At 45.0% G+C, this 71,060-nt stretch overlaps 3 protein-coding genes across 4 annotated transcripts in view; 1 reads left to right on the forward strand and 2 right to left on the reverse strand.

Moving 5' to 3' along the window:
• Positions 1 to 15,438, forward strand: part of NT5DC4 (5'-nucleotidase domain containing 4) — a 24,941-nt gene extending 9,503 nt beyond the window's left edge. Inside the window, exons 8-18 of one of the 2 annotated variants that reach the window (XM_067470724.1) lie at positions 2,162 to 2,215; positions 3,271 to 3,354; positions 4,189 to 4,230; positions 4,491 to 4,601; positions 7,730 to 7,796; positions 7,915 to 8,085; positions 9,668 to 9,719; positions 10,361 to 10,421; positions 10,527 to 10,709; positions 13,044 to 13,112; positions 15,048 to 15,438. In XM_067470724.1, the coding sequence (XP_067326825.1) occupies positions 2,162 to 2,215; positions 3,271 to 3,354; positions 4,189 to 4,230; positions 4,491 to 4,601; positions 7,730 to 7,796; positions 7,915 to 8,085; positions 9,668 to 9,719; positions 10,361 to 10,421; positions 10,527 to 10,709; positions 13,044 to 13,112; positions 15,048 to 15,101 (948 nt within the window). In that variant the 3' untranslated portion in view covers positions 15,102 to 15,438. The remainder of the gene's footprint in view (positions 1 to 2,161; positions 2,216 to 3,270; positions 3,355 to 4,188; positions 4,231 to 4,490; positions 4,602 to 7,729; positions 7,797 to 7,914; positions 8,086 to 9,667; positions 9,720 to 10,360; positions 10,422 to 10,526; positions 10,710 to 13,043; positions 13,113 to 15,047) is intronic. The other variant, XM_067470725.1, reaches the window with a different exon arrangement.
• A 342-nt stretch (positions 15,439 to 15,780) lies between these two features.
• On the reverse strand, positions 15,781 to 28,555 carry CKAP2L (cytoskeleton associated protein 2 like). Its single transcript, XM_067470723.1, has 9 exons — positions 28,392 to 28,555; positions 28,224 to 28,290; positions 26,816 to 26,873; positions 25,929 to 26,629; positions 23,102 to 23,336; positions 21,088 to 21,243; positions 17,747 to 17,810; positions 17,545 to 17,662; positions 15,781 to 17,352 (listed from the first exon to the last, which is right to left on the reverse strand). Exons 1-9 carry the CDS (start codon positions 28,498 to 28,500, stop codon positions 17,067 to 17,069), a joined length of 1,794 nt encoding a protein of 597 aa, XP_067326824.1. The 5' UTR covers positions 28,501 to 28,555; the 3' UTR covers positions 15,781 to 17,066.
• Positions 28,556 to 35,274: 6,719 nt separating this feature from the next.
• Positions 35,275 to 49,036, reverse strand: IL1B (interleukin 1 beta). Its single transcript, XM_060787351.2, has 6 exons — positions 48,968 to 49,036; positions 47,125 to 47,173; positions 46,646 to 46,847; positions 39,713 to 39,886; positions 37,555 to 37,691; positions 35,275 to 35,722 (listed from the first exon to the last, which is right to left on the reverse strand). Exons 1-6 carry the CDS (start codon positions 49,012 to 49,014, stop codon positions 35,522 to 35,524), a joined length of 810 nt encoding a protein of 269 aa, XP_060643334.2. The 5' UTR covers positions 49,015 to 49,036; the 3' UTR covers positions 35,275 to 35,521.
• Between the last annotated feature and the right edge of the window lie 22,024 nt (positions 49,037 to 71,060).

Here is a 71,060-nt window from a genome sequence, read left to right on the forward strand (position 1 = left end):
CCACAATCTCAGGAAACCTAAAGGGAAAACTACATACCAAAACATGCATATACAATACAGTAAACACAGTTCAAAGTTTCATGGCATCTCATGGAGTCTGTGCTTTGAGCAATCCCAGATCTGATCCTGTGATCTGTAACCCCTCCCAGAACCTCAAGAAACATAGAGTAAAGGGAAAGCTGCATACCAAAACATACATATACAATACAGTAAGCACAGTCCAAAGTCTCATGGTGTCTCATGGAGTCTGTGCTCTGAGCAGTCCCAGATCTGATCATGTGGTCTACAGCCCCACCCACAATCTCAAGAAACATAGAGTAAAGGGAAAGCTGCATATCAAAACATACATATACAATACAGTAAGCACAGTTCAAAGTCTCATGGCGTCTCATGGAGTCTGTGCTCTGAGCAGTTCCAGATCTGATCCTGTGATCTGTAACCCCTCCCAGAACCTCAAGAAACATAGAGTAAAGGGAAAACTGCATATCAAAACATACATATATAATACAGTAAGAACAGTCCAAAGTCTCATGGCATCTTATGGAGTCTGTGCTCTAAGCAGTCCCAGATCTGATCATGTGGTCTGCAGCCCCTCCCACAACCTCAAGAAACATAGAGTAAAGGGAAAGCTGCATATCAAAACATACATATGCAACACAGTAAGCAAAGATATTAATATATAAACAAATTACTAGTGGAGGTTTGAAGAAGGTAGCTATTTCCAACAATGAGGACTATAAATGTATGCAGTGTATGGTTGATTTCCGACAATCTCACAGGTGTTGCCCCACTGGCTTGGTGTCCAGAGGATGCTGACTGTGGGCCCCAAGAGCCCCTTCCATGCTTCTCATTCCTGCCCCAAACACCACCCCCACGTTGGGTGCCAAAACGTAGGAGTAAAGGCTCATTGGCACTCCTCCAGCTCTCTGCACATTGCCAAGAGTCCCCTTGGCTCAAAGAGGGAGACGTAATGGAAGACACACCACAAGTTGAATCCCAATGGCAGAAGCTGTTTATTGCAGGCCAAGCAATAGGGACAGAATGCATTGAGCATAAAGAAGGTCTGCCGCACCCCCAAATGGGGTTGTAAGGTTTTATCACTTTGACAGAGAATTAAAGATACATTCTCATTGGTATATAGCAATCAATTATCTCATTGGTCTAAGCTGGCTATACAGATGTTTATTGGCGCTCCATAATTCAAACAGGAAGGCACGTGGGATCATAGCAATGGCACAACTATAGTCTATTGTTCTCTGGGCATGAACACTCAGTTGGAAAGTATCTATAGGTTAATACTTCAAGCAGCTGGGAAATTCGGGGAGTACAAGGTAACTAGTTCTGTCTGATGTACTCTTATCCTTACGCCTGCGAGACGTGGACTATCTACAGACGCCACGCCTGGAACGATTCCATCAGAGTTGCCTCTGAAAAATCCTGCAAATCTCTTAGGAAGACAAGTGGACAAATGCCAGTGTGCTGGAAGAAGCAAAGACCACCAGCATTGAAGCGATGCTCCTCCACCATCAACTCCGCTGGACTGGCCACGTTGTCTGGATGCCCGACCACTGTCTCCCAAAGCAGTTGCGATACTCCAAACTCAAGAACGGAAAACGTAATGTTGGTGGGCAGGAAAAGAGATTTAAAGCCAACCTTAAAAACTCTGGCATAGACACTGAGAACTGGGAAGCCCTGGCTCTTGAGTGCTCCAGTTGGAGGTCAGCTGTGACCAGCAGTGCTGTGGAATTTGAAAAGGCACGAATGGAGGGTGAAAGAGAGAAACGTGCCAAGAGGAAAGTGCATCAAGCTAACCCCGACTGGGACCACCTTCCATCTGGAAACCAATGCTCTCACTACGGGAGAACAAGCAGGTCAAGAAAAGGGCTCCACAGTCACCTATGGACCCACCGCCAGTACACTGATCTTGGAGGACAATCCTACTCAGACAACGAGGGATCGCCTAAGTAAAAGTAAAGTAAGTAACTCTTATCCTTGAAGAGCAACTTCCTTTCTGTAGCAATGTTTTCCCAAAATATCAGCGCCTTCTGCAAACAAAGGCCTCTGCAAAACAGGACATATGGCTATAAATCAGGACATAATGGGATTTACAGTCATTGAAAGTGACTTCTCCTTCACTTCTATGCTTCTTTTCTTCTCCCAGGGCTCCCTGAAGGAGAAGACGCTACAGGACCTGGAGAAGTATGTGGTGAAAGACGTGAGTGGGGCCAGGAAATGGGGACTGGGGTGGGATGAATGGGGGGTGGGTCCATCCTCAGGGTTCAACTGCTCTTGGAAAGAGGATCCATGTATTTGGATGGAAGAGGGCAGCACGAAAGAGGAACGGCCAGCCCCATTCCTCTTTCGTCAGGCAGTGTTTCTCAACCTTCCTAATGCCGCGACTCCATAATACAGTTCCTCATGTTGTGGTGACCCCCAACCATAACATTATTTTTGTTGCTACTTCATAACTGTAATTTTGCTACTGTTATGAATCACAATATAAATATCTGATATGCAGGATATATTTTCATTCACTGGACCAAATTTGGCACCTGATATGCCCAAATTTGAATACTGGGATTCGTTTTGTTGGGATTTGTAGTTCATCTACAATCAAAGAGCATTCTGAACTCCACCAATGATGAAACTGAACCAAACTTGGCACACAGACTCCCATATCCAGCAGAAAATACTGGGTTTGGTGGGCATTGACCTTGAGTTTTGGTGTTGTAGTTCACCTACATCCAGAGAGCACTGTGGACTCACAGTGATGGATCTGGACCAAATTTGGAATGAATACTCAATATGCCCCAATGTGAACACTGGCGGAGTTTGGGAAAAATAGAGCTTGACATTTGGGAGTTGTAGTTGCTGGGATGTATAGTTCACCTACAATCAAAGAGCATTCTGAACCCCACCAGCGATAGAATTGGGCCAAACTTCCCACACAGGAGCCCCATGACCAACAGAAAATACAGTGTTTTCTTTTTTCCCCCTAACCCTAACCCCAAACTCCTAACTCCTAACCCTAACCCTAACCCTAACCCTAACCCAAAATACAATGTTTTCTGATTGTCTTTGGTGACCCCCCTCTGACACCCTCTCACGACCCCCCCAGGGGTCCCGACCCCCAGGTTGAGAAACGCTGCTCTAAAGGGCTCCCCGCTTTCTCAGAGCCCCTTGCTAGAAGTCCCGACTCTCAACACAGAGTGCTGCAGTGTGCAGAGGGCCTGATCCGCAATTACACTCTCCAACCCTCCACTCCCACAGGAACGGATCCCGCTGCTCCTGAGCCGCATGAAGGAGGCCGGGAAGGTCTTCCTCGCCACCAACAGTGACTACAGCTACACGGATGTGAGTCGCGCTCTCTCTCCCTATCCAAAGGCTTACCCGTCGATACCCTCTTTCTACAAGGCTGTCCCAAGGGCCACCCAGAGGACAAAGGCGGCTCACAAAGAGGGCTGCCTTCATTGGACCCAGAGCCACTGGAGCTGCCTCTGGATAGCCTGGATGGGAGCTACTCAAAAAATAATAGAGTTGGAGAAGACCCCAAGGGCTAACTAGGCAACTCCCCTGCCATACAGGAAAAAGCGCAATCAAAGCACCCCTTACTGATGGCAATCCAGCCTCTGTTTAAAAGCCTCCAAAGAAGGAGGCAGAGAGTTCCACTGTTGAACAAATCTAGATGTTCTTAGAATCATAGTGTTGGGAGTCCAACCCCCTGCCAAGAAGCAGAAACATTGCATTCAAAGCACTCCTGACAGTTGGCCATCCAGCCTCTGTTTAAAAGCTTCCAAAGAAGGAGCCTCCACCACACTCCAGGGCAGAGAGTTCCACTGCTGAACGGAGAGTTCCACTGCTGAACAGTCAGGCTTACTTTCTGCTGCCCTGGAAACGAGGACTTGGAGGCATGGGTTCAAATAACAGGAAAACAGTTTCCACTTGAACATTAGGAAGAGCTTCCTGGCTGTTCAGCAGTGGAACTCTCTGCCTTGGAATGTGGTGGAAGATCCTTCCTTGGAGGCTTTTAAACAGAGCCTGGATAGCTATCTGTTGGGGGTACTTTGATGTTGCTTTTCCTGCATTGCAGGGGGTTGGACTAGATGGCCCAAGTGGGCTCTTCCAACTCCATGATTCTATGAATCCTGACCCCGTCTTCTCACTTGGAAATGGGCTTCTCTCGTGCAGGCTATCATGACGTATTTGTTTGACTTCAATCAAGAAGGAGAGGTGAGTCCATGGAGTGTGTGCACCAGTGGTTCCATGGCCTGTGAGCCCCAGCGGACCCTCAAAAGCAAGTGACACCTGGCAGTGTGGTGGCCTGTAATGTGGTCAGGGGACAAGCAACAATCCGGTAGGGAGGGAGTGGGCACTGGCCAAGTGGTCTCCTTCCTGCCCTTGGATGGAGAAGGGCAAGAGCCAGGTGATCTGTCCTTCACCTTTCTCTGTCCCTCACTGCCTCCATCTTGACTAGTCCTTCTCTGCTGCAGGAGGGACCTGACCCTCGGCGCTCCTGGCGCTCCTATTTCGACCTCATTGTGGTGGATACTCGCAAGCCACTGTTCTTCGCGGAGGGGACGGTCCTGCGCCAGGTCAACACCGTAAGTGTCCAGTGGGGAAGGAAGGGGGCAGGGATTGGGGCAGCAGAGGAACCCAGGCTGGCTCAAGGGACCTCAAGGTTTCCTAAAGCAGAGCGAGTGGGCAACGGTATCCCAACCTATCACTAAGCAGGGACTATGATATTATGCTTACTTACTTAGGTGATCCCTCATTGTCCAAGTAGGATAGTCTTCCAAGATCAGTGTACTGATGGGTCCGTAGGTGACTGTGGAGCCCTATTCTTGATCTGCATCTTCTCCCGCAGTGAGGACATTGGTTTCCAGGTGGAAGGTGGTCTCGGTCGGGGTTGGCTTGATGCGCCTTCCTCTTGGCACGTTTCTCTCTTTTGCCCTCCATTCGTGCCTCTTCAAATTCTACAGCACTGCTGGTCACAGCTGACCTCCAGCTGGAGCGCTCAAGGGCCAGGGCTTCCCAGTTCTCAGTGTCTGTGCCAGAGTTTTTAAGGTTGGCTTTGAGCCCATCTTTCAATCTCTTTCTCTGTCCTCCAACATTCCGTTTTCCATCCTTGACTGGAGTAGAGCAACTACCTTGGGAGACGGTGGTCGGGCATCCGGACAACGTGGCCAGTCCAGTAGAGTTGATGGCAGAGGACCATCGCTTCATTGCTGGTAGTCTTTGCTTCTTCCAGCACGCTGACATTTGTCCGCTTGTCTTCCCAAGAGATTTGCAGGATTTTCCAGAGGCAATGCTGATGGAATCGTTCCAGGAGTTGCATGTGACATCTAGATAGTCCACATCTCGCAGGCGTATAGCAGGGTTGGGAGGACAATAGCTTTATAAACAAGCACCTTGATATCCCTATGGATGTCCTGGTCCTCAAACACTCTCTGCTTCATTCGGGAAAAAGCTGCACTCGCAGAGCTCAGGCATTGTTGTATTTCAGTGTCAATGTTGACTTTTGTGTGGCTGCCAAGGTAGCGGAAATTTTCTAATGTTACACCATTAAGCTTGCATTGGAGAGGGATTGGTTTTCTCGATTTTTAATTTTAGGCCGAACTTCTCATATGCTTCTCATATGCTCATAGGCAAGTCCCCAAGTTATGGACAAAGAGAGGTTCTGTAGGTTTGTTCTTAAGTTGAATTTTTATGTAAGTCGGAGCAGAGACATTTCTTACGTGTGACTTTAGTCAAATCATAGAATCATAGAATCATAGAATCAAAGAGTTGGAAGAGACCTCATGGGCCATCCAGTCCAACCCCCTGCCAAGAAGCAGGAATATTGCATTCAAATCACCCCTGACAAATGGCCATCCAGCCTTTGCTTAAAAGCCCCCAAAGAAGGAGCCTCCACCACACTCCGGGGCAGAGAGTTCCACTGCTGAACGGCTCTCACAGTCAGGATGTTCTTCCTAATGTTCAGATGGAATCTCCTCTCTTGTAGTTTGAAGCCATTGTTCCGCGTCCTAGTCTCCAAGGAAGCAGAAAACAAGCTTGCTCCCTCCTCCCTGTGGCTTCCTCTCACATATTTATACATGGCTATCATATCTCCTCTCAGCCTTCTCTTCTTCAGGCTAAACATGCCCAGTTCCCTAAGCCGCTCCTCATAGGGCTTGTTCTCCAGACCCTTGATCATTTTAGTCACCCTCCTCTGGACACATTCCAGCTTGTCAATATCTCTCTTGAATTGTGGTGCCCAGAATTGGACACAATATTCCAGATGTGGTCTAACCAAAGCAGAATATATATAGCTTTGGATGCATAGGGAAGGGTGAACACCCAGTGTCTGTTGCTGTTTGGAAGATTTCATCCTACTTTCTGTCTTTGTGACAATTGGGTTTTTTTTTGAAAATTTGGCTTGCTGTGGAAGCAAGGATTGGAGATAACTTACAGAACCTCGGTTGTTCATAACTTGGGGACTGCCTGTATATATTAGATATATCATATCATCCTAGAATTAGCTTGTTGTAGAATTTGACGTGTTGTGGAAGCAAGGATTAGAGATAAAGCTTCACTGGAGACCCCTTTTCCTATTATACTAACTCTTCCAGGAATAAATTTCCCTTCTGAGGATAAGATTCTGTTGGGCGAGTAGGCTTAGTAACAAAAGACCCTCTCCATAAATGCACAGCAGAGTAATTTATCAGCAGCAGCGTGACCCAGCACAACTAGACCAAAGTGACAGAAAGAACAAAAACACACAGACCAATGCTATCTCTTCCATAGGGGGCTTTTTTTTTTTGGTAGTAAAATATGGTTTCCACAAACCAATAAAGTCCTTTATACTTCCGTCTTTACTTCCATGCTGGGCTTCTTCCTCATGCAGATAAACAGCTTCGCTCTCATAGAGCTTCCTCTCACACTGAAATTACACAGGAGCTTCACATAGTAGCTTTACACAGCTTTACACATGAGGCCTTTAAAACATGGAGCTTCTCTCACCAAAGCTTCTCACACTCTGAGGCCTTCTCACAGTTGGAGACCTTTCTCCCACTGAGGTTTACCTCTGACTGATGGCTACTAAGCTAATTAATTTTTAATATTTCTGACAGATTCCTTTCACTTTCTGTTGTCTCACTCCATTCTTAACTAGAAGTTGTTTGTAAGTCAGATGTTTGTAACTGGGGGGGGGGGGGGTGTGTGTGCAGTTTGTATATTCATTTATCTACTAGGTTCTTGTGGGTTTTTTCGGGCTATATGGCCATGTTCTAGAGGCATTTTTTCCTGACGTTTCGCCTGCATCTATGGCAAGCATCCTCAGAGGTAGTGAGGTCTGTTGGAATTAGGAATATGGGTTTATATATCTGTGGAATGACTGGGGTGGGGCCAAGAGCTCTTCTGTGCTGGAGCTAGGTGTGAATGTTTCAGCTGACCACCTTCATTAACATTTGAAGGCCTGTCTGAGCCTGGGGGTATCTTTTGTTGAGAGGTGTTAAGATGTGCCTGGTTGTTTCCTCTCTGCTGTTTTGCTGTTGTAATTTTAGAGTTTTTAAATACTGATAGTGATTCCAGCCATGAAAGCCTTCGACAATACATTTATCTCCTGTTTGTAACTCTTTATGGAGAGCTAGAGTGCCCCAGAGCCTGAGAATGGGTGAGGGAAACAGTCTGCAGAGGGATGCAGACTCCATTCCATGTATTTCTGATATATCATCCTTGTCCATGGTTGCAGGACACGGGGAATCTGCGGATTGGGACCTACACGGGGCCCCTCCAGCACAGCACCGTCTACTCTGGAGGTATGGCCTCCATGTCCTATCCCCATGCCGGGCCCCCTTCCCCTTCCCTTTTTGCTGTGGGGTAGTGCTGGGGGCAGTGTGTGTGACCCCAACCCCGGGATCTCCCATTCCGGCCCAGGCTCCTCGGATGTGGTGTGCGACCTTTTGGGAGTCAAGGGGAAAGACATCCTCTACATCGGGGACCACATCTTTGGGGACATCCTCAAGTCCAAGAAGCGGCAGGGATGGAGGACCTTCCTGGTGGTGCCTGAACTGGCCAAGGAGCTCCACGTCTGGACTGAGAAGAGCGGTGAGGGACAGAATGCGATGGGGATGGAAATGGATAATGGGCACATGCCCTTCAGAAGGCTTCCCACCCATGGCACCAGTCTTGTTGTTGGGGTTTAAAAATGGAGAAAAGCAGCAAAATAAAACGGCAGTATATAGCAAGTTAGCAGAGCCGTAGCGAAGCCTCTGAGCACAGCAGTAGAGCAAACGAACTCCAGCCATTCAAGCAGCAGAGACAGGTTTAAAAAGTTACAAAAAGCTTTAGTGGAAAGAATGACATTTTTGTATAGGAAAGTTAGGGATCTATCTATCTCTGGACGGAGAGAAGGACAAAGGGAAAACAGACCTGGAGTTCTATGTGGTCTGAAATTTTAAGAAAGGAGATATGTCTCTGAGAGTTATGAGTCTCACAAACAGGAAATAGAGAGAATAGAAGACACGCACAGAGGTAATGATGGGTTCACTCTACATCCGACCTTAGCTGCCTATCCATATTTGCCATCAATGAGGACTACAAACTTGTGCAGGGCATGGTTGACTTCCAACACATGTGTCCAGTTGAAATCTTGGCTGGCCCCAAAGACCCTCTAAGACACTAATACTCCAGGCAGAATAATAATAATAATAATAATAATAATAATAGGAAATGAATAATAGGAAATAATAATAGGAAATAATAATAATAATAATAATAATAATAATAGGAAAGTGTCCGACGTGCATTCAAATACAGAAGCCAGCATAGTGATCTTGTTTGCTGTGTACTAATCTTGTTATGTATCTGATAATAATAATAATAATGATGATAATGATGATGATGATATGTGGATTTAAAGATCGAACTGCAAAGACTCTGACACAAGCCAGTCAAGGTGGTCCCAGAGGTGATGGGCACACTGGGTGCAGTGCCTAAAGACCTTGGCCTGCACTTAAACACAATCAGTGCTGACAAACTTACCATCTGCCAACTGCAAAAGGTCACCTAACTGGGATCTGCATGCATTATTTGCCGATACATCACACAGTCCTAGACACCTGGGAAGTGTCTGATGTGTGGTCCAGTACGAAAGCCAGTAGAGTGATCTTGTTTGCTGTGTACCAATCTTGTTGTATATTTATTTAAAACATTTATACCGCATCCTTCTCCACCTCCGAGGAGGGACTCCGAACGGCTTCCGAACAGGCGACAATTCAATTCCAACATAGTAAAAACACATAATAAATACATCCATACATTAAATAACATCAAGAACTGGGACTGTGGCACAGCTGGCTGGGAGTCGGCTGCATTAAAATCACTACTGACCGAAAGGTCATGATTTCGAAGCCAGCTCGGGTTGGAGTGAGCTCCCAACCAAAACTGTGTAGCTTTGCATCTGTCAAGTAGGAAAATTGGGTACCACTTTGTGTGGAGGCTAATTTAATTGATTTATGAGGCCATAAAAATCTCCAGGAAGAATGCAAAGAATAAGGTAGCTCCCCTGGTGGCCAGAAGCTGGAATGTTAACTAGCTTATGAGTGTCTGTCTATATACGTTGTGTGTCCATGGCATTGAATGTTTGCTCCATTGACTCAAGTTCTTCCTGGTCTCTTCCTGTTTGCAGAACTCTTTGAGGAGCTGCGGAGTCTGGACGTCTTCCTGGCGGAGCTTTACCAGTGAGTACCAGGAGGCCTTCTCCGGCCACAAGGGGAGAGAGACCCTTGGCCAGGCCAACAACAATTACACTTTGATTTTTGTTCCTGGGTTATAAATGTCATTTCCTGATTCGTTCTATCTGTGTGCCACGTTTGGTTCAGTTCCATCATTGGTGGAGTTTAGAAGGCTCTTTGATTGTAGGTGAACTATAAACCCCAGAAACTATAACACCCAAATGACCAACTCAATTTTTTTGAGTGATGGTCACTCATTGGGTTAGTAGGTGTCTTGTGGCCAAATTTGGCAGCAATTCGTCCAGTGGTTTTTGAGTTATGTTAATCCCACAAACATTACATTTTTATTTATATAGATTATTATTGTTGTTGTTGTCTTTGACTATGTAAACATATGCGGTTTGCACCTCAAAGTTCTTTGTTCTCACCTACACCTTTCTTGCCACTGTTCACCTTCTTTGTTTTTCATAATGCAGTTTCCCAAGTGCCATTTTGGGTTGGTGTCTTCAGCTGGGAGGGTCGAAGTTTGCCCATGCCTGCATTAGAGGGTCAGCCACAACACTAAGCACCCCACCAAATCATGGGAGAGAAGGTGTATAGATGGTGATGTCAGCACCATTCAAGTTGCACCTTCCCTCTTTTCCCAGGTACCTGGACAGCGGGAGCAACGAACGCCCGGACATCAGTGCCCTCAAGAAGCAGATCCAGGTGGGTCCCTATGGGGCTCCCTTCTCTGGGGAAGGGACCCCTCCTTCCCAGCCAATGGGATTCCCTAGTGACCAAGCCCTGCTTTCGTCTCTTCCTCCCTTGCAGAAAGTCACCCACGAGATGGACATGTGCTATGGGAAGATGGGCAGCCTCTTCCGCTGTGGATCCCGCCAGACCCTCTTTGCCAGCCAGCTGACCCGCTACGCCGACCTCTACGCTGCCTCCTTTGTCAACTTCCTCTATTACCCTTTCAGCTACCTCTTCCGGGCACCCTCCACCCTGGTACATGTGTGTATGAGGAGGGGGCATTGCAAATTGGGAAGGGGGTGGCACTTAAGCTCCCAGCTCTGCCTGTTTCCAGGATCATAGAATCATAAAATCAAAGAGTTGGAAGAAACCTCATGGGCCATCCAGTCCAACCCCTGCCAAGAAGCAGGAATATTGCATTCAAATCACCCCTGACAGATGGCCATCCAGCCTCTGTTTAAAAGCTTCCAAAGAAGGAGCCTCCACTACACTCCGGGGCAGAGAGTTCCCCTGCTGAACGGCTCTCACAGTCAGGAAGTTCTTCCTCATGTTCAGATGGAATCTCCTCTCTTGTACTTTGAAGCCATTGTTCCACGTCCTAGTCTCCAAGGAAGCAGAAAACAAGCTTGCTCCCTCCTCCCTGTGGCTTCCTCTCACATATTTATACATGGCTATCATATTTCCTCTCAGGAGGTGGAAGCTCTTTATTTGGTTAACTTGAACTAACCAAACAAAGGAAGATTATTTGAAAAATGTGCTACCTTTTATTACCCTTTATAGCTCACTGTGATTGTTGCCAAGTGTTCGTTTGGGAAAGAGACTAGTGATTTTTAATAGGACATGCTGAATGTGCCTTATGAACCGGCGCGAGCTCTAAGATCTTCCGGGGAGGCCCTCCTCTTAGTCCCACTACCATCTCAAGCGCGGTTGGTGGGAACGAGAGGGAGAGCCTTCTCGGTGGTGGCCCCCTGCCTCTGGCACGCCCTTCCAAGGGAAATAAGACAGACCCCATCCCACCCCTTCTTTCGTAAGAGCTTGAAGACCTGGTGGTTTCAACAAGCCTTTGAAAATGAACAGTTCTAACTCAGCCCTACACATTGTCAAATACGGCCTTATTCTTCCTACCAATTACCCAGATCATTTCCTCTAATCGGCTCTGGAATGAACAGCCACAGACCCGTACCTAATATTATTGTTGCCTGCCATCGCAATGCATTTAATTCCCGGCCCCCCTAGAATTTTTGGGTTTGCACAAATCTTGGTTCGGCCTTTTAAATTGCCTTGAACAGGCAGGATTTCTTTTAATATATGTGTGTTATGGCGACAATTTTTATGCTTATATTTTGTTTTGTTCATCTTATGGTCATGTTGTTTTTTACTTTGTATGTTTTGTGATGTTACCTGGGAACCGCTCTGAGTCCCCCCGGGTTTATTAAAGTTTATTATAATTATATCATCATTATTACATCAACATCATCATCATCATCATCATCATCATTATCTTTCATCACAAGAACAGAGAAGCATCCCGAGCCCTGAAGATTACCTGGGAAGGAATCCCCCTGGAGCATTGCAGCGCACCCAAATACCTGGGAGTCACTCTGGACCATGCTCTTACCTACAAGAAGCACTGCCTGAACATCAAGCAAAAAGTGGGTGCTAGAAACAATATCATACGAAAGCTGACTGGCACAACCTGGGGATCACAACCAGATACAGTGAAGACATTTGCCCTTGCGCTGTGCTACTCTGCTGCTGAGTATGCATGCCCAGTGTGGAACACATCTCACCACACTAAAACAGTGGATGTGGCTCTTAATGAGACATGCCGCATTATCACGGGGTGTCTGCGCCCTACACCACTGGAGAAATTACACTGCTTAGCCGGTATTGCACCACCTGACATCCGCCGGGAAGTAGCAGCCAATAGTAAAAGGATCAAGGCAGAGACATCTCTAGCTCATCCCCTGTTTGATGAGCCAGCACGTCAACGACTTAAATCTAGAAATAGTTTTCTAAGATCTACAGAGACACTCGCTGGAACACCTCAGCAAGCGAGAGTCCAAAAGTGGCAGGCTCAAACCCAGAACCTCAACCAATGGCTGATACCAAATGAGAGACTCCCCCCTGGGCACACAGAGGACTGGGCGACTAGGAAGGCGCTGAACAGACTGCGCTCTGGCACCACGACATGCAGAGCCAACCTTCAGAAATGGGGCCACAAAGTGGAGTCCACGACATGCGAGTGCGGAGAGGAGCAAACCACTGACCACCTGCTGCAATGCAACCTGAGCCCTGCCACATGCACAATGGAGGACCTTCCTGCGGTAACACCAGAAGCACTCCAAGTGGCCAGATACTGGTCAAAGGACATTTAATCAACTACCAAGCTCACAAATTTTGTATTCTGTCTGTTTGTTTGCTTTGTTCCGTTAGAAATGTAATATAATCGACTGGTTGCCCTGACACGACAAATAAATATGTATTATTATTATTATTATTATTATTATTATTATTATTATTATTATCTAACTTCATACTGCTTGAATAAATCAGTTATTTGGCCTGAACTTTTATTTTCCGCTTCCCTTCCAGATGCCCCATGAATCCACTGTGGAGCACATGCGGCTGGACATCGTGGAGGGTTTCCAAGTCAGGCAGCAGGTGAGTTCTCCTCTGTAGCCCTACAGGCCCCTCTTTTTTGTGTGTGGGGGCAATGCAGGGACTCACACATCCCAGTTCTATGCCACTTTCCAAAAGCTTCATTCCCAAACACCAAACACTGTTGAGGCCTGGGCAAACTGGAGAAGCATTCCTTGTGGGAGGCATAGTGGGGAGTGGGTGCCATTGGTGAGGGAGGGGGAACCACATAGGTGTGAAAATAGACCATCACCCTGTTAGGGAAAACTACCCTAAAATAAAGCAGCAGAGCATCCAATAACAAACAGGATACAAAAGTTGAGCATCAGCTCACTAGTGACCAGAGCATGAAGTGCCGTGTGATGTGGCTGTAAAGAATTCAGAACTTAGGAGGCAAACGTGCAGAGTCCAATCTTAATAAATCACCAAAGTTTTATCAAGAACTCGGTCTGAGCTACTCTAACACCCATCTCTTCTAAGGTTTCAAGAAAGGGAAAAATCTCAATCACTCCATCTCTCCTGACACACAAGCAGAGAAATCTCAAAGCACACAGCACACACTCTCCATAAGAAGGCAGAAGTTAGATAAAAAAAGCTTGCAGTAGCAAAGTATCCATTTTAAACAATCAATTGGAATGAGAGCAGAAACAGAAAAAGAGAACAAAATAGTTTATGCTAAACTAACTAACTGCTCCTTGTTGAGAACTTGAGACTTGGGCAGTGTGGGGTTGAATGTATTATTGAAGGCTTTCATGGCCGGAATCACTGGGTTGTTGTAGGTTTTTTGGGCTGTATGGCCGTGTTCTAGAAGCATTCTCTCCTGCATCTATGGCAGGCATCCTCAGAGGTAGTAAGGCCTGGTTGCGAGACCTCACAACCTCTGAGGATGCTTGCCATAGATGCAGGCGAAACATCAGGAGAGAATGCTTCTAGAACAAGGCCATACAGCCCGGAAAACCTACAACAACCAAATACTAATTATTATTATTATATGATATATAATAATATATTATATATTATATATACTACAACTTATGATATAACACAATGTATTACATAATACTAATAGCATAATATACTAGTTTTTATTTATTTATTTATTTAGAATATTTGTATACCGCCCCTCTCAGCCTTCCAGCGACTCGAGGCGGTTTACAAGGCAAAAATTCAATGCCACCAGAAACACAGATACAATATACAGTATAAAACGTCAACAGCAATAAAATAATAACATTATAATAAAACATACTTTAATCGATACTCATTAAAATTGCAGTATAGTAGTATAGCATAATATAATAATAAAAGGTATAGGTTGGCATTGAATGGGATTGAATGTATTGTCGAAGGCTTTCATGGCTGGAATTACTGGGTTGTTGTAGGTTTTTCGGGCTGTATGGCCATGTTCTAGAAGCATTCTCTCCTGACATTTCACCTGCATCTGTGGCAGGCATCCCAAAGGTCTGACCTCACAACCTCTGTGGATACCTGCCACAGATGCAGGCGAAATGTCAGGATAGAATGCTTCTAGAACATGGCCATACAGCCCGAAAACCTACAAAAACCCAGTGTAAGGTTGAATTCTAACATACGTCAGGTCAAAACCGGGAGCTTTAGAAAAAATGGGGCTGGGGGTGTCTCATTTACTCGCCGAAATGGTTTTGCGCATGGAAGCCTCTCCATTGCATACAATTCTAACATTGGGAAAGTGTTTTGTTTTTTTTAAAGCAAAGATACTGTTCCAATTCCGGTGGAATTGGAACATTATATCCCAGTATTTTGTTGTTCATTCATTGAGTCGAGCTCCCTGTCAGTTGTGGCCACCCCCAGCTCCTTCAAGGTCAAGCCAGTCACTTCAAGGATACCATCCATCCATTTTGCCCTTGGTCGGCCCCTCTTCCTTTTTCCTTCCATTTCCCAGTGTTGGCAAGTGTCTATTCCTTTATTTTCCCCTGACAGGATCTCCAAAATGTTTTGCAAGAGGCCAACCACTCCGAGGAGCAAGAGAACTGAATCCCTCTCCATCCGTAACATGCCTGAGATGATTGGGACTTCGGCTACACAGAGAGGGAGGAGATGGATGAATGCAAGGGGCTGCAGGCAAATATCTCCCCTTCCCCATATGTCGCCCCAAATGCCAGTGTGATCTCAGGGGCTTGGCTTTTGCCTGGCCTCAGGCGGAAAGGGCCCAGGAGGAGGGTTACTCAGCTTTGTTCGCTTCCTTGGAATCCCAAGCAGCAGGAACTGGAGGACAAAGCTCCCCTTGCTGTTTCTTCGTCCCTCTTATCTCATCTGGCTTTTGACATTGCACTAAAATCTATTAAAGTCTATGGGACATTGCCTTCTGTGAGTTGTGTTCTCGCTCGTATGTTTCTTGTTCCCCAAGCACCCTGAGTATACACTATGCTGGGCCTCTACATGAAGCCAATTATCTTAATATGAAGGTTGAATGAAAAGTAATGCCTCCACCTTCGTAACTCCTCAACAGATGGCAGTACTGGTATGCGGCAGGTACTGGCTTGTTCAGTTGACTCTCCTCTACAGTTCCATTTTGGCGGGAAGCCTTAACATTGAACGGTTGTGTTGTTAAAGTGCAAAGTATGGAACCCTGCTCAGACAGACAGTCAATGCAACTTAAGCAACATGCAGTCATTGAATTCTTGACTGCAGAAAGTGTCACCCCAAAGATTCATCAGAGAATGCAAGCTGTTTATGGTTATTGTGTTGATGTGAGTCATTGGGCAAATAAGTGTAAAGATGTTGGGGTGGGAATATCTGACTTGCATGAAAAATAAAGAGTTGGACATCCTGTGACAGCAACCACCGGGTTTTACAGGCAAAAGGTTGACAGATTGATTCAGAACGATCATCGTATCACTCAGAGAGAAATTTCACACATAATCAGCATTTCACAAGAATGTGTGGGTCACATTATTGCTTTGGGTTGTTTTTTGGGGGGGGGGGTGAAAGGGGGGATGTGGAGCCCAAGTGGGAGAGTTGCTGGCCTTCCCATGGTTTACATCCTCCCTTCACCCAACCGGGGTGTGGGGTGTGTGCAGCCGCTCCTGCAGTCAGGCTTGCCTTGCAATCCTCTGGTCTTAGGGGAAAGAGTTGCCCGGTAGCCACGTGGGCCTCATGGAGCTGCTGTGGTGGCTCCAGCTGCTGCCGGGGCTTGCCTCGCCAAGCTCCCACACCTCTGTTGGGCCAGGCCTTCTCCTTCCTTCCCTCTTTCCTTTCCTCAATCCCTCCTCTCCCCAAAAGAAAATGGACTCTGCCTTCCTGCATGGAAAGGTACTCCATGGCGAGGCTTCTCGTCGCTCACAACGGTTGGTGCTTCATTCTTCTCGCACAATGGGGAGAGGGGCTTTCGCGCATGCTCTGTAAGGCATTTTTCTTTTTGGGGAGTTTAAACTTATTTCTCCTTCATTTTTAAAGTTTTTTTTTTGTTTGAAAGACAGATCAGATAAGAATGTTTTGCTGCCAAATTTGGTGTCAATTCGTCCAGTGGTGTTTGAGTTCTGTTAATCCCACAAACGAACATTACATTTTTTATTTATATAGATCACTGTAAATAAACCTTTCATGATTTTTAAAGATCGGACTCTGCATGTTTGCCTCCTAAACTCTGAATCCTTTACCAAGACGCTCTGCTCGCTAATGAGCTGATGCTCAGCTTTTAGTATCCTGTTTGTTTTTGGATGCTCTGCTATATTTTAGGGTAGTTTCACCTAACAATTTGCTGTATTTTTACCCTTGTTCATATGCATTTAGGATTGCACTCGTCCATATTTCCTGATGAGCAAATTGGGTCTTTGGACCGTAATAAAGATAGACTGATTGAAGAATAGAGATGGACACATTTCCAAAAGGTCTTTAGAGAATAATGCTGAGGGTCCAGTTTGTTTACATAGAAAGGGAAAGAAAGCTGAGAGGAAAGATGCTGGTATGTGAAGTGAAGTATGTCTGTGTGAACCCTCCTCAACATGGAAACAATGCTTTATTCACGGCCGGGGTGCCACCGTGTCCCCAGGTGGCCCGCTCAGCCACAAAGTCAGACACTCCCACCACTCCGGGCAGAGCTGCGTTGCTGCGGAAGAGGAACTGGCTCCCATGTTCTGCAGCCACAATTTCATCTAGGGAAGAGACAACGGGGTCGTGGTCCCTCAGCATCTGTGGGTAGGAAGCGGTGGCACCCTCAATGCGCAGGGAGCGCCGCACAGGGGTCAGGAGCCTCACCTCTGGTCGGGGGAGTCGCTTGCTGGACCTGGAAGGCAGAAAGTGAAGAGGGCCATCCCTTCCTTTCTCTCTCACACACTCCTTCCTTCTTTCCTTCCTCCCTCCCATCCTCAGGTGGCCAGTCAGGAAGGCAGACCAAGGGCATCAAGGAATTTTATGGCATCTCATTGGGGAAATAAGGGAGCAAAGGCCAAGCTTTGTGTATGTGTGAGGGTCTTACCTGGGCAGGGAAAGAACCTGGAGCTTGATGGCCGAGCAGGGCTTAGCCCATGATGGACTTTGCGGTGGGCTCTGAAGAGGGTCCGCATTCTCCTCTTCCTCCTCTGGGACAGGGCTAGCTGCAGAGGCAGAAGAGAAACACACTCCAGAGGGGCTCACAGGTGCCGAGCCTGTCATGCAAAGGGTTCCCATGGCGCACTCACCCCTGGATGGCACACTGACATGCTTCAAAATACCCGCGATGGCGTCCTGCAGCTCCTGCAGTGGCTGCAACAAAAGGAAGAATAAGAAACTAGCCCTTAGTAACTCCAGGTTGTATGGGTTGAGCTGCCGGGCGGTGACTCATCCTCACCCTTTTCCTGCGAACACCACCGCCACTACAAAGAATCCCTTTATTCCGAATAGACTACTGCAACACACTCTATGTGGGGCTGCCTCTGAAGACTGCCCAGAAGCTTCAATTAGTCCAACAGTCAGCAGCCAGGTTGCTCACTGTAGCAGTGCACAGGGAGCACACAGTTCCTCTGTTACGCCAGCTCCACTGGCTGTTGATCAGCTTCCAAGCACATAGAATCATAGATCATAGAATCAAAGAGTTGGAAGAGACCTCCTGGGCCATCCAGTCCAACTCCTGCCAAGAAGCAGGAATATTGCATTGAAATAGCCCCTGACAGATGGCCATCCAGCCTCTGTTTAAAAGCTTCCAAAGAAGGAGCCTCCACCACACTCTGGGGCAGAGAGTTCCACTGCTGAACGGCTCTCACAGTCAGGAAGTTCTTCCTCGTGTTCAGATGGAATCTCCTCTCTGGTAGTTTGAAGCCATTGTTCCGCGTCCTAGTCTCCAAGGAAGCAGAAAACAAGCTTGCTCCCTCCTCCCTGTGGCTTCCTCTCACATATTTATACATGGCTATCATATCTCCTCTCAGCCTTCTCTTCTTCAGGCTAAACATGCCCAGCTCCTTAAGCCGCTCCTCATAGGGCTTGTTCTCCAGACCTTTGATCATTTTAGTCGCCCTCCTCTGGACAATTCAAAGTGCTGGTTTTAACCTTTAAAGCCCTAAACTGTTCTGGCCCAAATTACCTGTCTGAATGTATCTCCTGTTACGAAATTTAAGATCATCTGGGGAGGCCCTGCTCTTGATCCCACCACCATCGCAAATGTGACTGGTGGAGACGAGGGACAAGGCCTTCTCTGCAGTGACCCCCCATCTGTGGAACTCCCGCCTCAGGGACATCAGATTGGCCACCTCCCTCCTGAATTTCAGAAGGAAACTTAAAACCTGGCTATGGGACCAAGTGTTTGAACAGTAATAACAGCAAGTAAAAGAAGTTTGCTTGCTGGGATTTATAGTTCACCTACAATCAATTAGCATGCTGAACTCCACCAATGATGAAATTGAACCAAACTTGGCACACAGAACTCCCATGACCAACAGAAAATACTGGGAGGGTTTGGTGGGCATTGACCTTGAGTTTGGGAGTTTTAGTTCACCTGTATCCAGAGAGCACTGTAGACTCAAACAATGATGGATCTGGACCAAACTTGGCACAAATACTCAATATGTCCATGTGTGAACACTGGTGGAGTTTGGGGAAAATCGACCTTGACATTTGGGAGTTGTAGTTGTTGGGATTTATAGTTCACCTACAATCAAAGAGCATTCTGAACCCCACCAACAATAGAATTGGACCAAACTTCCCACACAGAATCTCAATGGGCAACAGAAAATACTGTGTTTTCTGGTGATCTTTGGAGAGCCCTCTGACACCCCCTCGTGACCTCCCCATCCAGAGATCCTGACCCCCAGGTTGAGAAATGGAACAATGGCTTCAAACTACAGAAAAGAAAATTCCATCTGAACATGAGGAAGAGCTTCCTGACCGTGAGAGAGAGAGCTGTTCAGCAGTGGAACTCTTTCCCTGCCCCGGAGTGTGGTAAAGGCTCTTTCTTTAGGGGCTTTCAAAAAGAGGCTGGGTGACCATCTGTCGGGGGTGCTTTGAATAAGATTTCCCTGCTTCTTGGTAGTGGGTTGGACCAGATGGCCCACCAAGTCTCTTCCAACTCTAGGATTCTATGATTCTACCTCACACTGTGAGGCCTTCTCACAGGCAGATTTTTCTCTCACTGAGGTTTACCTCAGACTGACAGCTACTAAGCTATAGGCACACCTGCTTATATAGAAATACAACTTTTGCTTAATCATTGCACCTATTTAACCCCTCACATTTTTTGTGATTAAAAATGCCTAGTTAATTTTTAATATTTCTGACAGAACCTGTTGACTGAAAAGTTGGTGGTTCAAATTCTGAGATCAGAATGAAGAGAGGGGCCAGGAAGGCAGTTCCATCTTGTCTCCTGCACTGTGCTAATAATATAATATAATATAATATAATATATTGTATATACATATAATATTGATAATATTATACTGTAATACAATATTGAGCCTCCAGTGGCTCAGTGGGCTAAACCGCTGAGCTGCTGAGCTTGTTGACCGAAAGGTCGCATGTTCGATTCCGGGGAGCGGCGCGAGCTTCCGCTGTCAGCCCTAGCTTCTGCCAACCTAGCAGTTCGAAAACATGCAAATGTAGGTAGATCAGTAGGTACCGCTCCGGCGGGAAGGTAATGGCGCTCCATGCAGGCATGCTGGCCACATGAATTTGGAGTTGTCTATGGACAACGCCGGCTCTTCGGCTTAGAAATGGAGATGAGCACCACACCCCAGAATCAGACATGACTGGACATAATGTCAGGGGACAACCTTTACCTTTTAATACAATATAATACTACTACTAATAATATGATATTATAATTATATATTTTATATTAAATGTAATAGTACTAATAATATCACAGTACAATGTTATAGTACAATGTAATATATAATATTAATATTGTGCTATGTTAATAATATATTGTATTTACTTTTTACTTGTAAGCCGCTCTGAGTCCCCTTCGGGGTGAGAAGGGCGGCATATAATTCTCGTGAATAAAATAAATAAATAAATAAATAAAATTTGGGGAGAGGAGTGAGCTCCCACTGTTAGCCCCAGCTTCTGCCAACCTAGCAGTTCGAAAACATGCAAGTGTGAGTAGATCATTAAGTAATAATAATAATAATAATAAGACTTTATTTGTACCCCGCTACCATCTCCCGAGGGACTCGGTGCGGCTTACATGAGGCCGAGCCCACAACACAATAACAGCAATAATACAAAAACAATACAAAGTACTGCTTCAGTGGGAAGGTAAGGACGCTCCATGCAGTCATGACGGTCACATGAGATATCTATGGACAACGCTGGCTCTTCGGCTTAGAAATGGAGATGAGCACTAGATTCCCAGAGTTGGACACAACTAGACTTAATGTCAGTGGAAACCTTTACCTTTACTAAGCTTAAGCTCGACTCTGCTCATTGAGTTGCTGGAGCTTGTTTGCTCTGCTGTTGTGCTCTCAGGCTTCGCTACTGCCTTTCTAAACTGTTATATGTTGCTGCTGCTGCTCTGTGTGAGTGTTTTTTGAGCTCTGAGGCCTCCACTCACCGTGGCCCCGGCAGAGAGGGCTGCTTCGTAGAGCCCCGTCACGTCCAAGGTGCCCTTTCGTGCCTCCAGTGTGGCTTTGCAGACCCAGAACTGGGCAAACTTCTCCACTTGCGGGATGCGGGTCAGCGTCGCAAGGATCTGCTCAGCAGGGAGACCCTAAAGAGGGAGAGAAGAAGGAAATAAGAAATCAGAACGGGCACAAGGCTGTAAGGAGGCTGGAATAGGTGCCCAAGGGGATCCCTGTGAGCACACTTTCATATTTATTTATTTATCGTGTCAGGAGCAACCAGACAGTTGTATTACACGTTTAACAGAACAAACAAACACACAAAACACAAAGTTTGCAAGCTTGGTAGTTGATTAAATGTCCTTTGACCAGTATCTGGCCACTTGGAGTGCGTCTGGTGTTGCCGCAAGGAGGTTCCACAGCAAGCTGGCTTCAGGAAAGGCAAAAGCTGCACATCGCAAGTGCTGAACCTGACTCAGCACATAGAAGATGGCTTTGAAAGGCAGCAGATCACAGGAGCTGTCTTCATAGACCTGTCAGCAGCTTATGATACTGTAAACCACCACCTCCTCCTGAGAAAAATGTATAATATCACAAAGGACTACCACCTCACCCGCCTCATAGGAAACCTGCTACAAAACAGGAGCTTTTTTGTTGAGTCCAGGGCCAGAGAAGCAGATGGCGGAAACAGAAGAACAGACTGCCTTAGGGGAGCGTGCTTGCTCCATCCATGTTCAACATTTACACAAATGACCAGCCACTGCCAGAAGGGACAGAGAGTTTCATCTATGCTGATGATCATGCCATCACCGCTCAAGCAGGGAGTTTTGAGATGGTTGAACAGAAGCTCTCCGAAGCTCTAGGTGCTCTTACCGCCTATTACAGGGAAAACCAGATAATCCCTAATCCATCTAAAACATAGATATATGCTTTTCACCTTAAGAACAGACAAGCATCCTGAGCTCTGAGGATTACCTGGGAAGGAATCACACTGGAGCATTGCAGCACACCCAAATACCTGGGAGTCACTCTGGACCGTGCTCTGACCTACAGGAAGCACTGCCTGAATATCAAGCAAAAAGTGGGCGCTAGAAACAATATCATACGAAAGCTGACTGGCACAACCTGGGGATCACAACCAGACACAGTGAAGACATCTGCCCTTGCGCTATGCTAATCTGTTGCTGAGTATGCATGCCCAGTGTGGAACACATCTCACCATGCTAAAACAGTAGATATGGCTCTAAATGAGACATGCCACATTATCACGGGGTGTCTGCGCCCTACACCACTGGAGAAATTACACAGTTTAGCCGGTATTGCACTGCCTGAATCTCAAACACTTTCATATGATGGTGGCCCAAAGAAGCTGGCATGAGGCCATTGCCTTTTCCCACTGCCTGCTGTTTATTTATTTATTTACCATATTTATATACCACCTTTCTCAGGGCGGTTTACAAACGGCAAAATTCAATGCCCCCAATAACATAAAATATAATTAAAACATTAACATATAATATAAACATATAAAAAACAATATAGTCAATAAAAACAATAAAACACAAGTCTTCACGTCTCACTACTGAAATCATTTCCCAGTCGCATCGTCTAATCGTTCCATGGATCTAAAATAGCCTGTTACACTGCATCTGCAAATGCTTGCTCAAAAAGCCAGGTTTTGACTCTCTTTCAGAATGTTAAGATCTAGTATCCTTAGGGAGGGTGTTCCATAGCCGAGGGGCCACCGCTGAGAAGGCCCCGTCTCTCGTTCCTGCCAGTCGCATCTCTGGAGAAATGTAGCCCACTCCTGGTTATAAAGCAGGCATGGGCCAACTTGGACCCTCCCTCCAGGTGTTTTGGACGTCAACTCCCACAGTTCCTAACAGCCTACCGGCCTGCCATACCTACTATAAAGGAGGCAAACAAGCCAAACCGGTCTCCTTCTCTCCCATTGCCCAGCTACATCCCCAACAAGTGAGAAAGAAGCTCCCCACTCCGGACACCTGCCTCTTCTGCCAGTTTCTGGCACTCTGCCAAGGTGTGCACAAACTTGTTGGCCAGGTACTGCTGCTCTTTCCTCTCTTCCTCTTCCTTCTTCTTCTTCTCTTCCTCCTCCTCCAAGGGGCCCCAGAAGGAGAGATTCAGGCTGGACTTTGCCTTTGGAGGTTTTGGGACAGTGGGGCGCATGGGGGGCCTCTTGTAACGTTTTCCTCGGGACACCAGCCAGTCCTCCAGCAGCTTCCTAAAGAGGCAGAGGAAGGTACACCATCACAAGGAAGGTCCACTAACAGTAGAGACGCACCAAAAGGACCCCTGCTTTGCTCCGTAGGGAAAAGGGCTCACGGGAGGCCCCGTCCCGTCCCCCCCAGGAAAAAGGCATAGGTGGGCCCCCACTTCAAGCTTCGCCTAGTTGCACCTTCCCTTCCCGTTCCCTCAATACACTGATTGCACTACCGTATGTGTCATGATCACTGGGGAGAGCATGGAGCTGTCAGCTCCAGCTCTCCATGTGGGGACATGAGAGAAGCCTCCCACAAGGATGGTAAAACATCAAAACATCCGGGTGTCCCCTGGGCAACATCCTTGCAGACAGCCAGTTCTCTCACACCAAACAAACAAACAACTCTCCCCTCCAAAACCCAAAACAAACAAAAAAACCCTCATATCTGGGCCTTCTCTATTATTATTATTATTATTATTATTATTATTATTATCTGGGGTTTTTCTACTACTACTACTACTACTACTAATAATAATAATCATCATCATCATCTATATAAATACAAATGTAAATGTCCGTTTGTGAATGATCTCAAATCTCCCAAAATACTTCACTGATTGCTTCCAAATTTGGACACGATGTAGCTTTCAATCAAGTGAATGCTTTTATGTATTCCCATGCCTACTATTACATAGATATCACACCTATGACAGGTAAAAACATGCTTGGCATCCCAAACAGCGCCATCTGCTGGATGTCCAAGCAACACATCACAATGTAATCCCATCAAGGCTGGAGCCGCCATTAGGAATCCTCGGACTGGTTGTCCCATCGCCTTCCTCAAGAGCAGGACCGGAGGGGCAGTTAGAGAAATCCAGGCTGGAGAGAGGGGCGGGGAATGGGCCCAGGGGAAGGAAACAGGCAGGCAAGGAAGAAGGCCCAGCCCAAGCCCTGGGCTCCCGTAATGTGTCAGTGTGTCTTTTGCCTCCTGAATGCGACATTATTGTAATTTCATTCTTGGTCCATAGTCCACATTCTCTATACACTGGCATTGAGTATTTGCCTTTTTTGTTTGTTTGTTTGGAGACAGGGCAGAGTATAAATTAAGTTATTATAATTATATATTATATTATATGTAATGTATTCTTTTTCTGTCAGGAGCGACTTGAGAAACTGCAAGTTGCTTCTGGTGTGAGAGAATATATAGAAATAATAACACTGAAATATAACAATACTAATAATAATAATTATACAGTATAATATATAATAATGTAATATATTATATTATATTATATTATATATACTACAACTTATGATATAGCACAATGTATTACATAGTACTAATAGCATAATATACTGGTACAGTGTTATATATATATTGTGGTATAATAATATAGTACAATAATGTAATGATAATATAATATAATATATTGCAGTATAATAGTATAGAACAATATAATAATTAAAAGGTAAAGGTAAAGGTTTTCCTCTGATATTAAGTCCAGTCGTGTCCGACTCTGGAGGGTGATGCTCATCTCCATTTCTAAACCAAAGGGCCGGTGTATGTAGACATTACTGAGGTCATGTGGCCATGGGCATGACTACATGGAGCGCCATTACCTTCCCGTCGGTATGGTACCTATTGATCTACTCACATTAGCAAGCTTTCGAACTACTATTTTACTAATATTGTGTGATGTTAATATAATATTAAAAATATTATAATGTAATACAATATAATACTAATAGTAATACAATATAATAATATATAATAATATTGTAATGTAATAATACTAATATATTAAATAAAATACTGTTGATAATATATAATTAAATAAAATACTGTTGATTATATATAATAATATATAACATGTAACAATACTGTTTTATTATTATATATTAGTAAATTTTAAGTTTTACGCGAGCCCTTAGTGGCGCAGTGGGCTAAACCGCTTGTTGACCGAAAGGTCGCAGGTTCGAATCCAGCGAGTGGTGTGAGCTCCCACTGTCAGCCCCAGCTTCTGCCAACCTAGCAGTTTGAAAACATGCAAATGTGAGTAGATCAATAGGTACTGCTTTGGCGGGAAGGTAACAGCACTCCATGCAGTCATGCCAGCCACATGACCTTGGAGGTGTCTGCACACAACGCTGGCTCTTTGGCTTAGATATGGAGATGAGCACTACACCGCAGAGTCAGACACGACTGGACTTAATGTTAGGGGAAAACCTTTACCTTTACCTAAATTACCTAAAGGTTCGAATTCGGAGAGAGTGCGGATGAGCTCTCTCTGTCAGCTCCAGCTCCTCATGCGGGGACATGAGAGAAGCCTCCCACAAGGATGTTAAAACATCAAAACATCCAGACGTCTCCTGGGCAACATCTTTGCAGACGGCCAATTCTCTCAAACCAGAAGCAACTTGCAGTTTCTCAAGTCGCTCCTGACACGACAAAAAAAACCCCAAAACTGTACTGTAATATTTTTAATTGTGAGCCGCTTTGAGTCTCCGTATGGTGGGATAACGTGGGATATAAATAAATAATATCCCAGGAATAAAAATCATGTTACGTAGTGTTATTGTTGTTAAAATGCAAAGGCCATTTGCCGCACTTGCCTCCGGTCCTGAGCAGAAGGGGTCTTGAGTTCTTGGCCTGGACCCACATCTGGCTGCCTGGGTTTGGAGGTCCTTCTCCTGCTGCTTTGGAGCCCCCCACAGGCAGGCGCTGTGTGACCTGCAGAAGTCGTGGGTCTATGCTTTGGGTTGGGGGTCCTTGGCCGTTGCCGGAAGCTGCCTTGCTTCCTCTGGGCTCCGCTTCTGGTTGCAGCTGAATGGCTCCTTGCGGGAGTGGGCCTTGGATCAGTGGGGGGCCTCTTGCCTGGAAGGGCCGAGGGACAGCGAGGAGTCTGGTGCTCCTTTAGAGGAAGTGCTGAGTTGCTCCTCACAGAGAGAGCCCCCCTACCCCCCAAAAGGGCAGGTTGCTTGAATGTATTGCAACTAGAGCCTTGGTTTCCAAACACCGGTCCGGAAATTGCTCTTTTCTGAGTCGGCCAGACTGTGGTCACTCCGACGCCAGCGTTCTCTTTCCCATCTTTTGCCTTCTGCCTTCTTTGGCTGTGGTCATTCCTGAGTGGCTTCTCAGGGTGGCTTTGGGTGGGGGCCTTTTTTGAGCGAAGTGGGGGCTCCTGGGGAAAGCGGGACCTTGCTGTCGGGTGCTTTGTTGTCGCAGTGGGGTGGGGTGCTCTGGGCACTACTTTCTTGACAGTGGCTTCCTTATGTTGACCTGGACTGGCCTTCCTCCGCTCCGTCCTGGCCATCTGGAAAGAGAGAATAGCCTTCTAGGAAACCAAGCAGGTCAATAAGGAGCTCAAGAGCTTGAATGCACCCCTGTCTCCCTCCCTCTGGACCCTCTGGACTTATTTGGGGGCTTATTTGGAGCCCCCAAATAAGGGAAGAACACCCCCTCCCAAAACCCACAAGAGTATTGCTTGGCGTCCACTTACTGAGCTTGGTCTGGAGGGAGCCAAGGCCTGCCCATTGGTCCTGTCCTTCAAGTAGGGCCTATTTGGGGGAGAAAAGTTGTTTGGAGGGCCAGGTACCCAGGTAGCCCCCCCCCCCCCAAGGAACTGGCCAAGACTCAAAAGTGTTTGTGAGGAACCAACCCACCCGTGTGGGAGTTGTAGTTCACCCTGCACACAGAGCACTCAACCATACCAATGACGGATCTGGACTAAACATGGCACACAGAACTGTAGTGACAAACAGAACATACTGCAAATGTTTGTGAGGGGACCGATCCACCTGCATGGGGGTTGTAGTTCACTCTTCCTTTGCTCTTTTTTTCCATGCTTCTTTCTCTCTTTCCTTCTTTCTTTCCCTCCCTCTTTTTCTCCTTCCTTCCTTCCTTTATTTCTTTCTCCCCTTCCTGCCCTCTCAGAATGGGGGATGTCTGGCTCGGGAGCAGTACGTGTGAAAAAGATCTTGGAGTCCTCGTGGACAACAAGTAGACTCCAACAAATGCTACATTCAGCAAAGGACAAGAGGGATCCTCTCACTTCTGCAGGAGTCTACCGTATTCCATGCAGCTGTGGACAAGTCTACATAGGGACCACCAAACGCAGCATTGCCCAAACACGCTTCAAGGAACATGAAAGGCACTGCAGACTACTTCAACCAGAGAAGTCAGCCATAGCAGAGCACCTGATGAACCAGCCTGGACACAGCATCTTATTCAAGGACACAGAAATGCTGGACCACTCTCACAACCACCATGTCAGACTACACAGAGAAGCCATTGAAATCTACAAGCATGTGGACAATTTCAACAGAAAGGAGGAAACCATGAAAATGAACAAAATCTGGCTACCAGTATTAAAGAACTCTAAAATTGCAACAGCAAAACAACAGAGAGTAAACAATCAGGCACATCAATTCACTCTCAACAAGAGATTCCCCCCAGGCACTTCCAGGCCATTGAATGCAACTCAAGGTGATCAGCTGAAACATTACCCTGGTCATTTCACAGATATACAGGGTTAGTCAAAATGCATAGGCCAATCTGCCATTCAATTGAATGGCTTATTGGCCTATGCATTTTGACTAACCCTGTATAAACCCATTTTCCCTACTTCCAACAGACCTCACTATCTTTGAGGATGCTTGCCATAGATGCAGGCGAAACGTCAGGAGAAAAATTGCCTCCAGAACATGGCGATATAGCCCGGAAAACCTACAACAACCCACTTTCTCATTACTTTATTTTCCAGATCACCAGACTGGTCCACAGCAACGCCTGGCAGGTAGTAATAATAATAATAATGTTCCAAATTCAAGTGAAAGGGACTGATCTTGGCCAAGAAACAAACCCATTTCCCTCCAATCAGTGGCCTTGCTGGGTCCCTCCTTGCTCACCTGCCTCCCGCCGGCCTGGGCCTCCCTTTCTGGGCCAGGAACGCCTCCAGGCGCCGCCTCCGATCCGCTGCGGAAGAGACCAAGGGCAGGTCAGGACTCCAAGGCCCATCCTCCCCCGAAAACCAAAGCAGGCGCTCTGCACATGCTCTGGAGCGCCCTCGCACTTACCTGCGGCGGCATCCTCCTCCGCAGAGCAGTCCCGCCCCGGCCTTGGCCTTCCTTTCCCTCTTTCTCTGTCGCTCCCTCCGAAGCGGAGGCTCCCAGGCCAGGCAGACATGACAGCTGCACAAACTCGTTGGTTCCGCCCCGCCGAGATTCAAACACTCCAATCAGCAACGGCAAATTTGGAAAGAGGGAGGGGCCTCACAGCCGCGCCCCAATCAGAGACGAGGGGCGGGGACACACAGCGCGAAGGGAACGCCCCTCAGCAGCCTCAGAAGGGGGAAAGGGGCGGAGCCTCATAAGTACACCATAATCAGACTGCCACGGAGGGTAAAGGAACGCCCCTCAACAGCCTCAGAAGGGAAAGTGGGCGGGGCCTCACAGCTATATCCCAATCAGAGGCGAGGGGCGGGGCCATGCAGGGTGAAGATCGGGAAGGGGGCGGAGCCTCAGGGAAAGGGGCGTGGCTTTACAGCTGGAGTCTCTCTTCCCCCTTTTTTAAGTGTCAAATCAAAACACACAGGTATCTCTTGGATCCAATTTGGACAAATATGAGAATATTATATAAATGATAAGAAGATTGGTTTCATGGAAAATAATTCTCTATGGCAGGGGTCCTCAAACTTTTTAAACAGAGGGCCAGGTCACAATCTCTCAAACTGTTGGAGGGCCAGATTATAATTTGAAAAAAACACGAATGAATTCCTATGCACACTGCACATATCTTATTTGTAGTGCAAAAGACACTGAAAAACAATACAATAATTAAAATGAAGAACAATTTTAACAAATATAAACTTATTAGTATTTCAATGGGAAGTGTGGGCCTGCTTTTGGCTGATGAGATAGGATTGTTGTTGTTGTTGTGTGCTTTCAAGTCGTTTCAGACTTAGGTTGACCCTGAGCGAGGGCCGGGTAAATGACCTTGGAGGGCCGTATCCGCCCCCCGGGCCATAGTTCGAGGACCCTTGCTCTATGGGATAAAGTCCTGGTCTCAGAAAATAAATTGACAACGAACATTTACAAGAAATTATTAGAGTGGTCCACTGAGACAGAATTGATCAAAGATTGCATAATTAAGTGGGCTGAGAATATAGGCCACCCAATCAATTGTATAAATTGGGGGGGGGGGGGGAAATGGAATAGAAAAATAAGATACACTTACACAATGGACCTGAGAGAAAACTGGATGAAGATGATGTACAGGTGGTACAGTTGAGGAGCCACGACTGAAAAGGCCCTGTCTCTCAGTCCCACCTGTGAAGGAGGTGCGACTGAGAGCAGGGCCTCCCGGGATGATACTAGCTTCCTAGATGGTTCATGGAGGGAGAGATGTTTGGAAAGGTAAGCTGGGCTTACAACATTTTATCTGTTGAGGGCTTTATTTATTTATTTATTTATTTACGACATTTATATGTCACCCTTCTCACCCCGAAGGGGACTCAGAGCGGCTTACAAGGTATATATACATACAATATAATATATTATTAGCATAGTACAATATCAGTTTTAAATATTGCTATATTATACTATACCAATTATATTGTAATATTATTAGTAATATTACATGTAATATAAATATATAATTATAATATCATATTATTATTAGTAGTAGTATTATATTGCATTACATTACAATATTATAAATATTATATGTTTATACAATATATATTATATTATATTATTAGAATAGCACAGGAGACAAGGTGGAACTGTCTCCTGGCCTCCCCTCTCTTCGCTCTGGCCCAGAGCAGCAGTTGGTGCTGGGGGGAGGGGTCTCCAGCTGATGGCATATGCAGGAGAGAAGATGGTGCTGTCCCCTGCACTTTGAATTGTGCTTGGTAGCAAACTGGCAGCCAGTGGAGCTGGCATAATAAGGGAGTTGTATGCTCCTTGAACGCCGTTCCAGTGAGCAGCCTGACTGCTGCCCATTGGACCATTTGAAGCTTTTATACAGTCTTCAAAGGCAACCCCATGTAGAGTGCATTGCAGTAGTCTATACAGGATGAAACCAGAGCATGGACTACCGTGGCCAAGTCTGATCTCCCAAAGTAGGGGCACAAGCTTTAATTGTGCAAATCCTCCCACAGTTACTTCCAAAATCTGGGGTTCCAGGCTCAGCTATGAGTTCAGGATCGCACCCAAGATGTGAACCCTTGTCTTCAGGGGAGTGAAACCCTGTCCGGCACTGGCTGTAATCCGATACTCTGTTTGGCCATTCAACTGACCAGGAGGACCTCTGTCTTGTCTAGATTCAGTTTCAATTTGTTCACCCTCATCCAGACCATCACAGTTATCACAAAAATTTAATGTGCAGATTTTATAAATGTGGATTTAATATGATGTGTGGGAATGAATGGAAGAATGGAAGATGAATTTATGTATGGAGCTAATAATTTTGGAATTATCAGTAAAATATTAAGGCCTGCAATGACTAGCTACCTGTATGTATGTATGTATGTATGTATGTATGTATGGAGCTAATAATTTTGGAATTACCAGTAAAATATTAAGGCCTGCAATGACTAGCTACCTGTATGTATGTATGTATGTATGGAGCTAATAATTTTGGAATTACCAGTAAAATATTAAGGCCTGCAATGACTAGCTACCTGTATGTATGTATGTATGTATGGAGCTAATAATTTTGGAATTACCAGTGAAATATTAAGGCCTGCAATGACTAGCTACCTGTATGTATGTATGTATGTATGGAGCTAATAATTTTGGAATTACCAGTAAAATATTAAGGCCTGCAATGACTAGCTACCTGTATGTATGTATGTATGTACGTACGGAGCTAATAATTTTGGAATTACCAGTAAAATATTAAGGCCTGCAATGACTAGCTAGCTACCTGTATGTATGTATGTATGTATGTATGTATGGAGCTAATAATTTTGGAATTACCAGTAAAATATTAAGGCCTGCAATGACTAGCTACCTGTATGTATGTATGTATGTATGGAGCTAATAATTTTGGAATTACCAGTAAAATATTAAGGCCTGCAATGACTAATCTACCTGTATGTATGTATGTATGTATGTATGTAGCTAATAATTTTGGAATTACCAGTAAAATATTAAGGCCTGCAATGACTAGCTACCTGTATGTATGTATGTATGTATGTATGGAGCTAATAATTTTGGAATTACCAGAGAAATATTAAGGCCTGCAATGACTAGCTACCTGCTTGCTGGACTGTAATTAAAAGTTGCTAATGAGATCTAAGTAGTAAACTCTGATAAGAATTGGGACAGTGATAACATAAATGTTTACAATGTTAAGAAGGAAGTCAACATAAGATCAACACCAATCAAAAAGATCAACATCTGGCCAGGAAACTGAGATGGATCCAGGATGGAAGAAATCTATCATTAATTTACAACTTTGGGACTACATCAACAGAATATTCCTATAAAAGACTCAATCTAATAATGCTCAAAGTGTGGCAGACCTGAGGAGTCTGCTCCACCCGCTATGCTCTGCTCCATGGGAAGGAGAGAGATAGTGTACCTATGGAGAGTGACAGATTTGCAGGGAGCAGTCTGGTCACTTTAGGGCATCTTTCTCAAGGGAAGAGGAAGAAGTGCGCTTTTGGAGTCTTAGGTTTTGTGCAGGGAGTCCGGTTCTGCTGTATGGAAAACAGATATCTGGTCCTTGGCATTGTGCTTAGGGAAAGGATGCATTTTTGAGTTTTGAAGTTATGGCACGTTTGGAACTATGTGTTGGCAAGCTACAGGAAAGCAGAGTCTGGCCTAACAGGTGCCTCTCCAAGGAGGGAGAAAAGGATATGGTAATATTTGAATGCCTGAGGATGAATGCGTGTACATGTGGTGTGAATGCTGAGTGAAAATGTAATTTCCCTTTGTCTGTTTGTTAGTCCAATGTAATTGTGAATCCAATGCAGTTGCATAGAATCTATATGTTTGTATGTCTAATGTCATTCTTTGTCTAAATGTTTTTCTGTAATCTGATATACCCTCTCACACTAGAAATTGCAAAAAGAACCTATGCTTTAAAGTTATTGAAAAGTCAGTCATGACATAATATGACATAATTGATGCCAGAAGTGGGATATTCTTTTCCAATGTAGGAAAGTTATTCATAACACACCTGCCAAACATGGGCTCAGGACCTGAACAGCCTCCTTAGTAGTAGTGGAAAGGAGTGACAGAGTTGGACGTCATCTGCATATAGGTGATATTGAACTCCTAAACTCCGGACGATCTCTCCCAACAGCTTCATGTAGATGTTAAACAACATGGGGGACAATACTGAACCCTGTGGAACCCCACAAGACAATGGCTGTGGGGCAGAGCAGGTGCCCCCCAATAACACCTTCTGGGAACAGCCCTCCTGGAAGGACTGCAGCCACTGCAAAACAGTAACGTCAAGGCCCATTCTGTTGGGGTTCAGCCTGTGTGTGAACCTGAAACTGATTCTCTGATTGTATTTCCTGATGCAACTGAACAGGCTACTGAACATGTATTTTTCCCTGATGGTTTGGAAACTGTTGATTCTGAGGTCAGTGGCTTGGAAAGTGAAACTGCACATCTTGATGAGAATGTTTCAGATTCAGGCGGTGATAGCTCTCCAGAGGAGCTAGCACCTGTTTTTTTTTAATGAGGATAGAAAAGGACAGATTTGGAAAAACAAGAGTGAATCGCAGAGTCTGCGAAGGTCAAGCAGATTAAAGGAAAGGGAGGCACAGGCTTCAAAGCCTGGAGGCGTATCCCGAAACAGTTTCTTTAGTTTTAAGTGTCTCTCCTCGGGCCGTCTCGTTAGATCAAGCATCGTTTAGACTGAGGCAATACCTTGGTAGATTTCCCGTTTCCCATGGCCTGCATTCCCAGAGGCTTCTAGTTTCCAAGTACGGTTAGTGAAATGCTAACAGGTTCCAGGTTTTTATAGTATTGCTTTTGGAATTTTGATCTAGTTCTGAGATATTCCTGACTGCTGAGTTTTACTGTGGCTTTTTGACTTTGTATTTTCCTCTTTTTTTGTATTTTCCTTTGTATTTTCTTTGTATTTTTTTGTATTTTCCTCTTATTTTCCTTTTTTCATCAATAAAAAAGGATTGTTTTTCCCCACAGTCAAGTGTGGTGGATTAATCTTATGGACTCGTTTCCTGATCTGGGTTGCAACACATTCCCACAAGGCGAATAGAAATACTGAATATAATTACTGTATATACTCGAGTATAAGCCGACCCGAATATAAGCTGAGGCACCTAATTTTACCACAAAAAACTGAGAAAACGGATTGACTCGAGTATAAGCCGAGGGTGGGAAATACAGCAGCTACTGGTAAATTGCAAAATAAAAATAGATACCAATTAAATTACATTAATTGAGCAATCAGTTGGTTATATATTTTTGAATATTTACAAAAATGGTAATTTAAGATAAGACTCAGTTCTTGTGGGTTTTTTTCGGGCTATATGGCCATGTTCTAGAGGCATTTCTCCTGACGTTTCGCCTGCATCTATGGCAGGCATCCTCAGAGGTGAGGTCTGCTGGAGCTGGGAAAAAAGGGGTTTATATATCTGTGGAATGACCATGGTGAGACAAAGGGCTTTTGTAAGTTGGGCTAGGTGTGGATCTTTCAACTGCCCACCTTGATTAGCATACAATGGGCTGACTGTGCCTGGGGCAAACTCTTCTTGAAGGGTGATTAGATGTCCCTGCCTGTTTTTCTCTCTGCTGTTTTTGCTGTTGCTGTTGCTTTTTTCCCAGCTCCAGCAGACCTCACCTCTGAGGATGCTTGCCATAGATGCAGGCGAAACGTCAGGAGAAATGCCTCTAGAACATGCCTATATAGCCCGAAAAAACCCACAAGAACTGAGTGATTCCGGCCATGAAAGCCTTCGACAATACATAAGATAAGACTGTCCAAATCTGATAAAATGATTATTTACTTTCTTCAATGTAAATGTGCTTACATATCCTTCCAATAATAATAAAGAGAGCAACATAACAAATGTAATAATAACAATAATAATAAAGAGTAAAATAATTAATGTTGCAATAACAATTATACAGTAAAATAATAAATGTATAATAATAGAGTAAAATGATAAATGTAATAATAATAAATGGAATAAAATAATAAATGAAATGAAAATAATAATAACAGAGTAAAATAATAAATAACCTTGACTCGAGTATAAGCCGAGGGGGACGTTTTCAGCCTAAAAAAAGGGCTGAAAAACTAGGCTTATACTCGAGTATACACAGTACTTGGAACATTTAAAAAATAAAAACAGTCTCTCTTTTGGGTGTAGGAGTTTATTCTCATGAGTACAAACTTGGGGGGGGGGGAGGGAGGGAATAATTATTAAATTAGTAATAAATACTTGCATTAAATAATAACAATATGAACAACAACAATAACAATAACCTGTTTCAATAACCTGGAAAGGAATGGCACAACCGTGCAGGTGTTTCCCTCCCAGGCACCACAACTGCAAGATCTAAGCTGAATCTATGCTGCCTTCGATCCCAGGATCTGATCCCAGATTATCTACTTTGAACTGGATTATATGAGTCTACACTGCCAGATAATCTAGGATAAACAGACCACCTGGAATCAGATCCTGGGATATAAGGCTCGCCTGGAAGGGACCCCAGAAGGGGGCCTTAGGGAAGGGAGAGGGGGGTCTTCTTTGTCTCCATCTACACTGAGCATTGAAGTCAGTTTCAAACCGCTATGGGGGGGAGTGGCTTTGTGCAGATGATTCTATAGCAGGCCTGGGCCAACTTGGGCCCTCCCTCCAGGTGTTTTGGACTCCAACTCCCACAATTCCTAACAGCCTACCGGCTGTTAGGAATTGTGGGAGTTGGAGTCCAAAACACCTGGAGGGAGGGCCCAAGTTGGCCCAGGCCTGTTCCATAGGGAACCCTAGATCCTGGGTGGGGGGTGGCCCAAACTGCAAGGCGCTTGGTGGGCAGGAAGAACCAATTTTGGTGGAGTTGGTTTCCATCACAGACGGGGCGGGGCTTCTTCGGTCTCACAGAGATAACAGTATACTTCTTGGCATATAGGAGGCCCATTTGGAACCCAAGAGCATCCAAGATCCAGAACACATGGAAGATGGAGCCCATTTCCTGTCCAAGAGGCCAAAAATCACCCCCTAGCGGGTGAGGTCATAGTCCACAATGAGGGCCTCCCCGGGGCGGTTGGTGATGGTCACAAGCTCATTGTTCCTGGGGGAGGTGCAGATGAACCAGTTGGGGAAGGCGGCCGACTCGAAGCGAGTGTGGTCCCCGGTGACCCTGTAGAAGAGGAAACGGCCCAGTTTGGAGGTGTCCAGGTTGCCTTGAAGGTTGGCCTCCTGCAGAAGGAAATGAAGAAGAGGAAAGGAGTTACAATTGTGATGAATAAATGTCACAAATATTAAAAATTAACTACCAGTAGGTATTTTTAATTGCAAAAACGTGAATCAAGCACTGAAAGGGTTATTTATATTTATTTATTTATTTATTGTATTTGTATACTGCCTTTCTCAGCCAATCGGTGACTCAAGGCGGTTTCCAACAAATCAGTACACATAAAAAAAATCATAATACCGATTAAAACAGTATAAAACGCAACAAAAGCAATAAAAACAACATCATTTAAATGGATGCAATGACTCAGCAAAAGCTGCAGTTCAATATAAGCAAGTGTGCCTGTATTTTAGTAAGGTAAATCTTAGTGGGAGAAAGGTCTCAGTCTGTGAGAAGGCCTCAGAGTGTGAGAAGCTTGTGAGAGAAGCCCCAGGTTGTAAAGCCTTGTGTGTGAAGCTCCAGTGTGTGAAGGCTGCTGTGTGTAAAGCTACTGTGTGAAGCTTGTGTAAGTTCAGTGTGAGAAGAGGCTCTGTAAGAGTGAAGCTGTTTATCTGCATAAGAAAGAAGTCCAGCGTGGAAGCAAAGAAGGAAGTACAAAGGACTTTGTTCATATTATGGAAACCTTGTTCTTGTAAATCAGGGGTCCTCAAACTTTTTAAACAGAGGGCCAAGTCACAGTCCCTCAAACTGTTGGAGGGCCAGATTATAATTTGAAAAAAACATGAATGAATTCCTATGCACACTTCACATCTTATTTGTAGTGCAAAAAACCACTTTAAAACAATACAACAATTAAAATGAAGAACAATTTAAAACTTATTAGTATTTCAATGTGAAGTGTGGACCTGCTTTTGGCTGATGAGATGGGATTGTTGTTGTTGTGTGCTTTCAAATCATTTCAGACTTATGTTGACCCTGAATGAGGGCCGGGTAAATGACCATGGAGGGCTGTATCCGGCCCCCAGGCCTTAGTTTGAAGACCCCTGTTGTAAATAGTGCAACCATATTATTTTACTAAGCTTCGTATGGAAGATATAACATTGGTCTGTATGTTTTTATTCTTTTCATCACTTTGGGTTACTAGGCAACTAGGCATTTTTAATTACAAATATGTGGGTCAAGCACTGAAAGGGTTAAATGGATGCAATGACTCAGCAAAAGCTGCAGTTCCATATAAGCAGGTGCCTCAGGCCTCAGTGTGTTAGTCAGGCCTCAGTGTTAGTTTGCCTCAGTGTGAGAGTTGCCTCAGTGTGAGAGAGCCCTCAGTGTGAGAAGGTCTCAGTGGGAGAAAGCCATCAGTGTGAAGTAGGCCTCAGTGTTAGAAGACCTCAGTATGAGTAGGCCTCAGTGTTAGTTCACCTCAGTGGGAGAAAGGCCTCACAGTGTGAGCTAGGCCTCAGTGTTAGTAGGCCTCAGTATGAGTAGGTGTGAGAAGCTTTGGTGAGAGAAGCCCCAGGTTGAAGGCCATTGTGCATGAAGCTCCAGTGTGAAGGCTGCTGTGTGCATCAGCTACTGTGTGAAGCTTGGTGTGAGAAGAGGCTCTGTAAGAGCGAAGCTGTTTATCTGCATGAGAAAGAAGCCCAGCATGGCCGCAAAGAAGAAAGTATATAGAACTTTATTTGTGTCATGGAAACTTTGTTCTTGTAAATAGTGCAATCATGTTATTTTACTATAAAGAAAAGCCTCCTCTTTTGCCATCGTGCGTGACATTTGGCACCAAATACTTTCTTAGGATTCAGGGTTTTGAAAATGGAGATGCACATGAGATTCGGTGGCACACTAGAGAATACAATAATTCCCTGGCCTTTCCAAATGGGACCAGAGGAGACCTGCTCACCTCCAGCTGCAGGATGGGCTCCTCCCCCTTCAGAACACAAGACAGGTAGAGCTTCTTTCCCTTGATGTTGAGGGCGACGGGGGTCTTGGTGGAGCCAGCCTCCCTCTTGGGTCGGTAGATGGACATCTTTAGCCTCACTGGAGAAGACAGGGAAATGGTTGGTGTGTGTGATGAGTGGATTGAATGAACTTGCCACAACCGGGGTCCGGCTAAGGACTTCTTATGGCACTAGCTGTCCCCTGTCACGCGTTGCTGTGGCCCAGTCTGGTGGTCTTTGGCAACCCTTCTGACACCCCCTCATGACCTCCCCCCAGGGGTCCCGACTTTCTGTGTGGGAGGTTTGACCCAGTTCTATTGCTGGTGGGATTCTGAATGCTCTTTGATTGTAGGTGAACTATAAATCCCAGCAACGACAACTACCAAATGTCAAGCTCTATTTCCCCCAAACTCCACCAGTGTTCACATTTGGGCATATGGAGTATTCGTGGCAAGTTTGGTCTAGATCCTTCATTGTTTGAGTCCACAGTGCTCTCTGGATGTAGGTGAACTAAAACTCCCAAACTCAAGGTCTATGCCCACCAAGCCCTTCCAGAATTTTCTGTTGGTTGTGGGAGTCCTATATGCCAAGTTTGGTTCAATTCTATCGTTGGTGGGGTTCAGAATGCTCTTTGATTGTAGGTGAACTGTAAATCCCAGCAACTACAAATCCCAAATGACAAAATTCATGCTTTTTGAGTGATGGTCACTCCTTGGGGTAGTAGATGTATTGTGTCCAAATTTGGTGGCAATTCGTCCAGTGGTTTTTGAGTTATGTTAATCCCACAAACGAACATTACATTGGGTTGTAGGCTTTTTTGGGCTATATGGCCATGTTCTAGAGCCATTTTCTCCTGACGTTTCGCCTGCATCTATGGCAAGCATCCTCATTTTTATTTTACATTTTTATTTAGATAGATGGCAAAGCTGAAGACACCATCCTCCAATTGAAAACTTAGAAAATGGAATTATGAAGGAGACGAGTTTCACCCCAATAGCTTTAAAAATGAGAGAGTTAGGAGCCCTTGAAGTTTCCCCAATTATAGCAATTATGCAAAATTACTATAATGAAATAGTAACTAATTTTTCACTACCTATACTTTAGAAACCATTTAGAAACGAAATGCCAGTGCCCCCCCCCCCCAAGTTTTGTAATGATTTTGAACTATTTTGTTAATGGATCGCACATCCCTAATAGCTATTATAAAACATAGGACTAGGTCTGTGTGTCTACATCAGCGTTTCTCAATCTAGGGGTCGGGACCCCTGGGGGAATCATGAGGGGGGTGTCAGAGGGGTCTCCAAAGACTATCGAAAACACATTATTTTCTGTTGGTCATGGGGGTTCTGTGTGGGAAGAAGGTTGGCCCAGCTGTATCGTTGGTGGAATTCAGAATGCTCTTTGATGGTAGATGAACTATAAATCCCAGCAACTACAACTTCCAAATGTCAAGCTCTATTTTCCCGAAACTCCACCAGTGTTCACATTTGGGCATATTGAGTATTTGTGCCAAGTTTGGTCCAGATCCATCATTGTTTGAATCCACAGGGCTCTCTGGATGTAGGTGAACTCCAACTCCAACACTCAAGGTCAGTGCCCACCAAACCCTTCCAGTATTTTCTGTTGGTCATGGGAGTTCTGTGTGGGAAGCTTGGTTCAATTCCATCATTGGTGGAGTTCAGAATGCTCTTTGATTGTAGGTGAACTATAAATCCCAGCAACTAAAACTCCCAAATAACAAAATCAATCCCCTCCCCACTTGACTAGTATTGAAATTTGGACATATTGGGTATTTGTTCCAAATTTGGTCCAGTGAATGGAAATACATCCTGTGTATCAGATATTTACATGGCGATGCATAACAGTAGCAAAATGACAGTTTTGAAGTAGCCACGAAAATAATGTTATGGTTGGGGGTCACCACAACACGAGGAACTGTAATAGGAAGGTTGAGAAGCACTGCTCTACTTCTTTCTCTGAACTCTGCCTTACTGAAAATGGATTAAGTCACATTTTTGAGGCTCAAAATGTATTCCTGACAAGTGGGACCTCTTTAGGCATGGGCCAGGACTGGCTCAGTAGGACAACAGAGAGGGTGACCCAGGCCCTTGGAGGCTTTACCTGCTTGGTTGATGTTGGGGCCCTGGAGGTGCAGGGCCACCAGCTCGGTGGGCGCCTCACAGAGGACGAGGGACTTCTGCTCGATGTCCTGGATGTCGTAGCTGACGTCCTCAGAGAACTGGTAGGTGGAGTCGGTGGCGTAGGTGACGCTGCAGGTGTCGACGTCTATGGGTTCTGGGAAAGAGACATAGGTCCTGTGAGCAACTCTTATCCATTTAGGGCATTACTGTGCCTGCTGGTTTTAATTTAACAATAATATGCTTTATTTATATTCGGCTCTATCTCCCCAAGAGGACTCAGAGCCATGGGGGCTCTGTGTGCCAAGTTTGGTCTTGATCTGTCATTGGTGTGGTTTGCAGTGGTCTAAGGTGACCACTGCAACCCAGTGATTTAATCCATTTTCAGTAAGGCATCGGGATTGTGGCGCAGCTGGCTGAGTGTCAGCTGCATTAAGATCACTCTGACCAAAAGGTCATGAGTTCGAAGCCAGCCCGGGTTGGAGTGGGTTTCCAACCAATTGTGTAGCCTGTTGTCGACCTTTGCAACCCGAAAGACAGTTGCATCTGTCAAGTAGGAAATTAGGTACCACCTTAAAGTGTGGGGAGGCTAAATTAACTAATTTATGAGTCCATAAAAAAGACTCCAGCAAAAAAGCATGCGGGGAATGCGGAAGTACTTCATCAGTGTCGCAGATGGACAATGAAAAGCGACAGCTCCCCTGGCGGCCAGAAAAAGTTAAATAGCCTCTGTGTATGTCTGTATATGTTGTATGTCAAAATTGGCATTGAATGTTTGCCATATATGTGTACACTGTAATCCGCCCTGAGTCCCCTGCGGGGTGAGAAGGGCGGAATATAAATGCTGCAAATAAATAAATAAATAAATCTATATATATAAATTTGTTAGGGGCATCCAACGGAGCCACAAAACTCAAAAACCCCCCAACAAAACTTAACCAAAATTCCCATGCCCATAACACAACCCACAAGGTACAAACATATCTACTCAAAATGAAAAACAACACAACAACACACTCACAAAACGGCAAAACTGAGCATGCGCATTGGCGCCCAGCCGCAAGTTCCCTGGTGTGCGCACACGGCCTTCCGGCCAACGTTCCCCCTGCGGAAGCCATGCCCACTCCAAGCCCCACCGCGCTGCTTCCCGCACAGACACACCCCCTGCCGCACACACACACACAACCCCACGCTCCATCACTCCCGCCGCCGCACACACACATGCAACCCCATGCTCCATCACTCCCCCCGCCGCCGCACACACACACGCAACCCCACGCTCCATCACTCCCCCCGCCGCCGCACACACACACGCAACCCCATGCTCCATCACTCCCCCCGCTGCCGCATACACACACGCAACCCCACTTCCCCCGCCGCCGCACACACACACGCAACCCCACGCTCCATCACTCCCCCTGCCGCCGCACACACCCACGCAACCCCACGCTCCATCACTCCCCCGCTGCCGCACACACACACACAACCCCACGCTCCATCACTCCCCCGCCCAAATCTTACCTCCTTTTACTTCACACCACCTCCAAACCCCACCCCGCTCCTTCCCGCCCTGTCAAAATCCAGGAAAGACGGGAAGGAAGGAAAGAAGGAAGAAAGAGAAAGGGAGGTAAAGAAAAAGGGGGAAGGAAGGAAAGTTAGAGAAAGAAGGAAGAAGAAAAGGAAAGAAAAGGAAAGATGGAAGGAAAGAAAAGAGAGACAACAGAAGAGAAAGAAAAAGGGAGAAGGAAGAAAAGAGGGAGTGAAGGAAGGGCGAAGATGTAAAGAAAGAGGGAGTGAAGGAAAGAAGGAAAGAGAGAAGGAAGAAAAGAGACCAGAAGAGAAAGAAAAAGGGGGAGGGAAGGAAGGAGAGAAGAAAAAAGGGAATGAAGGAAGGAAAGAGGGAGTGAAGGAAGGGGGAAGATGTAGAGAAAGAGGGAGGGAAGGAAAGAAGGAAAGAGAGAAGGAAGAAAAGAGACCAGAAGAGAAAGAAAAAGGGGGAAGGAAGGAAGGAGAGAAGGAAAGAAAAAAGGGAACGAAGGAAGGAAAGAGGGAGTGAAGGAAGGGGGAAGATGTAGAGAAAGAGGGAGTGAAGGAAAGAAGGAAAGAGAGAAGGAAGAAAAGAGACCAGAAGAGAAAGAAAAAGGGAGAAGGAAGGAAGGAGAGAAGGAAAGAAAAAAGGGAATGAAGGAAGGAAAGAGGGAATGAAGGAAGGGGGAAGATGTAGAGAAAGAGGGAGGGAAGGAAAGAAGGAAAGAGAGGAAGAAGAAAAGAGACCAGAAGAGAAAGAAAAAGGGGGAAGGAAGGAAGGAGAGAAGGAAAGAAAAAAGGGAATGAAGGAAGGAAAGAGGGAGTGAAGGAAGGGGGAAGATGTAGAGAAAGAGGGAGGGAAGGAAAGAAGGAAAGAGAGAAAGAAGAAAAGAGACCAGAAGAGAAAGAAAAAGGGGGAAGGAAGGAAAGAGTTAGAGAAGGAAGAGGAGAAGGAAAGATGGGAGGGAAGGAAGGAAGGAAGGAGGGAAAGAAGGAGAGAAAGAGGGAAGGTAGGTTACAGCAACGCGTGGCGGGTAAAGGTTGTTATTTCTATTATTATTATGCTATTATTCCTCTGAGACCCTTTTAGGGGGAATGGGAGAGGTGTCAGGTCCCAGAGGCAATGCATTACATTATTGTTATTGTTATGATGGTGGTGAAATAAAAGGAAATAAAAAGTGAAAGAAGGAAGCAAACAGGGAGGGAAGAAAGGCAAAGGAAGAAAGGGGGAGGGAATGAAGGAAAGAGAGAAGGATGAAACCAAGTAGTGAAAGAAGGAAAGAAAGAAAGAGGTAGAGAAGGAAGAAAGTAGAGAAAGGGGGAGGAAAAGGGGGAAGGAATAGGTAGGGACCTCTCTTTCATAATAGTCCAGATATCTACCTCAACTTTGATAAGTTTTACTATAGGCCACAGCAACGCGTGGCAGGGCACAGCTAGTAAATAATAAGGAAGTGAGTGAATGTACTGCAAGTCCCATCATCCACGGTCCATTGTCCAAGGTCCCCAAGCTAGCTTGAGGACATTGCTTGTTAACAGCTTTGATAAGATAAAGTCTTTTCAGTATTATAAGACTCCATCCTGGTGTAGGGTTGGGATGTTTTCTTTCCAACAGGATACACATGTTTTACTATTATTAGAGAGTCTAATATTATTACTGCTAATTGGGGTCAAGGCCGGCCTGGCCTTGAAGAAGAGAAGACTGAGAGGACATATGATAGCCATGTATAAATATGTGAGAGGAAGCCACAGGGAGGAGGGAGCAAGCTTGTTTTCTGCTTCCCTGGAGACTAGGACGCGGAACAATGGCTTCAAACTACAAGAGAGGAGATTCCATCTGAACATGAGGAAGAACTTCCTGACTGTGAGAGCCGTTCAACAGTGGAACTCTCTGCCCCGGAGTGTGGTGGAGGCTCCTTCTTTGGAAGCTTTTAAACAGAGGCTGGATGGCCATCTGTCAGGGGTGATTTGAATGCAATATTCCTGCTTCTTGGCAGGGGGTTGGACTGGATGGCCCATGAGGTCTCTTCCAACTCTAGGATTCTATGATTCTAAGGAGGGCCTCACCATCGCGCTCCTCAAGGCAGCCACAGCACCGACATGTCCAGGAGAGCCTTGCCATTGACCTCCTCAAGGCCGGCCTGCAACAACAAGCCCAGGAGGGTCTCGCCATTGCTCTCCTCAAGGCCGTCACAGCACCAATAGGCCCAGGAAGGTCTTGCCATCACTCTCCTCAAGGCCGGCCTGGAAGCAACAGGCTCAGGTAGGCCTCGCCATTGCCCTCCTCAAGGCCGCAGCATCTCCAGTCAATTTATTGTTGTTTGATGTTTTGATGTTGTTTGATCGTTTTGGCAATGAATCTTTGCCACTTTGTTCTTGTGTCTGTAAACCGCCCTGAGTCCCTTTGGGGAGATAGGGTGGTATATAAAACTATATATATAAAAATGCTCTGTGCATAATGAGTTCCTTAAAAACAAAAGAACCAATGAACGAAATCACACCAAATTTGGCAACAAAACGTCTCACAACACAAGGAGTGACCATCACTCAAAAAATTATGATTTTGTCATTTGGGAGTTGTAGTTGCTGGGATTCACAGTTCACTTACAATCAAAGAGCATTCTGAACTCCACCAATGATGGAATTGAACCAAACATGGCACACAGGACTCCCATGCCCAACGGAAAACACTAGAAGGGTTTGGTGGGCATTGACCTTGAGTTTGGGAGTTGTTGTTCACCTACACCCAGAGAGCACTGTGGACTCAAACAATGATGGATCTGGTCCAAACTTAGCACAAGCACTCAATACTCAGTCCAACTCCTTTCACCAGGGCAAGAAAACATAATCAAAGCCCTCCTGACAAAGAACCATCCAGCCATAGATATAGATAGAGATAGATATGATTCACACACACAAAGATATAGTATCATAGATTTGAAAGGGACACTTTAAGAAGAACAATGATATGTTGCATGTTCCAGGGTGGGCAAACCAGACACTCTCCACATCTTTATTTTTCAGACCAACAGACTGGGCCACAGCAGCGTGTGGCCGGGGACAGGACAGCTAGTAAATTATAATTATTATAATTATTATAATGTAATATATAATATTGATAATATTATAATATAATACAATATAAAGGTAAAGGTAAAGGTAGTCCCCGGACATTAAGTCCAGTCATGTCTGACTCTGGGGTGTGGTGCTCATCTCCATTTCTAAGCTGAAGAGCCGGCGTTGTCCGTAGACACCTCCAAGGTCATGTGGCCGGCATGACTGCATGGAGCGCCATTACCTTCCCGCCGGAGCGGTACCTATTAATCTACTCACATTTGCATGTTTTCGAACTGCTAGGTTGGCAGAAGCTAGGGCTGACAGCAGAAGCTCACGCCGCTCCGTGGAATCGAACATGCAACCTTTTGGTCAACAAGCTCAGCAGCTCAGCGGTTTAGCCCACTGCGCCACTGGGGGCTCAATATTGTACAATATTATCAATATTATATGTATATATAATATATTATATTAACCCACTGCGCCACCGGGGGCTCTTATAATACAATATACTACTACTAAAATGATATTAAAATTATATATTTTATATTACATGTAATATTACTAATAATATTACAGTATAATGGTATAGTACAATATAGTAATATATAATACTAACATTGTGCTATGGTAATAATATAATGTATTCATAGAATCATAGAATCAAAGAGTTGGAAGAGACCTCATGGGCCATCCAGTCCAACCCCCTGCCAAGAAGCAGGAATATTGCATTTACATATTACTTGTAAGCCACTCTGAGTCCCCTTCGGGGTGAGAAGGGCGGCATATAAATGTAGTAAATAATAATAATAATAATAATAATAATAATAATAATTTTTATTACTTTAAATTCCAATAGTTATAATATGTATGCTTTAGAAATTAAAATTTATATTTTTTAAAAATGTACTTTCAACCAATATAACATTTGCTAATTATGTAAAAGCAGGGGGGAAAGAGAAGGAAGAGGAGGACAATAGGGTTGTGCAATGAACTGTCAAAATGGGAAGGCCCCTCCTAGTACAAAAATCAGCTCGACACGAAAGCAAGCGAGAGCTCATCCCGGCTCCTTGCCTGCTTTTTGTGTGTAGCCTCCTTGCCTTGGAAAGAGTGTGTTTTTGGCATGCAGGTCCAGAAAGCACATGCGCCTGCTTGCAGCCAAGCACCTCCTCTGGAGTAAAATTGCCTCCTTGCTTTAGAAAGTGTTTATGGCATGCAGGCCCAGAAAGCACATGTGTCTGCCTGCAACTGAGTGCCTCCTCTAGAGTAAGCTTGCCTCCTTGCTTTGAAAAGTGTGTATGGTGTGCAGGCTCAGAAAGTGCATATGCTTGCCTGCAACCGAGCGCCTCCTCTAGAGTAAGAAACAGATAAAAACTGAAGTCTCCTTAAAGCGCGCACCTGCCTGGAGCTGAGCACCTCTCCTCTAGAGTAGACCTTAAATACCTAAAATGATGGGAAGGGAAGTCTGGGAAGCCCTCCCACCCATAGTCATCTGATAGAAAATGGATTTTTTGGCACCCCAGAGCAAAAACAGGTATTTGCCCTCCTGATTTCGAGAGGCTCCTAAAAAATGGATCAGGGCCCCCATCGAAACCCGGGACACGAAATGGGTCAAAATTTATCCTGAATGCACAACCCTAGAGGACAAATCCTTCCCAATGTGCATGGATCACTCTTGCACACCAACAGCAGCCATCAGTGCTTAGTTTGGTGCATTGATAGCACTATGTCCAGGCCCGTAGCCAGGATTTTGTTTTGGGGGGCGGGGGGCTGAATTTTTTTCAGGGGGGATTTTGGGGGGGGCTGAGTTTCGGGGGGGGGGGGCTGAGTGAGTGAAAGAGGGTCTAGCCTAGCAAACCTTTTGTATCATTACCCCAATACCCCCATGCAGATGGGATATATTGAGTATGGTGATCAGATCATGATATGAATAAACATAACAGTTTAAATAATGCACCAGTAAGGCCTTTTCGCGAACCACCATGAGAATTGGGGGGGGGGGGGGGGGGGGGGCTGAAGCCCCTGAAGCCCCCCCCCCCCCCCGACTACATGCCTGACTATGTCCAAAAGTATTATTTCCTGTTTAATTGTGCGGATCTTGCTTTGAAAGTAGTTGTTATACTCCAGAAACTTTGTTTTTGTGTTCCAAATTATGTTAGATTGGTTGGGACTCTATGAGATATATTCATTGAAAGGCTAGAGCAAAATGTTCTGCAGGATGTCCTTCCCGGAAAAGATAGAACCAATTAGGAAATGACATTGATAACCCAGGAACAAAAATAGTGTTGCATAGGAAAAATGAGAGAGGCTGCCTCCTGGCATGCGCTCCGTACTCTACCTAAGACGGTGCTCAAGATGTCCATCAGGTCTTCGTCGGAGAAAAACCTGGCCGGTGAATGCTTCCTCATCCTCTCGAGGGCCACCACAATGATTGCTGCTTTCCGAAAGCCCTTGGCCGAAGCCTGCTTGCAGATCTCCACCTGGATGCCCAGCTCGCATTCCTGGGAAGCTTGGTGCCTTTGCTTTTCTAGGAAGGAGCCCTGAGACGGAAGGACAGACACGGCTGCAGCCTCCTGATAAGGCTTCCCACGCTTTCCCTGCAAAGCCACTTCACTGCCATCACTATGCCATCTCTATAGCAAGCATGGGCCAACTTCGGCCCTCCCTCCAGGTGTTTTGGACTTCAACTCCCACAATTCTTAACAGCCGGTAGGCTGTTAGGAATTGTGGAAGTCCAAAACACCTGGAGGGAGGGCTGAAGTTGGCCTATGCTTGCCCAGGAAGGAGGGTACAAGTAGGAGGGGGGGGGGTCCTCACCTTGGTGGAAGCCGGCCGGACCTCTACGTAGAACTCAACCTCATTCATGCTGCAGCTAAAGGAAGAAAAGCAAAGGTCAGAGAGATTGATTTTTTAAAAAATTGCACTATATTAACATTTAGGAAACAGTGTGCAAACACCAAGCACAAAGTAGCAGCATGCAATAACACCCTGCGGAAACTTACTGGCAGCACATGGGGTGCAGACCCAAAATTAATAAGAACATCAGCCCTGGCTTTGTTGTACTCAACTGCTGAGTATGCCTGCCCCATTTGGCATAAATCTGCCCATGCGAAGCAGGTGAATATAGCATTGAATGATGTTGAAACATGCAAGGAATCAGCTAATGTGTGTGTGTTAACTGTAAAACAAGATGCATGAATCCAATTGGTTGGGCAATGCCCAGGATGATAGCTGAGCCTAGGACTTTTGGATACTGTTAGATTTTTGTTCAGTCTTGAGCTATGCAGGTGCAGAAAGTGACAGTTTGAAGAAAGAAGCAGAGAGAGACAGAATTTGGAGTGTGATATTTCTTCATGAGTTGCTGAAGGAGTTTAGCTACATGGACAAAAGACTATTTTAAATCTCTCATGAAAGGACTTTATGTGAGTTGATGCAGCTGACCACATTGTACATATGTTCTGAACTATGAAGAGTAAACTACTTTTTCTTTATTGTTCACCTGCGTGGCATATTTTCTTTCTCTAGCAAGGCAGTGTGTGAGCTGCTCAAATGTGAGCTCCACATGGTTTATTTTACATTACGCCAACAAATGAGACATGTAGAAGAACTACAGGATGTCTGTTGATAGACTCTACAAGCTAGCTGACATTGCCACCCCCCCCCCCCCCTGATGTGCAACGGGAAGTTACTACCAAATGCGAGAAAAATAAGGTTGAACACTGTGAAAGCCACCCATTGCATGGCTATCAGCTTCCTCCCAGTAGACTCAAATCAAGGAAAAGTTTTGTGAGAACCAACACTCCTCTTAATATTCCCCTAGGAACAGCAAGAATATCCCTCTGGGCAGCTAAACCAGGAAATCCCAACTGGATGCCCCCCCCCCCCCACAAGGTTCTTCCTCCAAGGGCAAACCTAGAATGGGCAACTTGGAAGTCCCTGAACAGACTCGGAAGCAGAGCGGGCAGATCCAAAGACGCATACTTCCCCATTTATTTATCTCACCCAGGGTTTTACCAGTCTTATTCTGTGCATTTGGCCTGCCCACCGTGCTTTTATTTTACTTCTTCATCACGTTATTTTGCATCTGTTTATTGCATTTTCTGTTAATTTATGTGTTTTATTTTGATGTTATTATTTGCTGTTTGTATTTTATTTTATTTTGTTGTAATTTTGTGCTTGGTCTTTTGCTGCCCCAAGTTCCCTTTGGGGAGATGGTGGCGGGTATAAATAAAGATCATCATCATCATCCTCATCATTAAAAGGCAACCTAGCAAAATGGCATGACCTAGAAGAACCCTCCACCTGGTGTGACTGTGGAGCAGAGTAAACAACTCCACACCTGTATGCTTGCTCACAATGCCCTGCCTCATGCACAGAGGAAGAACTGTTTCAAGCTACAGAAAATGCAGTTGCTGTTGCCTGTTTTTGGTCTAAAACTATTAGGAAAGGGTGGCCATCTTTGATATAGGGAGGAGGGATACATTAATAAGTCAGTCATTTTGGACATTGGTAGAATGGAGGGCGGCCATCCTGGATATTGGGAGGAGGGATACATTAATAAGTTGGCCACCTTAGATATTGACAGAATCCTGGATGATGGGAGAGGGAGTGGGTACATTAAGAAGTCTGCCATCTTAGATATTAAGAAAGCAAGGCTTACCTGCAAAAATCCATGATGTCGTCTTGGAACTCAGGGACTCTGGCCATGGCTTGATCTAGGAGGCAGAAAGGGGAAGGTCCATCAGGCCAATGACATTTCACAGTTAAGCATGCCGTGTTTTTAATGGCTGAAGTGATGCCCTCGAAACCAACGTTGAGGATAAGGTTCAGGACTGTGGCCAGCTCTTTGACGTTCTGGGCAAAACCTGGAGAGGCCTCACCACTCTCCCATTGACAGACCACTGACTGGGAGCTGGGCACAGTGTTGAGTGTTACCAAATTCCTTGTGCCAACAGTGCAGCTCATAGAAAACATATAGCACTAATATAGATTCAAAATATAGACTCAGTATTAGCATTAATATAGATAAAAGGGGCTGTGGTGGCACAATGGGTTAAACCCTTGTGCTGCTGAACAGCTGAACTGCTGAACTGAAGGTTGGCAGTTTGAATCTCTGGGGCAGGATGAGCTCCTGCTGTTAGCCCCAACTCCTGCTAACCTAGCAGTTCAAAAACATGCAAATGTGGATAGATCAATAGGTACTGCCTCGGCAGGAAGGCAAAGAGGAGCTCCAAGCAATCATGCCAGCCACATGACCAGGAGGTGTCCATGGACAATGCCTGGAAATGGAGATGTACACCTTCCACAGAGCTGGAGCTGACCACTGTCTCCACAAGCCGGAGATAAAAGGGGAAGCCTTTGCCTTTGAACCAAGGCATTGAATGTTTGCCTGTGTTTCTGTTTGTATATATGCTGCAATCTGCTCTGAGTCCCCTTGGGGAGATAGGGCGGAATATAAACAAGGTGTTGTTGTTGTTGTTGTTGTTGTTGTTGTTATTATCATTATTATTATTATTATTATCATCATCATTGATCTCTGGGAATTGCTTTGACACCCTAGCAGAGAGAACAAGTGCATCCAAGGGCTTTCTTGAGGGATGACAAACGCAAGACTGAAAACAGCCAAGCAGTTCCTTTCTTTACCAAAGTCCTTGGGGGAATTTGGAAGTGGTTGCAGCTCTAGCAGAACCAACAAGAGCCAAATCCCTTGCTGCATTGTCAATGACAGACACTTCTGCAAGCCCAACACTGAGTGCTGGGTTTCTCCAGCTCAGTGTCAACCGACTTATCAACGGAGGTGTGCCAAAGCAGGCATGCCCACAACATAGCTTCATTGCCCCTGGTTTGAAGCAAGGCTTTCATTCCAAGGAGTTCAGTGCTCAGGTTGGTGGAAAAGTGAGCCTGCCAGCTCAGTGTGAACATGCCTATCCTGATACTCTGTAAAGAGAGTGGTTTGGAAGACTTGAGATTCATTTCCAAGGCCTGATTGTTTGTTCCCCTTAGAGCAGGCATAAGACAACTTGGGCCCTTCAGGTGTTTTGGACTCCAACTCCCAGAATTCCTAACAGCCAGTATATATATAACTTTATTTGTACCCCGCTAGCATCTCCCGAAGGATTCGATGCGGCTTACACAGGCCGAAGCCCCAAAACACAATACAACAGTAGGAGTAACAACAACAACAACAACAACAACAACAACAACAACAACAACAACAGTGTCTCTCTGGACCGAGATAACCTCAAGGCACCCCCAGCTGCTTCTGGTCTTGGAAGCTGATCTTGATTAATGCTTGGATGGGAGACCACCTCTGGCTTGTCTTTGCAGAAGAAACCCTAGCTAATGCACAGGGTCCCATCATCCACAAGTAACTTGAGGTCCCCCACTACCTCTCTATGTGTCATCTGAACTTTTCTGTAATTGAAAAAGGCCACCATAAATACAACTTTGCAAGCAAGCAATTCACGCACACATCGCTACGCATTGGTACCTGTCTGGATGGTGTGTCTTTACAGGAAAGAGCCCTTCTTCAGACTGCTCTCGTCCTCGTCGTTGGCTGAGAATGTGTCTCCGCTGCCCTGGCGGCACTGTTTTATGTTCTCATCGCCCACTGTGGCGTCATGGCCAGAATTTCCCTTTGGCACCTGTGGGTTTCAAAAGCGGAGGAAATACTTTCAGGAATGGGAAGTGGTCATGTTGCAGAACTCGCCGATTGTGAAAACGCTGAATTTTTGTCAGTCGTCACTCTGAGCAAAAGTGAGCAAACCCCTGGATATGTAAAAGGCAGGCATGGGTTTGATCTTTGGTTGGAGATGGCACATTTTGGAGTCCCCGGTGGCACCACCTAAGGCTTCCCAGTGGCTTTCCCTTGTGTGCAAGAGCTTTTGGAAAGACATGATGATTTGGAAAACCACTATTGCCATAGCCTTTCAGAGAAAAATGGCATTCACAACCATCTGGAAATCATAACTTTTTGTAAAAGGATGATCTTCCAGAGAAGAGCCAAAAACTCGTTCGAAAATATTCTCTTCAGTGGTATATATCCACATGTACTTATGCAAGGCAATTTGGTTTTTCAGTTGTTAGACTGATAACCTAGTTGTCTCTGATCTGTTAGGAACAGTGATTATGCCAATGCACAAAATATAGAAGTTTTTCAAAAGTGTTCTTTTCAGTGTCCAAAAACATCTTCGTTCCCATAATACATCTTGTTTCTATATCATGCTCTAAAGAGACAAAAATAAAGTTGACTTTGTTAAAAGGAACATATCTGGGTTACTCACAACCTTCATGTATTCAGCATACAGGTTCATAACTTGTCAATCCAGTTACAGATAGGATTTGAAGTAGTTTCTCTGTGCAGATAACACAGGGCATCTTTCTTACAATCAACAGCAAAATAAGTTTGCTCTTAATAGTCCAGAGTCTCATGGAGTCTGTGCTCTAATGGAATCCGAAGTCAAAAATGGAGTCTGAGCTCTGAGCAGTCCCAGATCTGATCATGTGGTCTGCAGCCCCTCCCACAACCTCAAGAAACATAGAGTAAAGGGAAAGCTGCATACCAAAACATTTACAGTAGAGTCTTGCTTATCCAACATAAATGGGCCAGCAGAATGTTGGATAAGCAGAAATGTTGGATAATAAGGAGGGATTAAGGAAAAGCCTAGGAAATGTCAAATTACATTATGTTTTACAAATTAAACACCAAAACATCATGTTTTACAACAAACTGTCAGAAAAAGCAGTTCAATACATGGCAACGTCATGTAGTAATTCCTGTATTTACAAATTTAGTACCAAAACATTGCAATGTATTGAAACAGCTGTGGATCCAGGTGGGAGGCAGACGGCATTGGATAATACAGAACGTTGGGTGAGAGAAGGTTGGATAAATGAGGCTCTACTGTATCTATCTATCTATCTATCTATCTATCTATCTATCTATCTATCTATCCATCCACATAATAAAAGTAAAAAATGTATATGTGTGTGTGTGTGTGACTGTGGTGTCCATTTATACAGACAAACTCTTGCCTCCACAAACAGCTATAGCTCCTACCACTCAGGAGACACCAATGGTCCTCCCTCCATTGACATTGCAGGCTATAGTGAGCATAATTAATATAGTTTGGGGACCCCTGCTCTAGACCAACCCCATGCCATGCAAGAATACACTAGTCAAAACCTCCTGAAAGATGCTTTTAAAGTAGATAATAATAATAATAATAATAATAATAAGCACGGGGATTGTGGCGCAGCTGGGTGAGTGTCAGCTGCATTAAGATCACTCTGACCAAAAAGGTCATGAGTTCGAAGCCAGTCCGGGTTGGAGTGGGTTTCCAACCAATTGTGTGTAGCCTGTTGTCGACCTTTGCAACCGGAAAGACAGTTGCATCTGTCAAGTAGGAAAGTAAGGTACCACCTTAAAGTGTGGGGAGGCTAAATTAACTGATTTATGAGGCCATAAAGAAGACTCCAGCAAAGCATTCCAGCGGGGAACTATGCGGGAATGCGTAAGTGCTTCATCAGCGTTGCAGATGGACGATGAAAGCGACAGATCCCCTGGCGGCCAGAAAAAAAAGTTAAATAGCCTCTGTCTATGTCTGTATATGTTTGTATGTCAAAAATTGGCATTGAATGTTTGCCATATATGTGTACACTGTAATCCGCCCTGAGTCCCCTGCGGGGTGAGAAGGGCGGAATAGAAAAGCTGTAAATAATAATAATAATAATAATAATAATAATAATAATAATAATTGATGATGATCATGATGATGGATTCTCCTTCTCTGGAGGTTTTTAAGTAGAGTCTGGATGGCCATTTGTTGGGAAGGCTTTGATTGTGTACTACCTAGAAGAAGGGGCTTGAACTGGGTGGCCCTTGGGGTCTCTTCCAAGTCCATGATTATATAATAGTAACAACAACAACAATACTATTTGATGATGATAATGATGATGGTGGAATGTATCTCTTTGCAGGCCATTAGGCAGAGTCTTGATGGCCATCTGTCAGGAGGGATTGGATGGTGTCTTGCTGCCTGGAAGAGGGGGCTTGGACTGGGTGGCCCTTGAAGTCTCTTCTAACTCTCTGCTCCTATGAGTCTATGCATTGTGAGTCTGCATGGGGGCTAGTAATTGCTAGTGGCCCCATTGATCCCTGTGGACTGTTCACTTGCCAATCCTTCTCAATGGGAAAGCATGCTCAGGTGAGGCTCCGTGTATGGTGACCTTGCCATTGGTGCCTGTGGGCAGGGGCTGCCTCTGCACAGCCTGGGCCTAAGGCTCTTTGCTGGGCATGACTCATGGCACGATAGGGGCTCTTCCACGGGTGGGATTCCCCACACTTTGTGGAACGGAGCCTGTTTTCTTGCTAAGTGGGAAGTAGGGCTTCTGGGCGCAACGCTCTTCTCACAGGGCTGTGGCTAGTGACGGAAGGAAGGCTTCCTGGCTGGTGACATCAGCGCCCGCTTCCTGCCCCTCGGACGTGCTGCAATTTGCATAAACTGAGGCTTGGGAAATCATGACCATCCCCTGGTCTTGAGCATCTTGAGGTGAGCCGGAAGCATGTGTTGTGTGACCTCTTCTGCAAACTGGGAAAGGGGTGTCGTTGGGCCTCTTCAGCGAAGGTAGAAAAGAGGTCGCTATTACATTGTACTCCTGGTTTGAAAGTGTTATTTCCTACTTAATTGTACAGAGCTTACTTTGAAAGTAGTTGTTCTACTCCAGAAACTTGATTTTCATGGCTACCACAAATGATGCTGGATGGGTTGAGGCCTCTTCCAAACAGCTGAATAAAATCCCACAATATCTGCTTTGAACTGGAATATATGCCAGTATGGACTCAAGGTAACCCAATTCAAAGCAGATATTGTAGGATTTCCTGCCTTGATATTCTGGGTTATATGGATGTGTAGAAGGGCCCCTTGTGTGATAAGAGCCGCCACCACAGAGACATAGGGGGTGGGGTGCATCTTGTGGGTTTCCTGTCTGACCTCTCCTTCCTCCAAAGTCAGCCTGAGTTTGGGGAAGTGGCCAGGAGCAATTTCTATGCTGATCCAGGAAAGAGAAAGCAGTAGTGTAGGTTTCAGGATGTGTTGAAACCCTCTTAACACACAGCTTGGGGTTGTTGCACTCCAGCGCTGGAAACAGGGCCCTCTTGTCATTAATACACCACACCTTGGTTTAGTAAAAATACAATCCTTTTTATTGAATGATGAATATAAAATAGATAGAAGTCCAAAGGTAAAAAAGTCAAAATGAAACAGCAAACAGCAATGTCCATAAAGCTTGCAGAAAATCCAAATGCAGTAATGTCCAGAAAACTCTCAATAGAAATCCATGAACAGATTAGCCCCTGCTAAATGTATGTATGTATGTATGTATGTATTTATTTATTTACAGTATTTATATTCCGCCCTTCTCACCCCGCAGGGGACTCAAGGCGGATTACAGTGTACACATATATGGCAAACATTCAATGCCAATTTTTACAAACATATACAGACATACACAGAGAGGCTATTTAACTTTTTCTGGCCGCCAGGCTAGCTGTCGCTTTCATCGTCCATCTGCGACACTGATGAAGTACTTCCGCATTCCTCGTATGCTTTTTGCTGGAGTGCTTTGCTGGAGTCTTTTTTATCGCCTCATAAATTAGTTAATTTAGCCTCCCCACACAACGTGGTACCTAATTTTCCTACTTGACAGATGCAACTGTCTTTCGGGTTGCAAAGGTTGACAACAGGCTACACAATTGGTTGGAAACCCACTCCAACCCGGGCTGGCTTCTAGAAGTCCAGTGATGTCTTGTGGTAGGCAGCATGCCTATTCATTACTGGAGTGGCAGGAAAATGTCCCAGTGTGATGAAGTGACTACAGGGAGTGCAGGAAATCTATTATTTAGAAAGGAAATTCACTCCTGAAAGTTCCTATCATGGGGAAAAGGTGCTTCCACTGAAGCTTTATCTCCAGTCCTTGTTTCCACAACAAGCCACATTTTCCAAAACTCCCATTCTGACAAGGAAAGAAAATGAGATAGAATCTTCCAAACAGGGGCACAGGTGTGTGTGTGTGTGTGGGATTGGAATTCCACTTTAAAAAATGTACCCATTCTGACTTCCATACAAATTCAACTTAAGGACAATCCTACAGAAGTGATCTTGTTCGGAACTTGGGAACTGCTTGTAATGCAGTTGAACTGCATGGAACCGGATTACATGACAGTGCAGACTCAAATAATCTAGCTCAATGCTGTTCAACTGCATTCTGAAACTGCGTGATATGGCATGGCAGATGGGGCCTTGGAGAATGAATGTACAACGGAGCGCCCGGCCAAATGCAACTCTGTGGGGGACTGTTGCCCACCTCTGGAGCCCTATTTCTGGAACCTTCCACTGAATGTAGATGCTCAGCTTTAGCCAATACCGGCTAAAAAAGGCTCTTCCGTTGGAAAGGTTCTGGCAGATCTGCACACAACGTGAGAAATACTCTGCAATGGGGAAGTTATTAAGGGGAAATAGCAAAGAGAAACTAAACGGAGGCTTGTGAGGGCATGAGGGCAGAAGGTGCATGCAGATCCTGTTGAGGCAAAGCTTTTTCTGATGGTGTTTACTTTGGGTTGGCTTTGCTTAGGCAAGGCAGGTTGTGTTTGTGTACCTATCTTTTTTTTTTTTTTTTTACTATTCAGATGATCCTATGAAGGAGGAGAGGGAGGAGGAAATGTTGTCGAGCACTCCCACCCTGCCCCCGATCAAAATAATAAACTAATAAACTATAACGGAGAGTTCCACAGGTAGTGGGAGCCTGAAGTTCTATTATCGGCTATGCAAATGTCTGGAGGTATGGAGGAGACCAGCAGCAGCTAACAAGGCCTGGGAGATTTCTGGCAACAATCTTTTCTTTTTTATTAGTTTTAAATCAAAGTATCTCTTCAATAGTCAAAGCCATGGTATTCCCTGTAGTAACCTACGGATGTGAGAGCTGCACCTTAGGGAAGGCTGAGCCAAGGAAGATCGATGCTTTTGAGCTGTGGTGTTGGAGGAAAGTTCTGAGAGTGCCTTGGACTGCGAGAAGATCCAACCAGTCCATCCTCCAGGAAATAAAGCCCGACTGCTCACTGGAGGGAAGGATACTAGAGACAAAGTTGAAGTACTTTGGCCACATCATGAGGAGACAGGAAAGCCTAGAGAAGACAATTATGCTGGGGAAAGTGGAAGGCAAAAGGAAGAGGGGCCGACCAACGGCAAGATGGATGGATGGCATCCTTGAAGTGACTGGACTGACCTTGAAGGAGCTGGGGGTGGTGACGGCCGACAGGGAGCTCTGGCGTGGGCTGGTCCATGAGGTCACGAAGAGTCGGAGACAACTGAACGAATGAACAACAAATCTCTTCAATAAATTGTGTTATCCTCTACTCCTGCTCCTTTGTATTTTCTGTGTCTCCTGTTTCTTTTTCTCCAGCTTTCACCTCTTGCAGCCAGTTATGGGGGCCACAAGGCCCTCACGGTCCCCACAACCCTCAGAGTGGGGCTCTTCCTCTCCCCCCCCTCTCCCTTATGTACACCACCCTGTCATCCCAATGAACCCCTTGCAAACCCTCACCCCATGGGTGTTCCGGTTCCCTCGGCTGGGAACCTCCGGTATCCACGGATCCCTATTTGTGTGCCCATTTAATATGTTTATATTCTACTAGCTAAACCCAAAATGAATGAGATAGTAAATAAAAGTATTGTTGCGAACATAGATTCACCGAGAAAACACATCATTCAGTTCAATACTCTGCCTTGCATTGCTGTGTCTATGTTGAATGAAAGGGAAGAGAAAAAAAAAGACATTTTTAGCAGAAATCATTTTTTATTGTAAAACTAATTGATTGACTACATTTTTGATTTGTCGGTTTTCTGGATAAACATAAAGATCGGATGGTTTACTGACTCTGGAGCAAGCAACGTATAAGTGTCCCTGAGAAAAGCAATGTTTTTAAAATTCAAACCATACACTTTCATTGGAGGGAAGAATAGTAGAGGCCAAGAGGAAGTACTTTGGCCACATCATGAGAAGAAAGGAAAGCTTAGAGAAGACAATTATGCTGGGGAAAATGCAAGGAAAAAGGAAGAGGACCCACCAAGGACAAGATGGATGGATACAAAAGACAATGGATTCCCAAAATTTATTTATTTATTAAATTTAGGACTTTGAGATCTTCCGGGGAGGCCCTGCTCTCGATCCCGCCTGCCTCTCAGGCATGGCTGGCGGGGACGAGAGATAGGGCCTTCTCGGTGGTGGCCCCGCGGCTGTGGAACACCCTTCCCACGGACATTAGACTAGCTCCATCATTAATGGTATTCCGCAAAAAAGTCAAAACCTGGTTGTTTGAGCAGGCGTTTGAATAGTCAGTGCAATGAATGTAATGAACATAGGAATGGAACAATGGATGACGGACCTGGATAATGTTTTTAGTGATGAGACGCTAGCGAATGGCTATTGGTTTAATTGGATATTGTTGTTAATTGTATACTTTTCTATAATATGTTATGATGTTAACTGTTTTTTATACCGTGTTATGGTAGCATTGAACTTTTGCTGTTCTTGTTAACCGCTGTGAGTCGCCTAAGGGCTGAGAACAGCGGTATACAAATAAAGTAAATAAATAAATAAATAAATAAATAAATACAAAAGACAATGGATTCCCAACATCACAACAAACACAAATCCACTACAAGTCATAGTACATAAATCACAAAGGTAAATGTTTTTTTCAGCTTATATGATACAATATTAAACGTATAACTAACTTATATGATGCAGCATTGAGCAATATACAATGAACAAAAAACTGTTGTTTATAAAGTGATTTTACATCAGTAACAAGAGTAGAGTCTTTCTTGCTCTAAAGCAGACTTCTCTTAAGGGCATAAGATCCCTTACTTTAGAGAAAGATACTCTTGAGTGGAGTTTCCAGTCCCTTGTAAGAGGATATCCACGTAAAGGATATCACTGTATAAACAACAGTTTTTTGTTCATTGTATATTGCTCAATGCTGCATCATATAAGTTGGTTATACGTTTAATATTGTATTATATAAGCTGAAAAAAACATTTTCCTTTGTGATTTATGTACTATGACTTGTAGTGGATTTGTGTTTGTTGTCAAGGTGGATGGATGGCATCCTTGAAGTGACTGGATTGACCTTGAAGGAGCTGGGGGTGGTGATGGCCAACAGGGAGCTGTGGTGTGGGCTGGTCCATGAGCAGAGGCGGCCCTAGGTAATTTTCAATGGTAAGCAAACAGTATTTTGGCGCCCCCCCCCACCCCAACCAATCACTGATATATTTTTTCTGTTTGTCGTGGGAGTTCTGTGTGCCATAGTTGGTTCAATTCCATCATTGGTGGAGTTCAGAATGCTCTTTGATTGTAGGTGAACTATACATCTCAGTAACTACAACATGCATATGTCAAGGTCTATCTCCCCCCACTGAATGAATGAACAACAACAACAACATACTTTCAAAGATTTCCCCTGTGCTTTATTGATAGTCATAGCAAATGCAAGGCATACTGGAAGTTAGTACTCAAATGCCATGTCAGTTGGAATTAGTGGTATGCCAATAGCAACAGCACTTCGGATTTCGCTATCCATGGATGGATCTCACTATCCGCGGCCGGTTGAAAATGCTGTATTTCAGAAAGATGATCCTGAGGGTTAAATCCGCCCTCAATGGTTGTTTTGCCAAAGAGCTGAATGAAGGCTGAATCCTCCCCCTGCGCCTTACAGGCTGGAAGCATAACCTTTCCCTCTGAAATTGGTTGTAATACCAAATTAATATACAATTGTTACAGACTCTCATCTCCCTGTCAGCGACCTCTTCCCGCTGCCTCCAATATTTATATGTTCCCATAATCTGCAGAGTTGAAAGCGCTCTGTTTCTTTTTCAGGCTGCTGAGTGAGGGTAATTTACTATAAAAATGCCATGCTAATGCAATTCGGAGCTCAAATGATCTTTCATGTTGATAGAGAAAGGAGCGAGTGAGCTGCCAAATGCCAGAGCCCCCTGATCGGAGCCAAAGCTAATGAAGGGGAGGAAAAGGAGGAGGAGGAGGAGAAGAGGAAGCCTCTGGTTAGGCAAGAAGCCCCAGAGGAAGGGCACCAAAAGCATAGCCGCGGCTTTGTAGAAGGAAGGACAATTCCAGGTGGAAGACTGTAGTACAGCATTTCTCAACATAGGGGTCAGGACCCCTCGGGGGGTCACGAGTGTCAGAGGGGTCACCAAAGACCATCAGAAAACACAATATTTTCTGTTGGTCATGGGGATTCTGTGTGGGACGTTTGGCTCAATTTTATCATTGATGGGGTTCAAGGGGATGTTTAAATGTAGGTGAGCTATAAATCCCAGCAAGTACAACTCAAAAATCTTACAGTCTATTTCCCCAAACTCCACCAGTGTTCACATTTGAACATATTGAGGTTTCGTGCCAAGTTTGGTCCAGATTCATCATTGTTTGAATCCACAGTGCTCTCTGGATGTAGGTGAACTACAAGTCCAAAACTCAAGGTCCAGGCCCACCAAACATCTTTCAGTATTTTCACTTGTACAACTCAAAAATCTTACAGTCTATTTCCCCCAAACTCCACCAGTGTTCACATTTGAGCATATTGAGGTTTCGTGCCAAGTTTGGTCCAGATTCATCATTGTTTGAATCCACAGTGCTTTCTGGATGTAGGTGAACTACAAGTCCAAAACTCAAGGTCCAGGCCCACCAAACATCTTTCAGTATTTTCACTTGGTCATGAGAGTTCTATGTGCCAAGTTTGGTTCAATTTCAGTATTCGTGGGAGTTCAGAATGCTCTTTGTAGGTGAACTATAAATCCCAGCAGCTACAATTCCCAAATGACAAAATCAATCCCCCGCCAACCCCAGCAGTATTCGAATTTGGGCGTATCGGGTATTTGTGCCAAACTTGGTCCCGTGAATGAAAATACATCCGTCAATATATCAGATATTGACATTACTATTCATAGCAGGAGCAAAATTATGGTTATGAAGTGAAAATAATGTTATGTTTGGGGGTCACCACTGATATCGAGCTAGAATTTGGAGGCTCTTGCCCAGGAAAGAGGAGCCCTTAGACCCACCAAAGACAGTCCGAAACCCTTGGCAAGCGAAAGAGGAGAAAGGCCCAAATTTTCTCTGATTTTTCCCAAATATATCTCACCAAGGTTGAAGAAATGGCCAGCGAGGCTTTTATTAGCAATTCAGCTGAAAAGGATGCAGAGCCGCAATCATTCGCCAGCAGAGCATGAGGAGAATACACCAATACAGTCATATTTATAGCAAATTCAAAGTTGTAGAGTTCAACTTCCCGCCCTGGCTTCCCTGACATTCCCCACCGTGATTGGGCGATGGGCGAACAGCTGGGAGGCGGCCCTCTCGCCCCCTGGGCTTCAGGACCAATCAGGAAGCTTCAGCGGTGTGATGGATCCAATGAGAAGGCTCCTGCCACCTAGCGGTGACAGTGAATCAGGGGAGAGAGAGGCGGGATGATAGAACGCAAAGGAATCTGTGAATGAGTTTTGAAAAAATAATGCCATGTGTCTCGCGAGACAAAAAAGGAAGTCTCAAGCAGGGCTGATCTATTGTGTTTTGATTGGAATGAATCAACATGTGTAAAGGAAAATCCGGCCAGCAAATATGAGGACAATGAGGGCAAAACTGGGGTGAATGTTCCTTAGTGGGAAGTTAGTTAAATCAACCAATGTGAAGATGGGGGCTTTTCGAAGGTCCCCTGACCTCCAGGTAGAAAAAATGATTAAAGTTTTGCCAGGGGGCGGCAACTTTCTTGGGCGATCCTCCGAGAACAAAGGGCAGCCCCCAGGATATTGTTCATGCAAAGGAAATTCTGGATTAAAGTTCTTTAGTGAATGCCTGGGCTCTGCAGTTTCCTGGAGGGATTTCTTCATGAGGAGAAGGGGGAAAAGGTCAAATGCGGGGGGGGGGGGGGAGCCTTTGCCACGAGGAAACCATGAAATGCATAATATGTGTCCATAGTTCATAAGGTTAGAAATTCATAAGGGTTTGTCCTTGTAGAGGAAGGGAAATGTTTGTGGGGAATGATAAAAGTATAAAATTCATAAGAGAAAGTCTCAGAGGTTCCACTGAGCCAGCTAAGGGAGACCCACCACATTGAGATCAACTCTGGTCCTTTGTCCTTGGAAAACTGTAACTCTTTCCAAGGGCTGGAGCCCAGGGACCAATCTGCTCCCTGAAAGCCTCCTGGGGTCCTTGCTGTTGTGAGTGTCTTGGCAAATTGACCAAGGCTTAACCCTTATTGTGCAGTGTGGTGCCCTTGCCCTTTGCAGAACTATAAGTTACTACCTCTTTTTTTGGGGGGGGGCATGCTCGGTTTCATCACAACATGAAGAACTGTATTAAGGGGTCACGGCATCAAGAAGGTTGAGAACCACTGCCATAATAACAGCCTCCTTCCTGCCTCTGCTGCAATGGAGCCCTTTCCCGAAATGGGGCTTTCTCTGGGGCAGGACTTCCCCTGATTAGTGGCAATGCAGCTACCTTCCTCTTTCCTCCCCAACATTAGACACGGCTGAAACTGTGGCTGCCACCTCTTCCTCTTCTTCTCCCTCTTGATGTCTGCAGCAGCAGTAGCAACAGTTCTTGGTCTGAGACTCGACTTTGGCCTCATGAGAAGCACAGGCAGAGGGATCTTCAGCCTTCTCTGCCAAAGGGGTTCCTAAGACTGTTATAGAGCAGGAATGTAGGGGTCTTTGCCAGGAGGCAGAGACCAATTAAACTCATCAAAGAGTTTTTTTCCCCTGGCGAGACAGAGAAGCACCCAATCCCTGATTTTTCCCAATAAAAGGTCTCACCAAGTTGATGGAAGTGCCACCGAGGTTTATTAGCGATTCAGCTGAAAAGGATGCAGAGCAGCAATCATTCGCCAAGCAGAGCATGTGGTTACAGAAGTAAAGGCCATTTTTATAGAAAATACAGAGTTGTGAGTTTCAAAATTCCCACTCCCTCCTCCCCTTCCCAGCTTGAAGGGGATTGGCTGACACGCAAACAGCTGGGAGGAGGCTTGGCCGTCCCCCATGCATCAGGGCCAATCACAGGGCTTTCGCGGGGTGCCAGAGCCTATCAGGAGGCCCCTGCTGCTTTGACGCTCCAGCAAATCAGAAGGGAGGGAGGCAGGATGAAGGGAGACAATACATTCTGGATTGGATAATGACAAGATTGTCCTTGAGGTTTAGCGAGATCCGGGTTGGGGGGGGGGGTCTGCCAGCCAAGCCATTCTATTGTGTTCATGAGTGAAGGCAATAAACATATGTTAAAGAAATCCGAGTTTTCCTGTCGCCATCAGATATGACACAAAGGGGAAGACTTGGGTGGAAGTTCTTTGTGGAGAACTTTGAAAGAAAAACGGCTTGGAGCAAAAGAGGACTTTCCTAAGGTCATATTCCCCCTATTGTTATATGATTAAAAAGTCTGCCAAGCAGAAATCCTAATGGTGGCCAAACTCCGAAGACAAAATGATTTCCTTTACTATTGTCCATGCAAAGAATGTCCAAAGATAAGGGTCTTTTCATGATTGCTGATTGCTTTTCCAGAGGCAGGGCAGCTTCCTTGTAGATTTCCCCCAAGGAGAGGGGAAGGGGGCAAAGGGTTCAGGGCAAGGTCAGGAAACATGGGGGGAAATATAGAAATACAGGAGAAAATAGGAAAACATAGAAATCATAACACAAAGAGTAAACCCAACTACCTTCCCCCAGTGTCCGTAGTTCATATTATTCATAGGAAGGTCCATAAAGGGAAATATATCCATGAGGGGGGAAAGAGAGTCCCTTGTTTGTGAGATGGGGGGCCATCAGGAGCCCAGGTGTGCCTCAGATGGGAAAATTCAAATACTTTTGTAGCATGATTTTCAGTAATAAATTGGTTACTTTCTGCTGTAAAAATTTGAAAATAGAGCATAAAGCCTTGATTAAATGATACACACCAAACCGACCAAGTCTTAACTCTTATTATCCAGCCTGGCGTCCTTGCCCTTAGCAAAACTATAAGTTACTATCTCTTATGGGGGGGGGGGTCATGTTCGACTTCAAGACTATTAGAAATATGTGTTTTCTGATGGTCTTTGGCGACCCCTCTGAAACCCTCTCATGACCCCCCCCCAGGGGTCCCGAACCCCCAAGTTGAGAAATGCTGATCTATCGAGTGGCGAAGGTGCCTCCTGTTTCCTCATCTCTTGCTTCTTCTATGAAAGACAAAGCAGCTGCTCTCAAAGGCAGCCAACAAACATCATTAAGAATCAGCCGAAAACAAATTAAAAACGAATTAGGTGAAGCCGTTACAAGAATCAGCACCGTGGAAACCATCCCAGCAATAAATAGATGCCAATAAATGCATATGAGGGCGAGATGTCTCTTTCCATGGCTGTTTTTCATCAAGCCACTTTATGGTTATTTGTTTTGAAATACCATTAGGCATAGGGAGGGACCAGGGACCATTGTATTGTCAAAGGCATTCATGGCTGGAATCACTAGGTTCTTGTGGGTTTTTTCAGGCTATAGGGCCATGTTCTAGAGGCATTTCTCCTGACGTTTCGCCTGCATCTATGGCAAGCATCCTCAGAGGTAGTGAGGTCTGTTGGAATTAGGACAATGGGTTTGTATATCTGTGGAATGGCTGGGGTGGGGCAAAGAGCTTTTCTCTTCTGGAGCTAGGTGTGAATGTTTCAACTGATCACCTTCATTAGCATTTGAAGGCATGGCTGAGCCTGGGAAAATCTTCTGTTGAAAGGTGTTAAGATGTGCCTGGTTGTTTCCTCTCTGCTGTTTTGCTGTTGTAATTTTAGAATTTTTTAATACTGGTAGCCAGATTTTGTTCATTTTCATGGTCTCTTCCTTTCTGTTGAAATTGTCCACATGCTTGTGGATTTCAATGGCTTCTCTGTGTAGTCTGACATAGTGGTTGTTGGTGTGGTCCAGCATTTCTGTGTTCTCAAATAATATGCTGTGTTCAGGCTGGTTCATCAGGTGCTCTGCTATGGCTGACTTCTCTGGTTGAAGTAGTCTGCAGTGCAGGAAACAACCAGGCACATCTTAACACCTCTCAACAGAAGATTTTCCCAGGCTCAGCCAGGCCTCCAAATGCTAATGAAGGTGGTCAGTTGAAACATTCACACCTAGCTCCAGCAGAGAAAAGCTCTTTTCCCCACCCCAGCCATTCCACAGATATATAAACCATGCAGCTGTGGACAAGTCTACATAGGGACCACCAAACGCAGCGCCCAAACAAGAATCCAGGAACATGAAAGGCACTGCAGACTACTCCAACCAGAGAAATCAGCCATAGCAGAGCACCTGATGAACCAACCTGGACACAGCATTTTATTTGAGAACACAAAAATGCTGGACCACTCTCACAACCACCATGTCAGACTACACAGAGAAGCCATTGAAATCCACAAACATGTGGACAATTTCAACAGAAAGGAAGAAACCATGAAAATGAACAAAATCTGGCTACCAGTATTAAAAAATTCTAAAATTAAAACAGCAGAGAGAAAAACAGGCAGGGACATCTAAGCACCTTTCATTAAGAGTTTGCTCCAGGCACAGTCAGCCCATTGTATGCTAATCAAGGTGGTCAGTTGAAAAGATTCACACCTAGCCCAACTTACAAAAGCCTTTTGTCTCACCCTGGTCAGTCCACAGATATATAAACCCCTTTTTTCCCAGCTCCAGCAGACCTCTGAGGAAGCCTGCCATAGATGCAGGCGAAACGTCAGGAGAAATGCCTCTAGAACATGGCCATATAGCCCGAAAAAACCCACAAGAACTGATATATAAACCCATTATCCTAATTCCAACAGACCTCACTACCTCTGAGGATGCTTGCCATAGATGCAGGCGAAACGTCAGGAGAAATGCCTCTAGAACATGGCCCTATAGCCCGAAAAAACCCACAAGAACCTAGGACCAGGGACCATTGACTTTGGGAGCGCCTCCTTTCCCCCAATGGGCCCCCCATACCAAACCATCAGTATTTGGGGGATCCTTATCTTCTGCCCTAAATAACGGGCTCCTTTGCTGCACTGGGGAGTGGTGGGTTTGCAAGATGCCTTTTATGGCGCCTAATCTCACCCACCCACCCACATTCCTCCGGCTCAAAGAAACCTGCTTAGCAGGCCATAAATCCAGCAGGATAAAGAGAAATTGTATGAGGTGTGTCAGCAACTCTGGAATATCACTCAGGCAATACAACATTGTCCTGCTTTCTGGTGCTAAGGAGGGGAAGAATGCCATCCAAAAGCTCAGAGCGGGAGAGTAATCCATTGGGGGATGCTAGGGAGGGATGGAGGCACGTTGTACATCTATATAAATAAAAATGTAATGTTCAATGTATTGTCGAAGGCTTTCATGGCCGGAATCACTGAGTTGTTGTAGGTTTTCCCGGGCTATATGGCCATGTTCTGGAGGCAATTTTTCTCCTGACGTTTTGCCTGCATCTGTGGCAAGCATCCTCAGAGGTAGTGAGGTCTGTTGGAAGTAGGAAAAATGGGTTTATATATCTGTGGATTCCCCCCAGGCACTTCCAAGCCATTGAATGCTAATCAAGGTGATCAGCTGAAACATTCACAGCTAGCCTCAGCAGACAAAAGTCCTTTGTCTCACCCTGGTCCTTCCACAGATATATAAACTATAAATCCCATCAATGACAAAATCAATTTTTTGGAATGATGGTCGCTCCTTGGGTTAGTGGCCAAATTTGGCAGCAATTCGTCCAGCAGATTTTGAGTTATATCAATCCCACAAACGAACATTACATTGGGTTCGTTACATCCTCAGAGGTAGTGAGGTCTGTTGAAAGTAGGAAAAATGGATGCTTGCCATAGATGCAGGCGAAACGTCAGGAGAAAAATTGCCTCCAGAACATGGCCATATAGCCCGGAAAAACCTACAACAACCCAATGTAATGTTCGTTTGTGGGATTGATATAACTCAAAATCTGCTGGACGAATTGCTGCCAAATTTGGCCACTAACCCAAGGAGCGACCATCACTCCAAAAAATTGATTTTGTCATTGATGGGATTTATAGTTGATGGGATTTATAGTTCACTTACAATCAAAGAGCATTCTGAACTAGACTAAGTTTGGAATTGAACCAAACTTGGCACACAGGACTCCCATGACCAACAGAAAACACTAGAAGGGTTTGGTGGGCATTGACTTTGAGTTTGGGAGTTGTAGTTCACCTACATCCAGAGAGCACTGTGGACCCAAATAATAATGGGTCTGGACCAAACTTGGCATGAATATTCCATATGCCCAAATATGTACACAGATGGAGTTTGGGGAAAATAGACCTTGATATTTGGGAGTTGTAGTTACTGGGATTTGTAGTTCACCTACAATCAAAGAACATTCTGAACCCCACCAATGACAGAATTGGGCCAAACTTCCCACACAGAACCCCCATGACCAACAGAAAATACTTAAGGTCAACCAGTCCAACTCCCTTCACCAGGGCAAGAAAACGTAATCAAAGCCCTCCTGACAAAGAGTCATTCAGCCATAGATATAGATAGATAAATATGATTCACACACACACATAATATCATAGATTTGAAAGGAATCCCTAAAGAAGGACAATTATATGTCTCATGTTCCAGAGTAGGCAAACCAGACAATCTCCACATCAACACCGAAAAAGAAACTGCAAGAAATATTGTTTACCCACAACCATAAAGAAATTACGTATATTAGAAATCAATACTTTCTCATTACTTTATTTTCCAGATCACCAGACTGGGCCACAGCAACGCGTGGCAGGGGACGGCTGGTATGAAATAACAACAACAACAACAAAAATAACAATGCATATTTATTGTGTCAGAAGAGAACCGAGGGTACAGTTGTAATGTACATATTTAAAAACACAAAGTTTAAAAACTTGGTATGATACTAAATGTCCTTTGAGCAGAAGCTGGCCACTGGGAGTGCCCCTGGTGTTGCTGTGAGAAAGTCCTCCGTTGTGCATGTGGCAGGGCTCAGGTTACATTGTAGTCAGTGGTCTGTGGTTTGCTCTTTTCCACACTTGTATGTCGTGGACTCCACTTTGTGGCCCCATTTCTTAAGGTTAGCTCTGCAACTCGTGGTGCCAGAGCACAGCCTGTACAATGCCTTCCAAATCGCCCAATTTGTGTGCCCAGGAGGGAGTTCCTCATCTGATCTCAGCCATGGCTTGTGGTTCTGTGTTTTAGCCTGCCACTTTTGGACTCTCGCTTGCAGAGGTGTTCCTGTGAGTATCTCTGTAGATCATAGAATTTCTTGATTTAAGATGTTGACTTGCTGGCTGATATCCGAACAGAGGATGGGCCATAGATGTCTCTGCCTTGGTCCTTTCATTGTTGGCTGCTACTTCCTTGCGGATGTCAGGTGGCGCAATACTGGATAAACAGTATAATTTCTCCAGTGATTTGGGGTGTAGACATCCTGTGATAATGCAGCATGTCTCATTAAGAGTCACATCATTGTTTTAACGTGGCGAGATGTGTTCCACACTGGGCATACGTATTCAGTAGCAGAGTGCAAGGGCAGATGTCTTCACTGTGTCTGGTTGTGATCCCCAGGTTGTGTCAGTCAGCTTTCGTATGATATTATTTCTAGCACCCACTTTTTGCTTGATAGTCTAGCAATGCTTCTTGTAAGTCAGAGCATGGTTCAGGGTAACTCCCAGGTATTTTGGTGTGCTGCAATGCTTCAGTAGGATTCCTTCCCAGGTCATCTGCAGAGCTCAATATGCTTCTATGTTCTTAAGGTGAAAAGCACACGTCTGCATTTTAGATGGATTGGGAATCAGCTGGTTTCCCCTGTCATAGCCAATACTCCAGAGGACAGGAGCAAGATTCAAAACGATCTCGACAGATTAGAGAGATGGGCCAAAACTAACAAAATAAAGTTCAACAGGGACAAATGCAAGATACTCCACTTAGGCAGAAAAAACGAAATGCAAAGATACAGAATGGGGGACAATGATGCCTGGCTTGAGAGCAGTATGTGTGAAAAAGATCTTGGAGTCCTCATGGACAACAAGTTAAACATGAGCCAACAATGTGATGTGGTGGCAAAAAAAGCCAATGGGATTTTGGCCTGCATCAATAGGAGCAAGTAATGCTATCCCTCTATTCTGCTTTGGTTAGACCACACCTGGAATATTGTGTCCAATTCTGGGCACCACAATTGAAGAGAGATATTGACAAGCTGGAATGTGTCCAGAGGAGGGCGACTAAAATGATCAAGGCTCTGGAGAACAAGCCCTATGAGGAGTGGCTTGAGGAGCTGGGCATGTTTAGCCTGAAGAAGAGAAGGCTGAGATATGATAGCCATGTATAAATATGTGAGAGGAAGCTACAGGGAGGAGGGAGCAAGCTTGTTTTCTGCTTCCTTGGAGACTAGGACACGGAATAATGGCTTCAAACTACAAGAAAGGAAATTCCATCTGAACATTAGGAAGAACTTCCTGACGGTGAGAGCCATTCAGCAGTGGAACTCTCTGCCCGGAGTGTGGTGGAGGCTCCTTCTTTGGAAGCTTTTAAACAGAGGCTGGATGGCCATCTGTCAGGGGTAATTTGAATGCAATATTCCTGCTTCTTGGCAGGGGGTTGGACTGGATGGCCCATGAGGTCTCTTCTAACTCTTTGATTTTATGATTCTATGATTCTATAGGCAGTAAGAGCACCTAAAGCTTTGGATAGTTTCTGTTCAGCCATTCCAAAGTTCCTTGCTTGGGTGGTGATGGCACAATCGTCAGCATAGATGAAACTCTCTGTCCCATAATAATAATATTGCAGAAGTCAAAGGCAGAATGAGGAAGTAATATCTTAGAAGGGTCAGAAATATCTTGAAATCAATGCTGAGTGGAGGAAATAGATCAAGGACAGTCAATATGTGGGCTGAGCCTGTAGTATGCTACACTTCAGGCATAGTTAACTGGACACAAACCGAATTGGACACCCTGGATAGATAAACATGGAAAATTACAGTAAATCGAGCACCCAAGAATTGACATAGGTGGACTCTCCCTAGCAAGGCCTGACGGAGGAAGAGGGAGGGCTGCTGCAAGTCAAGCAATGAGTAGAGGGAGAAAAAAGGAGCCTGGAAGAAGACATCTAAGAAAACCAAGAGCCAAGCAAGTCCTTCAGGCTGAGATGCTGAATGCCAAACAATCAAAAGAAGAGTGCAATGGCTTGTAACATAAAAAGAGAAGTGGCCAAGCAAGCCATTTCATGGGCAGTATTTGAAGATCATTGACGGGAAGCTCGACAGCAAGGAAACATGGGAGTGGCTTAGAAGGAGAACTCTGAAAAAGGAAACCAAAGGCCTGAATTTTGCTGCACAAGAACAAGCCTTATGAACTAATTGAATAATAAAAAAGAATGGAAAAGTCCTACAATGACCCCAAGTGCCGTTTATGCAAAGACAGTGGAGTACTTTATTTGCAGTTGCAAGAAAATAGCCCAGACTGGCTATATGGAACATCACAACAGGTAAACAGCAATGGTGCACTGGAACCTTTGCAAGAAGTATGGCCTCGCCTGCAGCAAAACCTGGTCTGAGCACAAGCAGGAAAAGACCATGGAAAACGAAGACGCAAAAATCCTCTGTCCAAACTTATCTCCCTCTATGAACTACTACGGAGATTAAGATCATTTGGGGAGGCCCTGCTCTCAGTCCCGCCTCTGTCAGAAGTGCGGTTGGCGGGGACGAGAGACAGGGCCTTCTCAGTGGTGGCTCCTCAACTATGGAACTTCCCTAGTGAAATTAGTGCAGCTCCCTTCCTCCTGACATTTAGGAAGAAAGTAAAAACGTGGTTATGTGACCAAGCTTTCAGACAACAAAGCTTGTAGTGCAATAGGTTAATAAGGAATAGTGAACGGACCAATGGAACAACTATGGATTTGATTTTGAATGGCGTGATTTTAATAACGGTTTTAAAATCATGTTGTTTATCAGTGGGTTTTAATATACAGTAGATTTTCACTTATCTGACGTAAATGAGCCAGCAGAACATTGGATAAACGAAAATGTCGGATAATATGGAGTCTCCTACTGTTACCCATCCGATATGCCACTAGACACCTAGAATACTAACAACAGGGACACAAGGGGTTCAGGCAAGGCAATGCCTCGGGGCTGGAGATGCCCAGTAGAAAGTGACTGGATGTGGAAGAGGAGTGTGGAAATCACGTAGGGAAGGAGGGAGGTTACTTCCGCTTCTGGTCCTGCCTCTTTCCTCCCTCCCTCCTCCTCCTCCTCCTCCTCCTCCTCGTCTTGCCCTTTTCACTGATTGGGAATGGAGAGAGAGTTGGGGGGCGCTCCTTTAATTGAAAGGAAAATGCTGGAGGAAAAGGGGATGTCAGATAAGAGCATCGGATAAGACGGAACGTCGGATAAGCAAAAGTCGGAGAAGCGAGACTCTACTGTAAATGTTATTATATTATCGATGTTTAATTTTTCTATGCTTTATGTCTAAATGTTCTTTTATGTTTATGTTTTAATTTGGTTTGGTTAATTTATAGTTATATGTTATGGTCTTGCTATCATCTTTTGGCTTTCACATATGTTTACGGCATTGAATTTTGTCTTTATAATTTTGGAAACCACTTTGAGTTACCTTAGGGGGAGAAAAGAGGTATATAAATTTAGTAAATAAATAAATAAATAAATCACACCAG

The sequence above is a fragment of the Anolis sagrei genome, chromosome 7 (assembly GCF_037176765.1).
Source record: "Anolis sagrei isolate rAnoSag1 chromosome 7, rAnoSag1.mat, whole genome shotgun sequence".
NCBI lineage: Eukaryota > Metazoa > Chordata > Lepidosauria > Squamata > Dactyloidae > Anolis > Anolis sagrei.

What these genes read in the sequence shown, in the direction of transcription:
- IL1B (XM_060787351.2), bottom strand. Translation starts at nt 49,014, where the DNA reads ATGGCCAGAGTCCCTGAGTTCCAAGACGACATCATGGATTTTTGCAG. An exon ending in GACATCATGGATTTTTGCAG is followed by an intron (nt 47,174 to 48,967) that starts GTAAGCCTTGCT and finishes CTTTAGCTGCAG; the next exon opens with CATGAATGAGGTTGAGTTCT. An exon ending in TCCGGCCGGCTTCCACCAAG is followed by an intron (nt 46,848 to 47,124) that starts GTGAGGACCCCC and finishes CTTCCGTCTCAG; the next exon opens with GGCTCCTTCCTAGAAAAGCA.
- CKAP2L (XM_067470723.1), bottom strand. Translation starts at nt 28,500, where the DNA reads ATGTCTGCCTGGCCTGGGAGCCTCCGCTTCGGAGGGAGCGACAGAGAA. An exon ending in CCCAGGCCGGCGGGAGGCAG is followed by an intron (nt 26,874 to 28,223) that starts GTGAGCAAGGAG and finishes TCCCCCAAATAG; the next exon opens with GCCCTACTTGAAGGACAGGA. An exon ending in CCCTCTCTGCCGGGGCCACG is followed by an intron (nt 17,811 to 21,087) that starts GTGAGTGGAGGC and finishes CTTTTGTTGCAG; the next exon opens with CCACTGCAGGAGCTGCAGGA.